The 72,089-nt window shown below is 38.7% G+C and overlaps 1 protein-coding gene across 3 annotated transcripts; it reads left to right on the top strand.

Annotated features, from left to right (window-relative positions):
• Nucleotides 1–25,893: 25,893 nt before the first annotated feature.
• zbbx (zinc finger, B-box domain containing) lies at nucleotides 25,894–61,348 on the top strand. Of its 3 annotated transcripts, none has more exons than XM_088345481.1 (9): nucleotides 25,894–26,074; nucleotides 28,760–28,870; nucleotides 30,302–30,415; nucleotides 38,048–38,123; nucleotides 38,331–38,385; nucleotides 40,100–40,224; nucleotides 54,339–54,549; nucleotides 59,946–60,096; nucleotides 61,181–61,348. In XM_088345481.1, exons 2-9 carry the CDS (start codon nucleotides 28,812–28,814, stop codon nucleotides 61,182–61,184), a joined length of 795 nt encoding a protein of 264 aa, XP_088201607.1. In that variant the 5' UTR covers nucleotides 25,894–26,074; nucleotides 28,760–28,811; the 3' UTR covers nucleotides 61,185–61,348. The 3 variants fall into 3 exon arrangements, with proteins under 3 accessions (XP_088201607.1, XP_088201605.1, XP_088201606.1); XM_088345479.1 differs by lacking the exon at nucleotides 25,894–26,074 and adding an exon at nucleotides 26,243–26,413 and having other exon boundaries at nucleotides 61,181–61,347; XM_088345480.1 differs by lacking the exons at nucleotides 25,894–26,074; nucleotides 61,181–61,348 and adding an exon at nucleotides 26,243–26,413 and having other exon boundaries at nucleotides 59,946–60,211.
• The last annotated feature ends 10,741 nt before the right edge of the window (nucleotides 61,349–72,089 follow it).

Here is a 72,089-nt window from a genome sequence, read left to right as displayed (position 1 = left end):
CATTCGTGTGTTCACTCTGCATTCTTAATATATTCAGTAAAATCCCCTTTGCATACCTGAACGCCTCCGTGTCGAAAAGACAAACTACAAATACAACATTCACAGATTTTTCAAGCCGGTTTTCAAATATTTATAAACGTGAAATATTGAGGCTTCCACCTGCCGGCAAGCGTATCTATCATTTTTCTCCCTTGCCCAGTCTCCCCTCACCTCCTTTTCAATGTTTTTCTTATTCCCCACCAACCTTCCAATCTTTGGCTCGTACCTTTAACGGTTATGTTTTCCTACAGCTTAAATGCCTCGTCTGTTTTAGATAAGTTTATTCTGTTTTTAACATAAAACATATGCGAAAGAGATTTTAGAGGATGCCTGTTAACTTTGACAATTATTGCGCTCTCTTCGTTGTTTTCACTTTTACTGTTACGAGCAACTGGGATAACAAGCTAAATGTGTCATGCACCCAAGGAACTGATTCAAAGAAGACTGTAAGTGTGGGAAACCAGAATCTGAAGGAAGTCTTTCTGAATCAGATAAGAAGTGGCGGAAGTGGGGCAAACATGGGGCTGGAGAAACTGGCTTTTGGTGTGGAGGAAGTCCAGAAGCAAAGGAGAGATGCAGCAGGTTAACAGGAGGCATAGGCAACAATATTGAAAGGGTTTCAAAAATATAAGTTCAGTATGAAATGAAATAAAATGATCTGCATTTATATAGCGCTTTTCAAGTCAATGACTTCCCAAAGCGCTTTACATTGTGCTCCACAATTCCCAATAGCGGCTTTGTATTGCAGCCATGTAAGACGCTAACCTGCTTATTGGGGGTATTAGGGGTTCAGTGTCTTACCCAAGGACTCTTCGACATGTAACACGGACAAGCCGGGATTCGAACTGGGAACCCTTGATCCAAAGACGAGCGCTCTACCTCCTGAGCTACTGCCGCCCCGAGTATAAACATGGATCGTGGAAAGTCAAACTGAATAAAACGACAGTAACCAAAGCACACCGCCAAGTCAACCTAGGCAGTGCTTTGGAAACATGTTCAATATTCAAGCACGCGTTGCTTGTCTCAAGCAGTGTCTGGGCTGATTGTGATCCTCCCAACCTGTGCAGGCCGTGGTAGAAGTCCGGCCGAGGGGTGAGGTGGAGGCACAGAGATCTTGGAAGTTTTATTACATAACATTTACATCATCTACGCTATCGGACAATCATGTTTCTGCTCTTTGATTTCCACACCCATCATGGCTGGTTTGATTTTTGTAACCTTGAAGATATAATGAAAACAGGAGGCACAGCAGGTGATGGAATTCTCTTATCTTAAGACTTCTAAGGGCTTCTCTCCGTTTGTCCTTGCAAGTTCAACATCCATAATGACTTCTGTCCTTGTTTTTAGTGTCTACTTGAGTTTAAAGTAATCGACACACCTTTCAAGTCATGTTTGTTTATCTGGATAGCCCTTAATCACAGGGAGTGTCAAAGGGCTGCACAGACCACAGATTATCGCGAACTACAGACTATTATTACACAATCCCCTGATCTAAAACTTATATGAGGGCAAGGAAAACCTCAAACCTCAACATGAGGAAAATGAAGGGACCGCACATGACCAGGATGACAAGGCTGCAACTGATGTCGCAATTACAAGTAATACACAGATATTGTCAACATGAAATATAGGTCATTCATAAGACATAGAATATAAGTGTGTTTTAAGCCTCGATTTAAACAGTTCCACTCCGCAGCACCAGGGCCCGAATGGAGAACGCTCTTGGACCTGCGATCACTTCTTGGCTCTTGGGATCACCAGTAGACCAGCATTTTCAGAGCAAAGGCTTCGGACCGGAACGTAAGGGAAAATTAAATTTAGCTGAAGTCTTTGTAGAAATCGCCACAAGATGTTGCCGTTCGGCCATGTTGTGTTTCAGGCGTCGGTTGACAGGCGAGATCAATAAAGAAATCATGGTAGTTTTAGCCACAATTCCATCACGATCGTGTCCTTCTCTGCCGTTTCCAAAATCAGTTTTGCAGTCCAGCCGATGTTGCTCCCCTCACTTAGCACCATGGCCGAGCAACAGCCTCGCTTTTGTTTGCGATCCCTACACCGTCTCCGCCGCTTCGTAAGAGGGTTGGCCACCCACGGAGATCCCATAACCCTTTGTATTTCTTTCAGCATCATAAATATCTTGCCATACTGGTGCGTTTTTATTTTTTTTCAATCTGGAGTCCACCCTCCTTCCATTTCTTGTCCGTGCCTCCATCACTCCCTTCTATGCCTCACCTCCCTTTTTTTCCTTACTGTGGGCCTCCATAACTTGCTGTCTATTCTTCCATGAAATTAAAAGCACTCTAAGCTGCTGTTTAATCAGAGTCAGTTTGAGAAAGTGCTGTGGTGACAGAAATTGTCCGTCTCGAGTGTGTCTGTGCGGCGTACAGTACGTATGCAAGTGTGTGCCGATGAGTCCAAGCTGGGGAGCGCACGGCACACTCTATCTAGTCGGCTTTTTTGGTTAAAATGTGAAGGACGCAGTGACCTGCAGTCAGCTCTGCCTCACCTGTCATCGTGGGAATATGAAATTGGTAAATATATTGAATGGTTATTTTATTCAATGCTAAAGTTCTTTTCCATTTAACTTTTCTTTTTCAAAATAGCAAATTTTCTTGTGATTTTATTAATATTATAAATATCTCATCTCATCTCATTAGCTGTACCGCTTATCCTTATTAGGGTCGCGGAGGGGGCTGGAGCCCATCCCAGCCATCTCCCGGCAGTGGGCAGGGGACACCCTGAACTGGTTGCCAGCCAATCACAGGGCACACGGGGACAGATAACTCACTCACTCAGTCACACCTAGGGACAATTTGGACCGGCCAATTCACCTGAAACGCATGTCTTTGGAATGTGGGAGGAAACCGGAGTGCCCGGAGGAAACCCCCGCAAGCACGGGGAGAACATACAAACTCCGCACAGTATGGCAAGTAGCTGGATTTGAACCCACGCAGGAGAACTGTGCCGCACATGCGCTAACCACTGCGTCACTGTGCTGCCCAGCTCGGTGGCCTTGGGGGTATGGCGCCCGCCCCGAGACTGGGAGGTTGTGGTTCAAGCCTCGGCCGAGTCATACCTAAGACTTAAACATTGGTACCCATTGCCTCTCTGCTTGGCGTTCAGCATTAGGGGTTGGAATTGGGGGGTTTGGTCACCTAATGACTCCCAACACCTCAGTTGGGTTGAGCGAGGGGGCTGGGAATCCCCTCCTCTGAATCAATCTCCCAAGAAGAGTCAGAAATGACTCTAGCCACCTCCCACTAGGGGGATATGGCTGTGGTATTATAAATATGATTAGTATATAATTTATTACTGTGCTGAGCGTATGCAGATGCAGTGTGAGGCATGCAATTCTCCTGACTCATAGCAGTGGGCGATAGTGAGACACCTGATTTTGACTTGGAAGACACCTCAACCCCAAACAATAAAACATTTTGATTATTATGAAGGGTCTTTTATTTTTTACTGAGTTGAAGTTTTGTCTTATTTAAACCTGAGATAGGAAACAACGGTTCTTGAGTTCCAAAGAAGTGCAGTTAGAAAGATGTGGAAAAAATTAACTGTTAAATGTGTTTCTTTCAGGAAGATAATTTTTTACATGAAAATACAGCAAATTTCATATTGAGAGGTTTAGAACACAAACAAAAACAACCTTGACAAAATTATTTCATTAACCACTTAGGGACAATTTACATGATTAACAAACAAAAAGATCTTTTTACGAAGGCAAATGTATCTAACACAATAATTTTTCAAATTAAAACATTCTTGCTCCCTGGGCATACAATTTTGCTGTCATGATTTGCCCATTCCTGTCCTATTTAAACACATCACTCTCACTCACTCCTTGTCAGTCCGTCAGTTAACCTCCGCACATGCAAGGCAAGCACTTTTTGACTCTGGGTCCCGTCTGTTCCGTCCTGTCCTGTTTCCTGCTCGTCCGTCCCTGGCTTCCAGATCGTCTCCGGTTACCTGACTTGATTCGGTCCCTGACCACGCTCCAATCTCCGGTCCCTGCTGCCCGACTTGTTTCCGTCGTCCGACCAGCTCCGATCTCGAGGGCTCCCTGCTTCTCCTGCCCAGCGAGCACCGGATCGCTGTCGTTTACTTCCCCACGCCTGACTTTCCCGATTCCTCAATAAAGCTTTGTGTGAAACATTACGTGTTTGGGTCTACTGTCTTTTCTGGTTCTGACATTTGCTCATTTCAAATTCATAGATTTGTAACACTATTTACTAATGTTTGTAATTTAGTAAAATCATATATCTTTGATAACATGTTTTCTCACATTGTATTTATACGTATTTAAGATAAGTAATATTGTCACCAGTGAGATCATATATAACAAGTGTCATTTACATATTTTCCCGAAATAATCTCAGAAAAAAAATCTACCATGTCAGAGAATATTCCTCACTTTTAGTATTTTCTTATTGAATAAGGAAAGTAATACTTATTTTTCTTATTTTACCTAATAAAAGAAAAATACTTATACTTATTTTAATTAATTTAGTTGAAATACTTAAAATCAGTAAATACATGTCTCTACTAAATCAAGAGCAAAATTGCTTGATATTGCCTTTATACAATATTTTAATTTTTTTTTTCAAAATAAAGCATAATGTGTTTGTTGTTTTTATTTTTTTAGTTAAAACAATATGATGAATAATTTTAAAAAGTAAAAAGACATGAAATAACTGAGAATAATTAATGTACTGAAATGACAATGGAAATTCAGTTCACACTCACTGTGAATTGTACTGTAAATGTAATGGATTAAATAGTCAGATTCTGTGGTTCTGACTATGAAATGTTGAGTTTCTAGTTTCGGTGCAATGACGTAAATAACGAAATGACAAAAAAAATAGACTGATATTATTCCAAACAAACTTTTCTAAGAGTAGTGTTGTTGAATAGTTTTATCAGTTCACACACTTGGGTAAGTATAGAACTGAAAATTACATGCTGGCCTTGCAATGTATTTTAGATTGTTGTCTTCCTCGGCTTGTGCTCAGTCTCCGTCCATACTGGAAACATACCAGCGATATCTTCCCATCTAACTTTTGACACAAAAGCACATAAGCTTATTCCCTGATAAAATTGTCCATTTATAAGAATAATAGCAAGGTATTATCTTGTATCTGACCAGTGTAATTCCTGTGAGGAATTTCAATGTATTGCTTGTTTGTATTCATAAACATCTTCCATTGTGCGATCAGTCTCTATAAAAATCCACATTTTCCTGCTTCACAGCAGTATGGCAACAACAGTCTCAACAAAAAGAGACACATATCGTACGGTGTCAAAGTCAAAGGGCAGAGAAAAAAAGTTAAACTACAAGCTGAGGACCCGACTGATCAAAGTTGAAAAACTGTAAAATGATGCATATAGTATAGTGAACCTAATACAAGTACTGAAAACCTAACAAATAGATTCCAATATGATCAAATAGATAAAACAATATATCATTATGGCTCTGTTCACTGCCTCTATGGAAAACTTAATTTAAAGTTTACTTAGTTTTCTTTTTTTTTCTTCCATCCTACCCTCACTCGTGAACAAGACCCCAAGATACTTGAACTCCTCCACTTGGGGCAAGATCTCCTCCCCAACCCGGAGGGAGAATGCCACCCTTTTCGACTGAGTACCATGGTACCATGGATGATCCTCATCCCGGCCGCCTCACACTCGGCTAGGAATCGCTCCAGCGAGAGCTGAAGATCACGGCCTGAGGAAGCCAACAGCACCACGTTAACTGCAAAAAGCAGTGACGCAATGCTGAGGCTCCCAAACCGGACTCCATCCCCACCAAGGCTACGCCTAGAAATTCTGTCCATGAACAGAACAGAATCGGTGACAAAGGGCAGCCCTGGCGGAGTCCAACACTCACCGGGAACGAATCCGACTTACTGCCGGCAATGCGGACCAGACTCTGGCACCGGCCATACAGGGACTGCACAGCCCGGATAAGACTGTGCGGCAACCCATACTCCCGAAGCACCCCCCACAGGGCCTCCCGAGGAACACGGTCGAATGCCTTCTCCAAGTCCACAAAACACATGTAGACCGGACAGGCAAACTCCCATGCACCCTCAGAGACCCTGCAGAGTGTGTAGAGCTGGTCCAACCCACGAGAGATCGACAGACAGGTCGTGGAGCGTCTGCCGTCATTCGTACCCTGTACCGGTCCGTCGTGGTGAAGAGGGAGCTGAGCCAAAAGGCGAAGCTCTCGATTTACCAGTCGATCTACGTTCCTACCCTCACCTATGGTCATGAACTTTGGGTCATGACCGAAAGAACACGATCCCGGATACAAGTGGCCGAAATGAGTTTCCTCCGCAGGGTGTCTGGGTCCTCCTTTAGAGATAAGGTGAGAAGCTCAGTCATCCGGGAGGGACTCTGTGTAGAGCCACTGCTCCTCCGCATTGAGAGGAGCCAGTTGAGGTGGCTCGGGCATCTGATAAGGATGCCTCCTGGAGGTGTTCCGGGCATGTCCCACCGGCAGGAGGCCCCGGGGGCGACACAGGACACGCTGGAGAGACTATGTCTCTCGGCTGGCTTGGGAACGCCTCGGGATCCCGTCAGATGAGCTGGAGGAGGTGGCTGGGGATAGGGACGTCTGGGCTTCCCTTTTAAGGCTGCTGCCCCCGCGACCCGACCTCGGATAAGCGGAAGATAATGGATGGATGGATAGTTTGTTTTCTGTGATTATTTTGAAGGATACTCTCAGAGACTCTCAGAGAGCCATATTAGTCTATTTCAACGTTCTCATTTACACATGGCAACATCAACCATTAACAGCCGTCTGCTTCTGCGCCTTTGTCCCCATTGTCTGTAAGATTATAAATACATCCTTTTGTTCATAAATATTATTCATGAAATTCATTTAAATCAGTAATAGTTTCATTGATTTTAGCGATCGTTTATGGTGTGGTGTCAGACTCACTGTGTTTTCGTTATATGTTTATGTTTTACTCTGTTTTTCACGTAAGATACATTTCCTTGATATAAAAATCCTTTTACATGAACATCAATCAAAAGAAACTGGTATTATACAAACACAATTAATAGCGGGCACTTTATATTTTGAGAAAAGTGAGCTAAAATCACTTAAAGAAAACAATAATAATAATGTTCGTTATTCACTAAACTAATTTAAATAAGAGAAGTAAAGTACAGTGATTTCTGGTGAATAATGAAACAAGGTCATCTCAGGAGGCAAATAAAACCTTCTTGGGGACCGGATATGGCTTGGAGGCCTTGACTTTGACATATGTGCCGTACGCTGCAATATTAAACATATGGAATGTTGTAAATCAGGGGCGTCAAATTAATTTTAGATCAGGGGCCACAGGGTAAAAAAAAAATTCTCACTATTGAATGAGTTGCAGGGCTGGGGGTCTTTTGAGAAGCTCACTATTCAATTATGATGATGTAAGATTTGATTATAAAACGATTATTGTGTTGTTGTTTTTTCATGTTCCAGGCCTTATGGTCATAGTCATTTTTTGTTTCCAGTGTACCGAACCCTTGCCTCCTTTCCCGACCACGAGTACCGACTGCGGGACATTTGCTTTCACTGAGCTATGTTTACCGGACCACCAACCTCTTGCCTGGCCCTTGGACCACGACTGCTACCCCAGGCAAACCGGATACTGTTGTGCGATACCTGGTTTACCCTGAGCCAAAACATGCTTGAAATATAAACCATTGTACTAATCTGTTATTCTTTATTGCACTCCTACATCACACTGAGTAATCTGGACAAATATTCAAAACTACATAGATACATAGATAGATAGATAGATAGATAGATAGATAGATAGATAGATAGATAGATAGATAGATAGATAGATAGATAGATAGATAGATAGATAGATAGATAGATAGATAGATACTTTATTCATCCCCGCAGGAAAATTCACATTTCCAGCAGCATCCCTGAGCTGAGAAACAATACAACAATAAAGCAAAATACAATATACAAATACCCAATGTGACGTGCTAATACCCACTGTAGCGTGTTCTATAGAGTATCTAGATAGTGCTACACAGAATACATATTGCAATAAAATTCTGTAATATGCAATGCAGGGGTGTGGTTTAATGTGGGCCTTTACTCTGCCGGGTGGAGTTAAAGAGCCTCATGGCACGAGGAAGAAAAGATCTCTTCAGTCTGTCCGTGGTACAAGACAGTGAGAGCAGTCTGTCGCTCAAGCTGCTCTTCTGTCTGGATATAATGCTGTGTAGTGGATGTGATGAATTGTCCATGATTGACCGCATCTTTTTCAGTGTCCGTCTCTCAGCTACTGTTGTCAGGCTGTCCAGCTCTGTGCCCACAACAGAGCTCGCTTTCCTCACCAGTTTATTGAGACGAGAGGCATCCTTTTTCATGACGCTGCCTCCCCAACACGCTGCCGCATAGAAGAGGGTGCTTGCCACAACAGTCTCATGGAATATTTTCAGGAGCTTTTTGCAGATGTTGAATGACGCCAGCCTTCTGAGGAAGTAAAGATGGCTTTGACCTTTCCTACATAGAGCTTCTGTGTTGGCAGTCCAGTCCAGCTGCACACCCAGGTATTTGTAGGTCTGGACAAATTCTACACATTCTCCTTTGATGGTTACAGGAACCGGGTGAGTTCTAGTTCTCCTGAAGTCCACCACCATCTCCCTGGTCTTGGTGGCGTTCAGGTGCAGGTGGTTTGCGTCGCTCCCTTGGACAAAGTCCTGAATCAATTTCCTGTACATGTCATTTTGTGGCCTATTTTTCTCTTTAGCTTCTCGCAGCATTGTCCTGGTGCCACATATTATGATGTGGCAGGCAACATTTGGCCTACGAACCATGAATTTGACACGTGTGGTAGATCGTTGCCATCGCTGTCAAGCGGCAGAATTAAGAGCTCATTGGAAAAAAAACCTCATAGAAAATGGGGAAAAAATTGGAAAGTAATGAAAAAATTGTCATAGCTCCCATGGCCACTTGTAAGTCGTTTTTCAAAATGCCAACGCCAGAGCACTCCCCCGTGTCATTTTAGATTGTTGGATGCGTAAATATGGCCCTGACGACCAGGCATTTGACAAATGATGTGTCATTTGTGATATACGGTGCAAGTCACGCTTTAAGAATGCTCTGGCCATGGAAATAGCAGACACATATACACACAAGGTCAGTATCCCTCAGCCTCATCTGTCTGGTAAGGATTTATATCGTAAGCAATACAAAAGCAAGTGTTGACCAATTGTGCACATCCTGTCTGCCAAAAGCTTTATATCCGTGTTTCTCAAATGCTGGTTCTGGACCCAAAAGTGGGCTGCTGGCCTTTGCCTTGGAAAAATAATGCTGGGAAAAAAAGGAGGGTCAAAAACAGTCCGTAACGGTAGCTGTTGATAATACCATGCTCGTTGTATTTTGTCTGTTCAGTCAATCTGCATGTTAAAAGGGACCACATTTCATTTTATTGTCATTTTGCTGGTTTTATTTCCTTGTTCGGCCCATAATACTTCCCTAGAAAGTTAGTGATTAGGAGAAGGAGAAGTGAAAAACAGTGACATTCAACGATTGAGTCAACGAATTAAACAATTGCAAAATATGAAAATGATGTGCAAGTCTAATTAAGCACTGCTTTAAGGTACCAGAAATGGTTTAAGACGTTATATTTTTAGCTATTTCACGGCTCACAGCCCCCGTAACCACCTAGGGCATAATAAATAATTATCAATGTTTCATTAATTGTGAGAGACAGAACTGGAGTAGTAGCGAAACTGAGCAAGCGTGTGGATGAGAGAGTACTTGGTTGGTCTGGACACATGGAGAGGATGGATGAGGAGCGAATGTTGAAAAGGATCTACAAAGCACAAGTAAATGGAAAGAGACCAAAAGCAAGGTCGTGGTTGACATGAATGGATGGTGTTATGAGTGCACTGGAGGAGAGAAGTCTAAATGTAGTGGAAGCTAGAGCTCTTGTTGGTGATAGGAATGGGAATATGAGAGTAGAGGTGTTGTGAAAGGATAGTGGGATGTTTGGACGTGTTCTAAGGAATGGACAGGGCACCTGTATGATGCGGCAGGGGTAAACCAATGAAAGCTGTCAGGCCCTGCTGATGAACAGAAGAATGTGTAGTATATGTGTGAGAATGGAAGTGTGTGTATGAGAATATATTAGTATGTGTGAAAGCTTGTAATAGTGTAGATGAGGGAGTATAGTAGTGTTTGTGCATGGGTATGACTTTGTATATAACTGAATGAGAGTTTATTTGTGCCTGTGTGAGAATATGATGTTATATGTGAGAGCAAGTATGATTTGCTTCTCTAATGGCCTTTCATAAGGAAATAGTGTCGTTGACGCAAATTTGCGCAGCTATTTGTGAAGCATACGTGAGTGTGATTTGGGAATTTCACCTCTTTGTTTTTAATGTCACTTTGATTACTAAACAAAGATGCATTCCAGATCACAGTTACATAACAGTGAAACATTACAGGCCCAGCTCTCAATGAGTGCTCGAGGAATATTGGAATTTTTTGGTTTGCCTTTTGCTTACTTAATTATGTATGGATTTGTTTTGATCCTGCATTGCGCTTCACCACTGCTACTGTTTATCTTAATGATTATTTTCCACACATAATGCTTCATGGATATCTTATAGCCTAATTGCTGCATTTGATGAAGATTCTTTTTTCTTGTGTTCTTTTTACATTCATCTTCTTCTTCGTCTTCTTCTTTTTTCTTCTTCGACTTCTTCCTTTCTTCCTATGTATCCACAAGCAATCAAACGACGGCCCCTTGAAAGGGATCCCACATAAGGGAGGTCCTATCGTGACCTGCTCCTACTGCTCTGATGCGGTCCCCATGGGGCCCTTGCCTGGTTTTTGTTTATAGAGGCTTTCAAGGCGGCTAAGCTTGGTCACTTCTGTTGCGGCCAAAGGTGGAACGAATGGTTTTTCCATATGGCTATTCTATATGACCCTTTTCCTTCAACCATACCCAACTGATGTGTCAAAATCCCAAAGGTGAGAACCACCAGGAAAAGTATGTGTGTGTCTGTGTGTGGAGTCAGAATTTGGAATAATTTGCAAAATGAGATCAAACAATGTCCAACTATCCATGTGTTCAAATTTAAATACAAAAAAGCATCACTGGCGAAATACAGGGATAAGGAAAATGGGATATGAGGGAGATTGGAAATACTGCATTTCAAACTATGGTTAACTTGTTGTTATTGTTGCTATTATTTTATCAGAACTGTTATTATAAGTATTGTGTTTATTTTTATTGTTATTATCACTGGTGCCGCAGTGACATTATGCGCATTATGACGTTGTGGGATGGGTATTGCGAAGATTAGTGTATAAAATATGTGATTATTGTAACTATTATAATTATGGATATCTGACCTATTTAATAAGTATATCCATGAGATTTTGTTATATTAGAGGAAAGGAGGATTTGTGGAATGTATTTAGTGGGGAAGGTAAAGGGGTAGGAAAAATAAGCATCTGCTTCTGACTACCCCTTTTCGAACATGTTATGTGACATTATTCTGTTGTTGACTCATTGTTTTTGTCCTGTTTTTATTTTTATGTTCGAAATAAAAGTTTTCATTCATTCATTCATTCATGTGTGGCAACAACTGTGGTTGAGTCTTTAGGTTACCAAACCCACTATTCCCACCCCTAAATCATAACGGAAAGCAGGGAGACCATGGGTACCAATGTTGTCTTAGGTCTGACTCAGCCAATGCTCTAACCAACAACCTCCCAGACTCAGGACAGGCCTATCTATCCCATTTCTCTCTCGTTATGTTAAATTCTTCCCCTGTTTCCTCTTTCTTTTTTACTCTCCTTACATTCTCTTATAAATGCTCCTTATTCTGATCTATTCTTTTCACTTCTTCCTCTTTCTCTTGCTCTGCTTGCCCCTTCCTCATTTTCTTCTTTCTGTTCTTGATCTTCAACTTTCTCTTCCTCTTGTTGTTTTTCTTCCTTGTCTTTTTCTACTTACCACTTGTCTTTCTTGTTCTTCCTCTTTTGCTTCTGCTTCCTATTCTTCTTAATTGTCTTCATCTTTTTTCCTTGTCTTCTTCCAATTTCCTCCTTATTTTTTCCTTCCTTTTCATTTTCTTCCTTGCCTCTATCTATTGCTGTTCTTCCTTGTCATTGCTTCCTTCCACTTCCTCTCCTTTATCCTAGTCTTGTTTCTCTGATTTTTTTTCCTTCCTTTTTCTTTGTCGTCCTCTTCTGTCTCTCCCCTCCCCATCTTTGTCTTTCTCTTCCTCATGTAAATTCCGGATTTTTCCTAACTACCATTGGCTCTGCCACCTTTAAATGCGTTTTTGTTGTTTATGTACTAGCTGGTTCATTTTTTTTCTTCCTCCTCTCCTCATAATAAGAACCGTGTCCAGAATGTCATTATTTGCTTTACTTAAGTCTAGTTGTCATTTGCCCTTTAAGCACATAGCACAAACTAATCATCAAGCAGCTTGGACTGAGGTGCCATCTGCACAGCATGTGTTGATGCAGGTCATAGAGGAATCCGGATTGCTCAACTACACCAAATGAATGGCAGTTCAGGGGTCTTTGAGGTCGCTTCTTTCCCTGGTTATCTTGCTCTCATCCATCCTCCTCCTGTGCCCCTCTTCACCCGTACTCATACCCTTCATTTCTCACTTGGCCTTTTTTTTCCAGCTCATTGATCCCCCTTCACCCAGAACCAGACCAGACCTCTTATTACATGTCCGTCTCTTTTTCCCTTTGACGGCCAAAGAGCCGACTTCCCCTCAAATCTTGACACGTTCACATCATCCGTCATATTTAATTGCCCATTCTTTATTCGGGAACCACCTGTTGCATCACTTTTTTTCTCTGGCATTTTATTTTTCTGCTCTATAGTCAGTTTTGTGTCAATTTTTGAAGAAAACATGCATTCTGTTGTTTAATGTGCTATCCCAAAAAAAAGACAATATTTTGAACATGAAACGTAAAGTTAAACATATGGTGCCGCGTACGATGCAGCGGCTCGAAGCTCCTGTTTTCGTATTTTTTGTGATTTGATCACTAAGAACTCCAATACTTAAAATGGCCGAAATTGCAAATGCAAATTCAGTTTATTCACAAAACGAAGAAAAACACCCCAAACATTTTTATGTGTTTATTACAATTTAAAAATTGTTTTTGATACTTATATTTTTGTATTCATTTTTTATCTTTGTCAAAACATTAATTTGATTAACACAATTTAATTAAAAATAACAAATATATTTAAAAAATATTTTTGTGCTATCTTCCATCCCGGATCATGTTGCTAATTTCACAATATTTTTTATTTTGTAGCAACATAAAAAATGAAAAAATGAGCGACATTATCTAATGTTGACGATGTATTGTAACTAGTAAGAATACCTTGAAAATATACGTATAATATATGAAAACATTACAAAAGGAATGCTCAAAATAAGCAACAAAGTCATTTTAACTCACATTTTTTGTAAAAGGGGTTTGTACTTATTGTATTTGTTGCTTGTTTTTATCAAAACATCATAGAATTAAATTATTCTTAATATTTTAGTAAAAAAAACAGTTCTTGGAAATGACAAATACCGCTGCTATTTTTAGTGCTATTTTCCATACCATAGTATTTTGCTAATTACCACTCTATTCTTAAATTAGTAGCAAAATAAGAAAGTAATAAAATGAGCAACGTTGTTTGATGTTGACAATGTACAGTATCATAACAAACAAGAACGAGTGGAAAATATATAAATAATGTATACAAAAAAATAAGAAAAATAATCCTCAAAATAAGCAAAAAGTCTGCCTTACTTGCAAAATAATATAACAATAAAGTAAAATGAGACGAATACTAAAATTGACATATTTATCTGCCAATTGAATTTTCCTCTTTTGGGGGTGAAGTTGCCTTCATGTATATGTGATTAAATTTTGTCTTTTTAGCCGACGTTGAAACCTGAATTTTTGTTTATTTTTTTCATGTGGAATATGCTGACTGAGATATTCTTTGAAAACATTTTGAAAGCAATAGGCAGGTTGCCAGATTTCCATTCTTTATGTTGTGTTCTGTGAAATTTGCTAATGATTCCCATTAAATGAAACTGCTGCAAACAGTTGTTTGATAGACACTTTACGAGCTGTTCTGGCATCCTCCCATTATTCGTGCATTCTACTTAACATATCCCAAAGCAAGCGTTTTTTGCATATGTTCAGCATGTTGTTTGGCTTTTATTCATTTTTATTCTCATTTTCCTTTTACCACCATATTGAATTATTTCAATTACTGGAAAAAAATGAGTGACAAAGGTTACTTCCCTATGACAAAAAATAATTTTGTAAAGTTAATACCAAATGAAAACCTTTCTCCTGGAATCAGCCACACTAGATTTGTGACTTCAAGTTTAAAGCGTTATTACCTGTGGCAAATCACAGACATTATTGATCTTTTTTGAAGCTTCTAATCTTCGACTGTTCTTATGTTTTTTTTCCTCGGAGAAAAACTTCCAGCAGGAGTTAAATAAGAAACGTCGATTAGCATTATTTTTTTTGAGCCAAGACTGACGATGCGTGTTTTTCTTTTGAAATAATTACTTAGCTAAAGAAAGGGTTTTTTTTCATAATAAGAAATATTTCAAATTAAGATATGATAGCATTTTAAAACCCCTTTATTAATCATTACCGCTTAGCCTGGGATAGGGTCATAATAGCAGAAGTTTTAGCGGGGAGTCCTGCAATTTTCCTCTTCCCAGCCACTTCATTAGGCTTCTACAAATCTGTCTCAAGCTCTCAGAGGTCTGCTGGCCTAAAGGGGGGAGGAAGGAAGGAAGCAAAGAAGGAATGAATGGGTGAAATGGTGGGAGCGGTGGAAAGAAGTAAGAAAGGAACGTGTGAAATGAGAGAAAAAAGGAAGGTGCGTTGAGGAAGGACAGAAGGGTTTAGGATAAGAGAGAAAGAAGGGAAACAAAAGAAAAAGGGCGCGGTGGAAGATAATGGGGTACAGGGAGGAAGCAATAAAGGCATGAAGAAAGGAATAGGGATAAAATGAGGAGGGAGGCAGTGAAGGAAGAAATTTGAAGTGAGAAGGCAGCATAAGAAGAGGGAATAATAAAGAAGAAAGGTAGGAAGGAAGAAAAAAAGGTGAAAAGAGGGACTGTAAAGGAAGGACAAAATGAAGGATGGAAGTATGGGTGAAATGAGGAAGAAAGGAAAGAAGGGAGGAAGGGATTAGAGGGAGAATGAGCAAGAAAGGATTGAAGATGTTGAGGGAAGAGGGTGTGGAGGAAGGAAGGAAGGTTGAAAAAAGGATGGAAGGACAGATGAAAGAAGGAACAATGGAAGGGAGGAAAGATGATACGGAGGCAGAGAAGGGATGGTGAGGAGGAAGTAAATAAAGAAGGAAGGAAAGTTGTAGGAAGGATGGACGGAAGGATTTATGAAAATAAGAAAGGAAGGATGAATGAGGAGCCAGAGAAAGTATGGTGTGGAGGAATTAAAAAAAGAAGGAAGTAAGGTTGAAGGAAGGATGGACGGAAATATTTATTAAAGGAACGAAGGAAGGAAATAAGGAAAGAAGACCATACGTTCTTCGTGTGTACAGTATAAACTTGCTAATGAGCCTCTTGTTCACAAATTAGTACAGTCTGCTCGTCTTATCATTCAACCTCATGTTAGAAGCAATTTAGTCCACACCATAGAAGGTGCATCTAACTAACTCAGCCACATTTCTCTTTACATCATACCAATCCTTTTTTACCATTGGGGCTGTTCTCATAGGAGCTATAAGTTTCGTGTGAAACCCCTCTCACGATAAAAAATAAAATATCTCAACCGACTCCACATTGAATATGGTAACCAACCTCAAACCACGGCACAGTTAGCACTAACTTTCTCTGTACTGCTAGCACGGTGCTCTTTTGGTGATGGCCACGAAGCTCAACCTTGGTTTCATCAGACTGGAACATATTTCCCCCACATGTGTTTGGGAAAAATCTGTTAGGCTAAGATTTTGTTATTTCATCTTAAACATCACTAAAGTATACATACATCTTTTTTACCATTTGACTATTATTTGGGTCCGGAACCCTCGCGGCCTTAGTGAGAATAAGCCATGGAGAAAATGGATGAATGAATATTATTTCAATTGGTATTTTAAATCTACCATTATGAATCCTAAATGCATAGTAGAGAGAACTTGCATGAAATAATTTAACAGGATTTAAATTCATATATAAACATGAAAATTTGTAGACTAGACTTGATGTTTTTTTTTACATCATTTAATCAAGTAGTTGCTCACAATAAAATAGCCTGAATCCTAAAACATATTTAGGTAAAGGATAAAGTTTTAAAAAATATATTATATTTTTAATTGAATTTAATTGTCCTTATCGTCACTGCTATCCACGCTGTGAAACATGAATGCAACGAGATTAGACACGGCACTCCAGGGTAAACATGTAATAAAGACTTTAAGGGAGAAAATAAGATGAAAGACTATCAGGGTCAAAGGCAGAAAAGATGTTTTACAACATAGATCTTAGAGACTGGCCCAAGTTATTAAAGTTAAAGTCAAAGTCGGCTTTATTGTCAATTCTGCAGCAAAAACCGAGGATTGAAGGTATGTTTCTCTCAGCCCTCGGTGTCTGGAAAATAAAAAAACAACAACACAAAAACACTATGCTAGGACACACTACACTAAGACACAAGGCAGATAAATAGGCAGGGCAAACATAAGTCATACAGTGCATAGTGGTACCTTGTAAAGCAAAGGTTCTGAGTTATGCTAAAAGTCTGAACTGTTCAAAAAGTTTTGAGTTATAAAGCAAATGTTAATTATTATGCAATGGGCAAGGTGAGCTTATTTTGGTCCTGACGTGTAAAATTGTGATAATAGTGCAATGTTTGTGAATGAAAATGAATAGTGCATCGTAGCAATAATCTATCTATCTATCTATCTATCTACCTACCTACCTACCTACCTACCTACCTACCTACCTACCTACCTACCTACCTACCTACCTACCTACCTACCTACCTACCTACCTACCTACCTACCTACCTACCTACCTACCTACCTACCTACCTACCTACCTACCTACCTTGGTCATATCCCTCAAGAGGGGTGACCAACAGCAAGACAAACACATAAAATAACAAAGAAAATAAAAGGGAAAAATAGCAAATAACACACCTAAAAAAGTTTTCGACCATGGCCAGCCCAAACACAACAGCAGGGCCCGACAGCTTTCACTGGTTTATCCCTGCCGCATCATACGGGTGCCCAGCCCATCCTTTAGAACGCGTCCGCAATCCCACTATCCTTTCACAACACCTCTCCACTCCTTCCTATCACCAACAAGAGCTCTAAGTTCCATTAAATTTAGACCTCTTTCCTGCAGTGCACTCATAACACTATCCATCAACGTCAATCGAGGCCTTCCTCTTGGTCTCCTTCCATTTACTTCAGCTCTGTAGATCCTCTTCAACATCCGCTCCTCATCCATCTTCTCCATGTGTCCAAACCAACCGAGTAATCTCTTATCCACACGCTTGCTCAGTTCCACTACTACTCCAGTTATGTCTCTCACAATTTCATTTTTCAATCTATCCAATCTTGTCACTCCTAACAAACTCCTCAAACACTTCATCTAAAAAACATTTAATTTCCTTCTCATGGCAATAATGCCATGAAAAAAAGTTCAATGAGACTTAGCAGCAACAAAAAGAGAAACAAAAATCAAAATGAGTCACAAGATCTGTTTTCGCAGTCTTGTGCGCTTATTTAGGATAGCGACGGCCCTGGGGAAGAATCTGTCTCTGAGTTTATTTGAAAATTAAGTAACCATTTTTTTCCACTGTTACAGAATTAGCATTTTAATAGGCAACATTCAAACAAACGTCTTAGGTCGTAGCCTTCTCTTCTGCGTTATTATCTCTGCGTATTCTGCCGCATGTTTTTCTTTCCGCCATACAGTCCGAGAACATGCAGTTCAGATCAGGTTACGGATTACAAGTGTCCACTTCAACATGTTTGCCTGCTCTTAATCCAGTGATTGATTGCAACACAGCGGATACACGTGTTCCCTTTTGCCTGGAGCTGTTCTTTTTCTCCTGTCAATTACGCATACATTTTATTCATGTAGGCTCCTAGAAAAATGGTAAATGCAAAAAAATAAATGTAGGGAGGATGCCCCTAGCAGACTCCACCCACAAACCTGCCCCTTGGGGATGTGACTGGACTCTCCAGCGGTTTAAAATAAAATAGAAAACCCCTGACTGTTCACTTGTAATCAAAAGATTTAAAGATCTGCCACTGAGTGTCATGTTCATGCCATGAATTATTTCACTGTGTGTTTAAAATGAGATTACTCTATTGCCACACAATCAAGCAAATAAAAACACATATTTTAAGGGCATTAACGGGAATTTGAAAGGCAGTCACACCCCTCCTTTACTTTAAAAGAGAGGTGCTTGCTCTCCATCCCAGCTTCTGTCCGCATGCGCCCCTGCCCATGAAGGCCTCAAAAGAGGGGGAAGCCACGCACGGGCTTGGATCAAGATGGCCGTCTGGGTCTCCGGGCGAGAAGTCCGTTCACACCAGAATTTTGATTCTGCGCGAGACTGTAGTTCTGGCTGCCCCTGTCATCTGGATGAGAACAACCGTGACAAAGTCCATCGCCAAATAAGAAAAGAGACATAGCTTTCTTCAACTCCCGTGAGTCTATGTACTGTTTCTCACACACCTTTCCCCCCTGGGGGCTCATTCGTTCTCAGACGTACGAAAGAAAAGATAACGCAACAACTTGTTTCTTTTGCAGCTTCAAATAAGCTATAATTTCAGACACGCTATAAAGAAATATTCATGATCATTTAAAGTTGATTACATTTAAAACAGGTATATTGAACAGTACAGTGGAACCTCGGTTCTCGACCATAATCCGTTCCAGAACCCTGTTCGAAAACCGATTTGGTCGATCACCGAAAATTGTTTTTGCCATTAAAAGTAATGTAAAATCATTTTAATCCGTTCCAAATCCTTGAAGGCTTACCATGAACGTAAACATGAAGCTAACCCAGGCTAATCGTACGTTTGCGTTAGCGTAATCTTCCGTACGAAAGATTACGCTAACATGAACGTGTAAAAATAAAAAAATCAGGTAGTTTACACGTCATTTAGCACCGGGGTCTCCACAACAAGTGGTGAGCGGTTAAAGGATAAAGAAAAGTTTTATGAATAGGATTTCTTACCTTTGTGGTGGTCTGCAGAAGCCATGCTCTATTCCCTCGAAAGAAGGGAAACTTGCACATCTTCTTCAAATTTTGCTATTATTTCTTTCTTAAATCCAATAGTTGTACGCACTACTCTTCTTTTTTCACCTGTAGCAACTTTGCTGCTTGCACCGACCTTCTTCCGAGGCATAATTAGGGGTTAAAACACTCCGTTCACCGATATTCAAAACGAAAGCAAAAAGAAGTGCGCGGTCACGTGACAACAGTTCTTCACGAGGGGTGGGGGCAATCTACACCCGTACGCCGCTCAGCATCGCCCCTAGCGTACCGGCGTTCGAACCCCGATTTTTTGAACGAAAAGCGAAGCAAGAATTTCTCGAAATTTTTGGTCGAGAACCGATTTGTTCAAACTGAGAGGCGTTCGAAAACCGAGGTTCCACTGTACTTCTATTATTGCTATTGTCATGACTACTCATGATATTCACCTGTGCCCGCTCGTTTGGGGCCAGCTGCTGCTCGTTACCTGATTGGTTCCCCATCCTATTCAAGCTCATTCCTTTCACTCACCTGTTGTCCGTCAGCGAACCACGGTTTTCACAACGCAAGCATTTTGACTATGACTTCCGTCTGTCCCGTTTTCCACTCGTCCGTTCCTGATTTCCCCGTTTGTCTCCTGCTACGACCCGTTTTTTTTACCCCAACCATGTTTTGAGCTCCCGTCCCGGCTAACGACCTGTTTTTCCGTCTAACTACGTTACGAACTCCCGCTCCAGAAGATCTATTCCCGCATTCGGAACTTGCTTCCCACGTCCAGTGAACACCGGGTTGCTAACGCTGCCTTTCCCCTGTATTTCAATAAACTTGTGAGTAAACGTTACGTGATTGGGTCTACCATTTGTTCTGGTTCTTACAGCAATTTTTTTCCTCCTCGCCACTTGCTAACACCGCGAATGCTTGTGTCAACAATGTGCTTTATTCTTTCGTTTTCGTTGTCATGTCAATAAAGCGTAAATTGTAAGAATCAAACCACTTGCAATATTTATTGTATGTGAATATTATTTGTGTGTCAATATGATTATCCTTCTGGACTGATCAATCGACACCTGGAGTCTATCTGGATACAACTCCCCAACAGAATCAGATCATTAGTTCTACAGCAGTGTTTCTCAACCATTTTTGAGCCAAAGCACATTTTTCTTTAAATAATACTGACGCAAACATTTAGTTGAAAAAGTTGAAAAATTAATTATTGGTAAAAGTTGTATGTATTTTTTTGTATTTTTAATTATCATGTTGCCTAAATTGACTTAATACCTAAAATGAGCACAGATATTGTGCCAGTGGAGCAGTTTTTAACTTTTTTGCTTAAACATCTTTATAAAAAAAAAAAAGTTATTTAATATAATGTACTACCTTATAAGCAGATAAGTAATATGCATAAAGAAAAAAAACACTGCTGTCACTTACTAGTATAGATGAGTGGCATTCTATTTACTATGCTTTTACATTTTTTTAGTAATACATTTCAGTAAGTTAAGAAAAAAATCAATGATCATAATGATGTGCAATACCTTACTTTGACTTCATTATTTTCCAATGCAAGATCCATCCATCCATTATCTGCACCACGTATCCTCAGTAGGGTCGCGGGTTACTGGAGCCCATCCCAGTTATGTTCGGGCAGTGGGCAGGGGACACCCTGAACTGGTCGCCAACCAGTCGCAGGGCACACAGAGACAGACAACTCACTAGCTCATTCACACCTAGGGACAATCTGGACTGGCCAATTCATCTGACATGCATGATTTTGGTAGGAAACTGGAATGCCCAGAAGAAACCAACACAGGCACAGGGAGAACATGCAAACTCCACACAGGGAGGCAGCATTACCTGGACCTAAACCCTGAACCTCTGCACCGTGGGGCTGTGGGCTAACCACTTCAGCCGCCATGCCGCCCAGTGCAAGATTCTTAAAAATGTCATTTTAAATATTGTTTTCCTAAAACAATGAAAATAATATTTCAAATGAGCAAACATTATCTTCTAGTGGATTTTTTTTTTTACTACTTTCCAACTTTTGTATGTTTTTTTAAACTAAAAGACTAGAAGACAGTTAAAACCAGTACGACGAATTGCAAGATGTTTTATTTATTATTCTTTTGCGGTACAGTCTTTTAGACCTTCACCAGACAAAGTAAAATAGATAAATATATTACCTTGTACAACTTCAGGAGCAGATACTACTTTGCATATATGAAAGAAATAATAATCTGCTGCCAGCTACATTCCTGATCACTGGAAAGAAGAAAAAAAAAACTCCACGATGGCATGCATTTTTTCAAAGTTTGGCAATTTCCTTTGGCACATTAGGCAAGGTGGCATGGAACCAATGTTCCCTCTAATTTTCCACAGGTCTGAGCGTTCACACAAAGTCGGTGAGCAGCGCTTGAAACCACAGTAAGCAACAGCAATCCCAAGTGTGGCAACTAAGTCATTATCAAACATGTCCAAAACTTGACATCAAGTTACGATTTGCTGAGTTTCCGGCAATGCAAAAAAATGTTTCACTTTTGAATAATTTGACTAATGTATTATTGCAAAGGTTGTACTGCCTATAAACGTCATTTGTTTTTACAACAATTCTTTCACAAGATTTCCATTTCTTTTTTTCCCTGGTATCTTTTGTCGCATAATGCTAACATTTTTGGGGGCTTATGTAGTCGGTTTCACAATACAGAACTGTATTTAATCCCATTTTTTAGTTGAAGTACAATGTTGGCAACAAGATTGACTTGGTATAATTGGAAATTATTTGAATGCAACACAAACCTTTTCTTCTTTTTCCCTGTTTTTTTTCTATTTTTTTTTAATTCTTTAAAAAAATCTCATTGTGTTTATTTTTCCTAGCTGTTACTCTTTTCTTTTTGTTCTCTATTTACTTTTTTCCTATGTTTCTCTCTTTTCTTTTTTTCTGGCTTTTTTCTGAATTTTTCCTTCTTTTTTCTCTTCCTTTTGTTTCTTTTTTTCTTAGGCTTTCACTACTTTTTCATTTTGGTATTTTTTTTTCTTTTTTGTTCTATTCCCCCCTTCCTTTAAGTGATTTTGTGTACAATTTTACTTAATATTTGGTCGTGTAGGGGTTAAAGAAGAAAAACAACCTGAAGAGCCATAGGGGAACCGAAAGAGGCGGTTCTTTTTAGTGAGCCGTGCCGTAGAAGCCGGTTCTCGAAAAACTACTGATTTTACTCAACTTTGTTCTCCTCAACCCGTGTATTTTTACCTTCATGCACTGTAACTTTGACTTAATTTGCTTCTTAATTAGCAATTTCGAGCCCTGATTTTTGTGAGCTTGGCTAGATTTTCTTGTGCGCGGAAAAGCTCTGGGTAGTGCGCAATTGCGCACACACGCAGTTTAGAAGGAACATTGCGCTGGATAGATTTTCTTGTGCGCTGAGAATGTGCGGGAAGTGCGCGATTGCGCACGCGCGCAGCTTAGAGGGAGCATTGCATGGAACATGCAACATATGCCCCACTGTCCTTCAACACTGGTTGAAGAACACTGCTATATATCTTTTTATGAATATATTTTTGGTCCCACGACAACCTCTTTTACTACGTGATCCTAGCTACTTGTACATTCCAGACAAATACTCATTTGAGTGGCTGTTTGTAATAAAGTGTGAGGTCACATATAGCATTAAGCAGGCAGATGAGGTTCATCTCAGCAGATGACATTCATAACTAAACCGTTGTCATTGCCTCCTAATGACGTAAATAGCCTTGACATTTCACAGCCGCTCCCCTGTCGTTTTCCGCTTTCCTTGCCCGTCACTTTTTTATTTTCTTGTTTGCCTCCTGGCATGAAATGAACCCTTTCCCTTTTTTTGCATGCTTACTTTCAGTGCTCCCGTTCCTCCTTTCCTCTTCTGCCACTCATCTGTATGCCCGGGCATGCACGGCGTCCTTTACGGGCCGGCCTGAGAGCGAGAAGCGGCGAAAACGAGCAGTGGAGGGCCTCTACTTAGCGATCGAAACTGAATCCGAAGGAGAAGTCACGAACCCAAATGACCATCCACCTGCAGCTACGCTCAATAAGTCACACATACACACTTTCATTGTGGCGAGGGCAAGAGTTCTTCCTCCGACATGATGTCGAGCAATACAAAAGCTAGGAATGGGTAGACTGACGAAACATAAAAAGGAGCAGCTTTTGCCAATGAACTCGCACAAGCTTTGACATTATTATTATTTTTTTCGTATTTCTATAACACGTAACATAACAAAACTCACACTTGTACCATATTGCTGTTCATTATACTTTAAGTTCACTCCAGCCCCTTTTTATCCTCCCAAAACGTGCATTTAGAACCATACACAGGGTAGGATATCGAGATCATACTAATATTCTATTCCTGCCGTCCAAATTATTAAAATTAGATGATTTAGTAAAATTGTTCACTGCACAACTGCTATTTAAGGTCAACAAAAACATAGTGCCTGAAAACATTCATAAATTATTCATTCGGAAAGAAGGAAATTATAACTTTAAGGGGCTGTAGTAAATTCATAATCCCAAAGGTGAGAAGCACCAGGAAAAGTATGTGTGTGTCTGTGTGTGGAGTCAAACTTTGGAACATTTACAAAGGAGATCAAACAATGTCCAAATATTCACTTGTTCAAATTTCAATACAAAAAACATTCCTGGCGAAATACAGAGATGAAGAAAATCGGGTATGTGTGATACGAGTGATTGGGAATAGTTCGTCTAGAACTATGGTTAACTTTGTTTTTGTGGCTACTGTATTGTTATATCATAACTGTTATTATTAATATTATTACAATTGTTGTTATATAATTAGTGCATTTAATAGGGAAGATGAAGGGGTAGGGAATATAAGCATTTGCTTCTGACGACCCCTTTTTGAACATATTATGTAATATCATTTTGTTGTTGAGTTACTGTTTTTGTTCTGTTTTTATTTTAATGTTCGAATAAAGTTTTCATTCATAAGTTCATGGTTCACAGATCCTTTAACCGCCAGGGTTGTAGAGGCAACACTCCCAACACTAAATAAAGCCTGGTTGCGCCTATCCCTCTGCACGCTGTTTTTTTGGGTAGGGGTTTGTTCCCTCATATGAAACAGAGAGTTCTGGTTTCCATGTTCACCAATGGCAGAAAAAGCCTCCCGATTTGACTCAGATACAGAACCTTCATCATCTGGTCGCTGTTGTTTTTTTCTGTCATAAAGCGTCATCCCGCTGTTCAGAGATGAGTCAGTATCACCTCCAGAACAAATAGTAGACCAGATCGCGTAACGTTTCTCACAAATTTATTGAGATGGAGAGGAAGGGCTACGGCCAAAATCCCGTGCTCGCTGGACGCGGGAAGCAAGTCGCTCTCGCTATCAGATTTTGATCCGAATATGGAAGTGGATCTTCCGTAGCGGGCGATGGTTCTGTCAGGGACGGAAAAACAGGTCGATAGCTGGAACAGGAGAGCAAAAACGTGGTCGGGGTCAGAAACGGGTCTTAAGCCGGGACGGGAGAGCAGACGTGGTCGGAATCAAAAACGGGTCGTAACCGGAGACAAACGTGGAGATCAGGAATGGACAGGTGGAAAAACGGGTTCAAAAATGGGACAGGCGGGAGTCAGGGTCAAAAAAGCTTGTCTTGTAACAACAGAGGTTGGCAGACGGACTGACAACCGGAGAGCGACAGGACTGGGTTTAAAAAAGGACAGGGAGCCAATCAGATGGGTGGCGCCAAAAGAGCGGGACAGGTGATTCAAATCGGTAATTATGACAGTCGGACCTCGGCATTGATGGGCAATGTGACAATACTGGTGCAGCTAAAAAAATAAATAAATGTCATATATTGTATATCTAAAAGTGCACCTTATAATCCGGTGTGCAACATAAAATGTAAATACAGTAAATAAAATCGTAAATGCATCATTACAATAAAACACTTCTACAATACGTTAACCATTTATGAATAAACCAAATTTCCCAATACTTATGTGATAAGTTTGTTAGGTTTTTAATATTGGACAACTGCAAAGGAGATTCCATAGGATGCAAATATATTTTAACACTGATGCTCTTTATTTTGACTATCATGCACTGTTTACATTAGTTTTTTTCAATCTTTTTTGAGCCAAGGCAAATTTCTTCCATTGAAAAGTCCCTCAGTACACCACCAGTCGATGCCGTAGCAAGGTAAAAGTAAATCCAAATGAAAGATGATCAAGAAGATTTTTGATAGTTGATGATTTTTGCCAATTATTTAAATCATTATTATATTTTAATGCTACTCCAATCAAACAACTAAATAAAACCGACCTTTTTAAAAACAAAAGATTTAAGAATTTATACACAAGTCAAGATTTTTATTAAGCAATTGTTTTGAATGTCTGAGTGATATTTAATCAAATTAAATATGGACCAGAAAAAAAACAGTCTTCCCTCATCAATAAATCCAGCTAGTTTAACTTTAAAAGCATCAAAACACTGTTAACTAAATAAATGATTAATAAGGATACAGTTTTAGTTTATTTAGTAACAACAGTAAACTCGTCAAGTATCGCGAGAATAAAAGCCTGACTCCCGTGTTTAGGTTGTCTTGGAAACATGAGCTAACTATGGAGGCATGCCTCCAGCAAAGCACAACAAATGAGGTTTGACTACATTCCAAATAAAACCTTTAAATACAAATTAGTTAAAAGTTTGGGACCAAGAAGTCTGTCCACTTCGATAACGAAGCAGTAAGCGTCATCCCTGCTGTCTTTCAGTCGCACGGCGGGTGAGTTCATTCCGTGGAGATAGCCTACCTATTTTAGTCGCCGCCATGATTCAATTAAAGAAAAGATCGTCTATATTCCACATTGACGTCATATCAACGTGGTAATGATGTGATATATGCAACACCTTTGGTGACTAGGAGGTTTTTTTTTAATCTAGTCCGGGAATTTTAATAAAGATACCTGTTTCATTATACATCGCTCACTTCAGTCTTAATCACACTAAATCAGCATTCCATATTGAACTACATTAAATTAAGAGTCTGGACTTGCGAGCTGAATGTCAATGTGACAATCCCTGCAAGCAAGGATAACATTTTCCAAACATTATCACAGATCAGGTATTATTTGAGCTGGATTTTTCTACTTTTAATCATAACCGGGAATTATTTTGTTTTGTGTAACTTAATTTAAGTTGGGTTTCACCCTTGCACCTCTCACTAGATTTTGTTTGTGGATTTTCATTTGGGCACAGCAACAAAACAAGCAACATCAGTCACTTTTTAACAAAAGTGTTTTATATTTGCACAAAAACAGCTGTTCATATTCAATGATATAATCCATAAATATGTGCCTAAAGGGAGTAAGCTGAAGCAGAAGCTTTTAACGTTTTACCCCTATTTACACTTTCAGGAAAGACATAATTGAAATCAAATCAGAAAAACAGTACTGTACTCCACAAAATTGAATCAAAAAGACATTTTAGACCTTCAATTATACCGCTACTGTCTACTATAACATATAATACCAAGATAAACTTGTTATGTATCAATCCTCCTTAGTATATAGCTATATCAATGGTACCTATAATTTATATATTTTAAGGTCATTATCCAAATCATTCCATAACTTTTCGGGTGGCACAGATGTTTTTCAATGTTGTGCGAGAATTTTGAAACTTGAAGTTATGGATTTCCAGTGTCTGAAATAACGTCTGACCGGACGCCCGGGGCGTGCATCTTTTACGTTAGGCGTACAACTTACAAAACGTCTCCGCCCGGCTGGCCGACAACTTTTTCAAGAAGAAAGGAAAAAAATTAAAAAAAACTGATTTTTTTTTCAAATCAAATGTTTGCTTTATTCCGATTTCGAAATCTTCGTTCGTTTTGGAAATTTCTGAGTTTCGTTTTGTTTGGCAATTTGCATACTCGGCAGCCAATCAGAAGCCTGCATCGAATAACTTCGTGCCTCCGGACTTTCCCGAGCGTTATAAGGTCGTGCATTTGCATATCATTTTAGAAAGCAGACGCAAAGAGAACACAAGAACAATGGATAATTGGTTAGGAATCAAGCCAAAACCTCAGCCCCAAAAGAAAGATTCAAAAGAAGCTAACAAAATTGATGACGCTACAAAAAGTAAACGTACATTAAAAGCATCGTGGAGAAAGGAGTTCACGAGGCTTTTTTTTTTTTTTTTTTTTTTTGTGCTTAGTCTTATTGTGTTTCAAAGTGTGAAAAATGGGGCAGGCAACTTTTCAGAGTTGTCTGCCCTGGTGTCCGGTAACTTTTTGTCATTAGTCTCAGACGCTGGGATTTCCATTTAAGAATACATTTCTGCCTTGCTAAAAAACAAAACAAAAAACTGTTCAACCTGTATGGAGTCGATGCTTACTTTCTTTATATACTTATAACAGTGATTTTAGTTTACCTTTATCCTCAGATTTTTACATGTTTTTATGTTCTTTGTTCCCAGCACTATGCACAATCCTTAAATATTTCTTCTGTATTTGAATATGCGTTTATATATGGCTTCATGTATTTCCCCCTAAATTGTTCTTTAAATTACTTAAATCAGGAAAAATAAATTGACTTTACATTATATTTTGCTGATCTCCATGGCATCTAAACAGTGGGACACAAGACACCTATTCTGCACAGCTCCTTAATCCTTACCGGCTCTTAAACAGACTACTCAAGTGCTGGTGCTCAAGTCCTTATTATTTTAAATGTTTCTGTTTGCTAACACAGCTTGTATGTATAATGCTCAGCAAAAAGCTCGGCAATATCTTGGCAAGGCCCTAAATATTATATATTAGAACATGGTACAGGACAGAAAACTCTAAACTCCTCAATGACCATGATTGGAGATGCGTTTTCCAAGAGAGGCAGGTCATTAATTAATTAATTGAAATCATTACTTATAGATAGATACATGGAAATGACAATATTAACTATTCATAATTTAACATTTTTATACTCTTATTTTTCTGTCAATTATTGATTAGTATTTCATAATCCATCGAGGCAGACATCCATGTTCTCCTCGAGCTTGAGTCAGTTTACTCTTGCCTACTCTGGCTAAGAATACATAAATCGGACCATAAATTAAGACAATTGCTAAGGAAAATAGGGCATTGGATGGTCTGCCGGTTTAAATGTTCTTGTAAAATCTTGCGGTACATCAAAATATTTGTCTTTCCATCAACGTTTGCCTCTTTTGAGTGAGGCTTAACAACCCTCGTTCTAAAGCCATTTTCATTTGTTGCTGGCATTTACGCTGCTTTTGTTACAATATAACCAATATGCCTCACTTAACTAATTTCTCAATTGCCTTTTAAACTGTTACTGCCAGTTGTTTTAACTATCCTGCGTGGTTCTGGTCATGGTTTCTCAGCAGCCACACGTTGGGTGTCAGTGACAGTGTGTTAATGTATTTACTGTTGTTACTGCTCCATCTTTTTTTTCAGGATTGCCTTTGTTAAAAGCCACCCAAACGACACAAACTCCAGCGGGGGAAACATGAATTCAAATCCTTATGTGGCCCATCCCAAAACAAAGACGTTACAATTCAACGGCAGGTAAGTTTGAGATTACCGTAAATTCCGGACTATAGAGCGCACCTAATTATAAGCCGCACCCACCACAATTCGGGAGGAAAACCGCTTTTGTACATACACAAGCCGCACCTGTATATTAGCCGCATGCGCCCACATTGGAAAACTCAATTCATACACCAAGTTAACCCATACCCGATAAAGTCCAATATACACAACCGGCAAATTGAACGAAAAATGATACCAGTACTTAAGATTTAATGCAGACCTGCAGAGTCCGGGTGCCCGTTGAAAGTAATCCAAGGAAAAAAGTGTATATTTCCAAAGGTAAGGGTGGGAAAAATATGTATCCACTATTGTCGGCTGTGTCCACAAACACGTCTTACCTTTACTCCACTTCCCGTCAGCCCGCGTTTGCCCCACCCCTTCTTTCTCATTTGCTTGTACAAAACATATCAGAATAAGTTTCTAAAATAAATACATTACAAAAATATACAGTTGCAAATACATATTATACATGGTTACACATATTCACAAAGAAAGACAGTACACCGAGAGAGTTTTCAAAGCTTTAATAATAATATTGTAACTTTCATCCCAAACCGTGCCTGTGAAGGGTAGCAAAACGCTACTATTAACACGCTCTCAACACAGTAAACAGCTCTGTTAAAAACATGTACCGTAATTGTAATAAGCACGGTAAACCGTTCTTATCTTCCTCCTTATAACTGACGTCATCAAAGTCGTCTTCCTTCAGTATGGGAAAGAGACTTTGTCACATAGACGTCGTCCCACGCTCCCTTATTCAAAAACCTCCTAGCATCACGCTCGTAAAGTAAAGTTTACGTGCGGTAGCTCTGTTTCCTTCTATATCGGACTGCTCGATTGCGTTTAGCTTGAAGGATGCGTCATGTGCCTTTTTTTTGCAATTTGTATCATAAGAATATGTCTATGCTAATTTAATTTGTGCACAAGCTAAGAAGTTGCAGTCTAAATCATACCTTTTGTACTCGAGCGCCGCTGGCGGCTGTTAGAAAAATTACATAAATTGGCCGCATCACTAAAAAAGCCGCTGGGTTGAAATTTTGGGAAAAAAGTACCGGCTTATAGTCCGGAATTTACGGTATATGAGTTTGAAAAATTCAGATGTTGATTAAAACATGCTCCCATTATTTAGTCACTTTGCAGCTCAGCATGTTTGATAAGTTACTCTGACATATAGTTTTTCATTAGCGAGCTGGTGATTGGCAGAATTGATGCTTGAGCTTGGTGCTACACTCGTCTTGTGACTAATTGATGAATATATCGATCGGCAGTGGCAACGGGGATCCCGCGCAGCGGATGGATTGAACACATTGATGAGATCCCGCTTGCTAATCTGACAAAGAGTCATTTTTATGATTGACGATCATTGACTGGCTTCATAATGGTGTTTTGGTCTGTGTGTTTTTCGAGGAACCTGCAAGACCTTCAGTTGGAGTCGCTGACTCTGGCCCAGCAAGGCAATGAGCTGGAAGAAAAACTGCAAAAGCTTAAAGAGAGTATGAGAAGAGAAAAAGGCGAGAGAGGGTAAGTTCTTAAGTTTTTCAAACTGTGCTGGATAACTGACGTAAAATTAGTCAAATCATAACAGATTTACTATATATTCAGGACTTTATACATATATAATTATTATAGTTTGCACATTATACTGTGAAGTGACTGAAGTTATTTGAACTAAATACACTCATTCAATTATGACTATATACGCAGTGACACATTTCTTTATTACAACATGATTTATGTTTGATAATACTATCTCAACATAAATATATAATTTCACATGTTGTTTTCACTTGCAACCACAGGGGGACGCCCTAAAGCCTGTGTTGATAATTTTTGCATTGGTAGTAACAAATGAGAGGCTTTTAACAAAAAAAGCACCAACAGGAAAATCATAATTAGGTCAATCTGCTATTAGTAAAATATTAAAGCCAAAAACAGTATACTAACTAACTAACTAACTTACTTGAGTGTTCATTTTTTTAACTTGTAAATGTGAAATCCATATATGTTTTGTCAGTGGATGCTTTTGATAAACTTCTTAGTACTTTATTTATTTTATAATTCTCAGAATAACTTTTTATATGTTAATATATTGTGAACTTTCTCAGTTTTCTGATAAGTAAGCATACTGTTCAGCCTGCTTATTTTTTTTTCAATTGATCATCATTTACCTTTAAGTCACATTGTCTGTTCTTAATGTTGGATTTTATCAAATAAATTTACCCCTAAAATGCGACCTTACCTCCAGTGCAAACGACATGTTTTTTTTTCCTTCAGTAGTTGAACACTTGTTTTTTGATTGGGAAAAATTGACTTCCTTACCTATACACTGTGTATTTATCTTTACAACACTGACCTTGTCACGGTTGCCCATGGCGCCCAAATGGCCCCGCCCGTTTGGCGCCAGCTGCGGCTCGTTGACTGATTGGCTTCCCTCCTGTTTAAGCTCAGTGCTCTCACTCACCCTTTGTCATTCTGTCAACGAACTTCTGCACCCGCAAGATGTGGGTTTTGACCCTGTCCGGTTTCCTGCTTGTTTCCTGTCCGGTATCGTTCCTGTCTATTTTGTCCCGTTTAATATCAATCTCCAGTTTGGTTCCCGGCTTTTTTGTTCTGTTTGATATTGTTCTCCAGTGTCTGGTAGCGTTCCCGTCTAGTTTTTCCTGTTTAATTTCGATCTCCAGTGTCTGGTATCGTTTCCGTTTATCTCGTCCTGCTTGTTATCGGACTCCAGTCTCCAGTGCCTGATATCACTCAGACCCCATCCGTCCGATATCTGTTCGTACAATTGGTATCAATCTCGTCGGCCACTGGCTTCCTGTCATTCCACGCCAGAATGCTGCCTTTTGTTTTCCGCCCAATGATCGCCGAATCACTGACGTTTGGGTTAACGTGCATGACTGCCCCATTTCCCGTTAAAAAAAGCTTCTGTGAGAAACGTCACGCATTTGGGTCCTTCTGTTCCGGCTCATGACAGACCTCATCGTTGTAAGGTGTAATTATTTTTAATTTTGGTCGGTATTAAGATGACCAAAGACAACTTAATATATAATCTACTCATTTCCGGGATATAGCTGTACATCCTAAATAAATCACTTCGGCAAACTTTTGAGATTACATTAGTTTTTTTTCCTGTAATGGGAAAATAACTCTGAATTTTTATGAAAAAAATCTGACATGTTGGTGGGCTGTAATTAGAGGGGCTAAAGAGAGGGGATCAGGGACTTAAGAGGCTTATACTAAGTGCGGAGAAATTGGTCATTTCAAACATTGCAACACAAATTGTCATGAGTGGTTGGAGAGAAAATAAAGTCGAGCTGTGGAAGAGAAGCTTGAAGAAGACCGCGATAACCACACAATGTAAGACACCGGTTATGATCCCCTTTTTATATAAAAGGCTTTTAGAGTACTTGCTTTTATAACCATTCTTCGTTATCTGTGTAAAAGAAGCCACATAAATGAATGGAAAAGGCTGATACAATAGTAATTCGGACTGAGTTTTTGTGCAGTTCAATGTAAAATCAATCCCACTTATTTTTGCCATTGAGTGCAGCCAGTCTTCTTTTAAATCCTAATCAGGCAGCAAGAGTCTACATAACGGTGGAAATATAAAATTAGATTGTTATAAATGAGCTATGAAGCAATAGTTGTAAAACGAAGTTATGCAGCTATGGAGATAATAAGCATACAAACTCTGTGCTCCTTGCCATGGTGAAATACAGTAACATTTACAGACAGCTGAATTGTGAAGCATGGCGCGGGATGGGAGTGTTTAAGGAGCATCTGCCTTTGTTATTTTGATACAACTCTCTAGAAATCACATTTTATTTTGTCTTGTGTTGTGTACGCTCCATGGTTACTTGAAGCATTTATTTTCTTTGGACCAGAAAACATTTCGCGCACATGGTTTTGGAGACCTAATGTCATTTGGTTACACTTTTCATTTGATACATTTTAAATCCATCCATCCATCCATCCATCCATCCACCGCTTATCCTTAGTAGGGTCGCGGGGGTGCTGGAGCCCATCCCAGCCATCTTCGGGCAGTGGGCAGGGGACACCCTGAACTGGTTGCCAGCCAATCGCGGGGCACACAGGGACAGATAACTCACTCGCTCATTTATACCTAGGACAATTTGGACAGGCCAATTCACCTGACATGCATGTTTTTGGAATGTGGGAGGAAACTCCACACAGGGGGTTCAATTTCATATTGGTATTCTTCTCAAATAATCTCCAGTGTTACCAAATACTATGAATTTTCCGTTGTTTACTACGCTTGGTTATATTAATTTACAAAATACCCAACTAAAAAAATTGAGAAAGAAATAAATCAAGCAATGCTGATTTTTGTATGGACAATGTTGATTGTTCCTTGGTTAGTTATGGTGCATTAGTGCCATCTGTTGGATATTTGTAACTAGAGCAAATTTGGTGCGTGATTTCTTTTTGTCTAATAACCACTTCCGACTTAAAAATGGCACTCTTAAATGCCACTTCGAAAAATTTGTAGAAATCTAAAGATTGTCGTTATACTTTCCAAGATAAGATTTTTGATGTTATCCTCATTTTAACATTTTTGTTTTCAATTGTTGTTACTTTATTTTAACAGCTTTTAAATGAGAAACACATGACAAAATTACAATTCTAAAAGTATATTATGTAAAATAAAAATAGCTCAGTCCTTTTTTCACATAACTTAAGTAATTTTTAAAATCAGTCAGCTCTTACCATTTTAATCATTACATTCTTTTAAACATTTTTTATATTAGAAAAGGAAAACAAATCTTTGAAAGTATTGATTTAGTTTAAAAAAACATACTTAAAAATACTTTATCAAATTAATTTACATTGTTTACAACGAGAGAAGATAATAAAATCAAAGTACAAAAAAGTTAACATTTTTAAAGGCCTCAGTCGTTTTTGAAAAAAAAAAAAATATATATATGTTATTTCAACAATTTTTGAATATGAGTCAGTTCCTACTCTTTAAAATATTATATTTCTTATCAGGTTAATTGACCTGTTCAAATTCTCCCGAGGTGTGAATGAGCGAGTGTGTTGTCTGTCTCTGTGTGCCTTGCGACTGACTGGCAACGAGTTGAGGGTGTCCCCTGCCCACAGCCCGAAGATAGCTGGGATTGGCTCCAGCACCCCTGCCACCCCACTGAGGATAAGCGATACAGTTAATGGATGGATGGACTAATATAGGAAAAAAAACATTTGGAATGTTTTGATATGTCAAGTGGTGGATAATTTTGATCATTTTGGGTTGAATTTCTGTAATCTTGTAAAGAAAACGGTAAAAAATACCTGATAAATGAGATAATTTTGCATCTTTGGGAGTGATTGTTTTATCAAAATACATTAGTAAGAAATAAAATACAAATGCTAGTTAAAATGAAATAACCCTTTTGCCTTTGTGGTAAGGTTGTATTTTTTGTTGATGTCGTATATTAATTCATTTAATTCAGACTTTAAAATGTCCTCATCAGTACATTAGTAATGTGTCTTTGCAAGCCTTGCCTGCAACTCTTCAAGCTGTGATTTCCAGTAAAGCTATGTGTACTGTTGTGTATCTGCGTTGCATTACTTTGTTTTCCCTTTGCTTGTCCCCAATATCACACCGTTCCCGTTGGCTCATGCATGTAATAGATGCACATTCAGTTATTCTTGCCCAAAGAATAGATGCACTAATTTAGTTAGCTGAGAAAATGTGGTGTAATCTTTTGTGGCTACTACGTGGGCAATAATAAAGTCAGTCATGTGGATTGGGGTAGATCTAGTACATCTCTCTGAGATTGGGCCTGAGGCTGAGCTTACAATGTGGCTTTGACTCTCGACCTTAAAATATTCTTGAAACTAGTACCTTTTTTATACAGTGTCTTAAAATTCTTTTCCCTTCTTTGTTTTTGTGGAGATTGGCCAATAATGATTTCAGAGTGATATTATCGTATCAATGCAATACATACATTTTTCTATTGACAGATATTTTAAGTAATATTGATCTTATTTTTGTATATTTTAACTTGTTTTTATTGGGGGAAAAACATAATGCTCTAAGGAGCTGTGTGGAATTTGGAACTTTACTGTGCCCCATCTCTTGGCTTTGTGTGATCATTGGAGCCCAGTCAGCTCATTCATGATGCGTGTGCAAATGTATGTGCCTTTCTAGTTTTGTTTTCTTGAGTGATTTTCTCTCCAGAGTCCTGAGTCTATACTCAATTTTCTTACTTTTTACTGTTCAAAGTTTGGTAGTACAAGCTATTGTGAGGGGGAACGAAATGTAATTCTTAACTTGCTTCTTTGACAATTTTAGACCAGGACTACTTACAATAATGTGGAAGAGGGGTTACCAAACTATGGCTTGGTGGCAATATCAGGCACGCCAATAGATTTAGTGTAGCCCGTGATAGGATTCAGAGAGAAGTATAAGAAAAAAATGAGCTGCTTCTAGTGAAACAATGACCTGCAGTTTTTGATATGTCCACTGGATGTCGCCAAAGCATGCAATTAAACACTTCTGAAGTAGCCGTACTCCATTAAGTTTTTCAATGCAATTGATCAAATTTTGTGCTTAAAAAGGGAGGTATTACTCAGCTCTTAAAATTAAAGTTTTTGTTAGTGAATAAATAGAATTATTAACATATTTTGTGTGTTTCAAACCCAATTGGAAGAAAAGATCCTTTTATAAACAATTACACTATGAAACACAACTTGTGCAGGTAAATGTAAACAAGAAAAAATGATTTCTTATGTATTGCTTAGGTATCGGACTCTCGATTGGCAAATCCAAAAAGTTAAATACATCAGCAATTTCTGTTCTCTGGCTTGTAACTGTGGATGCCCTTTGTCTCACATGATACATATTGTAGAATTTTGTCACTCACCTTCGAACTAATATTTTCTGGGTACAATTATGTGTTTACAAGGCAGATAATCAGAACTGTTTAAGCAGGTTCAATGCATGTTAAATCTTGCCTAGATTCAAATCAACCTGTCCAGATAATATAACGAGATATTTACTCATGCAAATATTTCCAACTCTTTATTTCTCAGGGGGTTGCGGGTTGCATGTCCTAAAGGGACAAGTTGTCACCTAGTACTAGCAGAGGTGTGCCTGGGCTGTCTCCCTTGGCGACAGTCAGTTTCCAGGGTGACGGCGCCGGGGTGATTACCTGACGCCCACTCTCAGCATCAGCACAAAACACCAACAGAGTTCAGGCAGTTGGCAACTTTGTCATCATATCTTAACGCACATTCTTTAACACGCGCATAATGTTAGACTTTTTATGACAGTTTGCTAGCTCAACCAAAAATAAACAGCCTTCACAATAGCATAAATAATTCAATGAGCTGAGCGTGAATAACTCCAGTCTAAATGAAGAATCCTTTTCCCCCCTCTTTATGAAACGTCTTTTGAGGTTAGTACTACTGTTGCATTCAGTTTTGTCAAAGAAATCTTCTTCTCTATTGTTTTATTATCAATAACATTTTTAATGCAATAATTATCTTGGTTTAAAGGTGATATAATTTTGATAATAATTCAGAATTCACAAGTTTAAAGTTTAGTAGATACTCAAAATAAGGAGAAAAGAGATCAATTGATTTTATACTTGCAAAGAGAACAGGGAGAAAAAAACCTTCAGATAAGAAAGTCCAACCTGTTCTAAAGGCCCTCCCTTGAGCACTTTCTTTTTATGAATTCTCCTAGGTTACAAAAGCGGATTCGCCCTAAAGGTCGCGTGAATAAAAAAACAGAAATAGGATTGTCCGATAGTGACTATTATGTAATAGTCTAAACCACTGTTTTTCAACCTTTTTCAACCAGTGCACACTTACTACATTGAAAAAAAATTTGCAGCACACCACTATCCAAAAGTATTACAAAATGAAACTGAACAGTATGTTTAATTACAATATAATTGATAATACCCCCAGTTTTTACAGCACAGACATTTAACAATGACATAATATTTGCAGAAAATGATTCATACATGTTTTTTAAAAATGCCTGACGATCTCTCACGGCACACAAGTGTGCCGCGGCACAGTGGTTGAAAATCACTGGTCTAAACGACTAACAACAGTGCACAATAATATTTAAAATAACGAACTGGCATCCTGTGAAATGTCCTTTTAACTTGTCCCACATTAAAGACAGAATGAACTTATCAGAAATCCAGATAATTTAAAGGATTATTTAGAAAACTGTATAAAATTGTAATATAATTGTCAATAAAAAAAATCCATGTTTACCACATAAGCAAAAACGCCAGACTTATATTCACAAGAGATACAATTTTTTTGGCAAGGAAAGCTCTGATTGTCAAATCTTTTTGGAATGGCTGACTGAAATATAGCCAATTCACCTGAAAGTGGTAAACGTGTGTAGCTAAACAGGAGTGTTTAAACATGTTTGCCTATTTATAATGTTGATTGGAAAATATGGTTTATCATGCAAAATTGTAATCTAATTTTTATCACATTACAAAACAGTCAATATTGCCCTTGCGTGCAAATTCACTGTCAAAAACTACATGCCATTTGGACAGTCAGTGTGTCTCTTTTTATTCATTGTTCATAGTGCTACTATGTTAATAGTTGTAAATGGGGCTGAACATTGTTAGGTGTCCCTTCAATAAATGATCAAGATACCAAGAATTTATGTTCGAACATAATTTTCTCTAACTGTAGCTAATAAAAAAGGTGATTCCTACTTTCACCTCATAGCCAGGTGCTTTTTATTTGTGCTTGCAAAAAGTTCCATGACTCTTCTTAGTTGTGAAATCAAAAGAAGTATGACTCTGATTTATTGGCTAGTGCAATATGCTTCTTCATTCTGTCAAACTTCAACAAAATAGGTAGTGACAAAAGAAAGATGACGTGAAAAAGTTTATCGGTGAGTCAATTATACAACACGTCTGCCAATATTAGACACCAAAAGCAGAGCAATTCCAGTTTGGGGAATGCAGAATTTCAGCTGTGCAGGACACTGTACACGGCAAAGCTTATGCTACTTGATACTGTTGAATAGTTTAATACATTTGCTTTCAGGGATATTTAAAATGAAAAAAGGCAATCTCTTATTCCAAAGCTTGTGTGACTATCAAGCTAAAATGATCGAATACTTACCTATTGTCTCTTTCTATTCAGGCAATCAGGAATGTTTAATAGGAAATCAGAACAATTAGTATCATTTAACAACAGTGGAGCCAGGAAAACCCAAAAGGTACCTACGTTCTCTACTTGTTGAACATATTCTCACTGAATCTAGTGGCTGTTTTGAGGTTAACAAGATTCCATATTGAATGATCCAATCACTAATATTTTGGAAGTATACGTGGCATTTTTATTACTCATGAAATGTTTGTCAGCAAGGTGTTGTCTCGTAAACAGGCTGTATCCAAGCATGAGATACTTTGTTTCCTGGTTACAGCTATCGTCAGCAGGCAAGGTGAAAATCAGGGTGCTGAAAGATGAACCTGTAACCGGTAAGTCATTAGTCACAGTCTAGGCTTCATTACTGCTACTCTATTTCAGTTTGGTCAAATTTCAAAAATTCTGGGCTCTTAAATTTACATGTGGTGAAACACTCAATTTCCAATGCACCAAAACAACTGAATGTTTTAAAGATTTATAATAATGGAATTACAGTGGCCCCTCTACATTACGAGAATAATTTGTTTCCTGATCAAAGCAGATAAAGCTTTTTTTTCTTATCTAACAAAAAAATCCGTATAAGAAAATCCTGTTCCTGTATACGCAAACTTATCATCAAGTTGACCCGAAATATCAATAAGGCACGTCTTCCTGATCATTAAAACACATTTTGATAATGAGTAAACATTAAAATACAGTAAAAAAATAAATTATATGATATTAATGAAATAAAATGTTGAGTGCTCATAATAGTTTATTGTAAGCACCTAACATGGAGGTAGTGGAGGTTGCTAACAAAGGTATATGCGAGCAGATGGAGGAGTGAAAGAGCACAATAAAATAACAAAAAAAGTCTGCAGGATCAGGTATGTGTGCTGGAAAACACACGTGCTAACTGGGACGAGCTGATGCTGGCGGCTTCGATTGGTAGTGTCTTATGATTTTTGCTCTATAGGCATCTCATATCTCAATTTGCTTCTAACTAGAGTAGTTCGTATGTTGAGGGGTCACAGTTGTGGGAGAGTGAGGTGCTGGGATGCCTATGGCTGCCAGAATTGTAATACGCATTGCTGGGCTGCTCACATTGCGCTGTCAGGCATTTAATTTAGAATATGAGCATCTGTTGGCTGTGTTTGTGAGTACAGGTAAGTTTAGCAGTTCAGAAGTTGAATTTTATTTGTGTTTTTAAATCAGAAAGGCATCAAAGGCAACATATTGTTCTGATTACTAGAGTGGCTTGTAACAAAATGCCTAGAAATGACAATTGGTCATAATATTCCATGTGAATGAGTGATAGGGATTCCCGCTCTTTTTAGAGAACCGGCTCTTTTGGATAAGCTAATTAAAAGGAGCTCTCAAACGGCCCTTTACATGTTTTTGTTGCTTTGATATATATTACCTATATTTATGTAACCGTATGCATGAAATTGGCATATTTCCCTAACACAGGAAACATCCCTAGGTTGAGATTGGGTGGAATCATGTTGGTCTGTAGAGGGATGAGCACCACTAGGCTGTACTTGCCCAAGATACATTACAGGAAATGGTGCCCTTACAACCCTAGTGGTTAAGGGATCCAACGAATGAAACATACATGAAATGGCTTAATTATTGATTATAAAATGATATTATACAACTTAACTATGAAAGCTTTTATCTTTTCACCCTACAGTGAACTTTTGACTCATTTAAACTTTTATACGAAGCAACTTTAAAATCAAGAAACACGGAAACCCTAAAAAAACAAAAGACACAACATAGTGAAATGAGGATTATTAACTTCTATCGAGACGCTATTTTACTCGTAATAGCACACGTGAATAGCCAACGACGGAAGCTGGCTCCCTATTTGTACAGAGCCTGCTTAAAAAGCCGCTACATTCGCAAATGACACATCACTAATGTGGATAGATTAGCAAAACAATAAACCCTACTCTTGACTGAAATAGCAGACTTGTTTTATTAAGTGTTATTGTTTACTCCCATAAGTGAGAAATTATTTTTGAAATAGATCCCAAGTACTCTTTTTTGTCTTTGCCTCCCTAGCTCCACCTCACCTGCCTCTATGTGAAACATGTTGCTGTCCTCAGACCACAACAATATCAACCAAGCCCAGCAGGCTAAGAGCCTCCGTTTGTGGACAGGGAGACCATAGGATTGATCAAAAACAGGTAACCTTAAAAACGTTAAATACTGAATGGGAGTAGTTTTAAGGTAGATGAAGCGACCACATTTTAATCTTAAAACCTTATCATGCAGCCATTTCAGTAAAACGGGAAAATGTGCAAGATGATCGATCAATGAAATAGCTTCAAGTAATGACTGGGACAAGACGTGAAATTAACTCAAATGAACAGAGAATTATGTCACATACATATGGTTCCTTTCGGGTACATCTTAATAACTGTGGTATTTCCCAAGGGAAATGTATTGCCTGCACTTTTTCTAAATCTATATATGTACATATAAAGAATGTGTGTTTTTTTGAGTTTTTTTTTTGTTCTTTTCAAATATAACGGAAGGACTATTCCAATATTGTGTTGATATAATGTGCTTCACCCTGAGCCTGGTATTAACACTGCTTTTTTTCTTGGTTTGGGCCTACTTGGCACTTGCAAAATTGGTATATATTCCTCTTTTATGTCCCATGGTGTTTTTTTTCTTAATGTTTTGTTATATTAAGGTTTCACTACAAAAATGGATTTTTGCTGACCCGGATCAATGTTTAATTTTTACATGGTGTGCACATACAGTATATTGATCAAAAGCAAATACATGATGTCCATCCATTCCTCCATTATCTGCACTGCTTATCCTCAGTCGGGTCGCGGGGGTGCTGGAGCCCATCCCAGCTATCTTCAGGCAGTGGGCAAGGGACACCCTGCACTGGTTGCCTGTATCTGTGTGCCCAATCGCAGGGCACACAGATACAGACAACCATTCACTTGCTCATTCACAACTAGGGACAATTTGAACCAGCCAATTAACCTGACATGCATGTTTATGGAATGTGGGTGGAAACCGGAGTGCCCGGAAGAAACCCACGCAAGCACGGAGAGAACATGCAAACTTCACACAGGAAGGTTTGATCCCATGACCTCAGAACTGTGCCGCACATGCGCTAACCACTGTGCTGTCGTGCTGCCCTTGAAATATGTTTACAACTTCATTGCTCAATGCTTGATACATTTATAGTTTAGTAGACACTCAAAATATTGAGCTGAAGCCATAAATGGATTTTGAACTTGCAAAGAGAACAGGAGAGGACCCAGCCCTCAGAAAATAAATCCTATCTTTTTTGGAAAGCCCTGCCCTGAGCCCTTTTTAATTAAATATCCATCCATTTCTGCACCGCTTATCCTCAGTAGGGTCGCGGGGGTGCTGCAGCCCATCCCCAGCTATCTTCGGCAAGTAGGGGTGGGACATACTGAACTCATTGCCAGCCAGTCACAGCTTACAAAAGCAGATCAGCGCTAAAATATGTGGAAGTACAGCAGCATAATTGGCCAATAGTGACAATGATTTAAAAATTGCACAATAGTCAAAACAACAGTGAAGTATAATAGTCAAAGTAACAAATTGGCCTCATTTGGAATCCCCTTTTCAGAAGAAAAAAAAAAAACAAAAAGAAGAAAAAACACATCTGTACTTTTAATTTTTAGGACCAATCTCATTACTTCATGCTCTCTTTACCCTCCTTTACTTCTTTGAAAACCAAAGTCTTTATGAATTGTAATCAGTCTACACCTTGTTTTAAGAGGACTCATACTATGCCAACATCTAAGATTGCGCCATAGCTCAAATGGAACAGTATCGTACTTTACATTTACAGGTTTCATGCTTTGTATTGTTCCCTTTTGACGCTGTTATCTATTCCATCATATAACGCATACCTCAGTCTAATATTTATTATGACTCCGTTGCGATTATAATGTAATTTAATTAAACTGGAAGTTAGAAGTCAATCATCCAACAATATTAAGTTGCTTGTTTTCAACACTGAAACTGGAACTAAATAGCAAAAAAAATCTAATTATGACTATTACTTTGCCTTTCTGCGCCCGAGGTAACTGGCTCGTTGTCAACTTGCCATCACCACGGCCCTACACCACTGCTCCTCATTTCTAGTGGACCACACTTGAGAATCATAGCACACACGTACACAAACCTTGCTTAACACTGCACTATTCCAGACCCATTCAGGCAAAAAAAAAGGAACTAATTTTCTCCAGCGTAGCAGAGAAGAGTGTCGTGATACGCTGCTTGTTGCCTGATAGTATGCCGAGTCCCCGGGAGAGTGGCTGTAGTTCATCCCAAGGTGTAAGAGGGGAAATACAGGGCAGCTTTATGGCGCTATTAGATGGTAATGCACACTTGTGTTGTTGAGGTTTTTCTAACTAGTCTTGCAAAAACATGCAAATATGGAGTATAATATAAATCTGCCAGTGACGTGCAGTCTTGGGTGGGAGGTGAGGCTGTCCCATGGAAATATGAAATAAGAATTGTCTCATCTCATCTCATCTCATCTCATTAGCCGTACCGCTTATCCTCAGTAGGGTCGCGGGGGGCTGGAGCCCGTCCCAGCAATCATCGGGCAGTGGGCAGGGGACACCCTGAACTGGTTGCCAGCCAATCGCAGGGCACACAGGGACAGACAACTCATTCGCTCATTCACACCTAGGGACAATTTGGACCGGCCAATTCACCTGAAATGCATGTCTTTGGAATGTGGGAGGAAACCGGAGTGCCCGGAGGAAACCCACGCAAGCACGGGGAGAACATACAAACTCCGCACAGAAAGTCTGGAGCTGGATTTGAACCCACGACAGGTTCCCATGACATGAACTGTGCCGCACAAGCGCTAACCACTGCGCCGCCGTGCTGCCCAAATAAGAATTGTATTAAAAGGTAATATTTACTCTGTGGGGCAGCACGGCGGTGCAGTGGTTAGTGTGTGTGTGCGGCACAGTTCCAAGGTCATGAGAAAACCTTCCTGTGTGGAGCTTGCATGTTCTCCCCGTACTTGCGTGGGTTTCCTCCGGGCACTCCGGTTTCCTCCCACATTCCAAAAACATGCATGTCAGGTTAATTGGTCGGTCCAAATTGTCCCTAGGTGTGAATGAGCGAGTAAGTTGTCTGTCTCTGTGTGCCCTGCGACTGGCTGGCAACCAGTTTAGGGTGTCCCCTGCCCACTGCCCGAAGATAGCTGGGATGGGCTCCAGCACCCCCGCGAACCTATTGAGGATAAGTGGTGCAGATAATGGATGGATGGATGGATTTACTCTGTGTTAAAGTTATTTCTCTTTTACCTTCACAATTTGAGGGTTTATTTCTCAACATTGCAGAATTTCGACATTCAATTTTGACTAATATTAATAAAATTACTATGGAACATATGGTGCTAGCGTCTGCAGATTTAGAGTGAGGCAGAGGGCAAAAACGAGACCAAGGATTCTGATTTGTCCCACATCTCAGCCCCAAACAATAGAATCAGTGATAGTATTTGCAAGGCTACTGCAAGTCAAGCTGTCCGTTATTTTCTTTTTTTGTTGCATGGCCCTTTTTTTAATGAAGGATTACTTAACTATTGATGCTTTTACTAAAAAAAGGAGCAGCACATAGACTTCCAATTATACATTAAAGTAAGGCTATAAAATGTTTTTTTCCATGCCAAAGTTTATAAATTGCTTTCTCACACTGCCAATTAAACGATGAATAAGGCAGGTTCATTTATTCATAAATCTAACCGTGCTTCACCAGACACAAACCTGAGATCTGTTAACACGGTTTTAATCAAAATTAGGTCCATATCCATTTAATATTGTGTATTTTTATGATTACACCCAACTTCTGTTAAATTCACGGGAATATGAATTTTTTAGACATTCTAAAACATTACGTACTTGTAAATTACTGTGATAAGGTTTACCAGGGTCCAAAAGTAGTCGCGCTGTACACACACCAGGGTAGTTTTCTTACTGTGGTGATTGCCAAGAAAGGTGCATTTGCGACATTGTCGGAGGCAACACAGCCATTTTGTGGCTCACCAAAGTGATTCCTCTCATTCCCTCTTCAATCGGAGCACTAGAGGCACACACTGCCTTTGACATTGTGGTTTTCCATGATAAAGGTCAAAGCACTCCAAAGATGTCTCTCTGACTGCAAGGAGAATGCCACAACTGCAAATTTAAATAGAAATATTGAAAATAAATCCCGCAAATGGTTACGGAATAAATTCAAAGGGACTTTTCGAATCTTTTACCTGACTTGACTGAAAAAAAAGATTGTTTTCAGTGGCTTCCACAATTTTAAGGTAGCAATAACTTTTTCATAAAGGGCCAGATTGTATTTTTATCCATCCATTATCTGCACCGCTTATCCTCAGAAGGGTCGCGGGGAGCTGAAGCCCATCCCGGCTATCTTCGGGCAGTGGGCAGGGGACACCTTGAACTGGTTGCCAACCAGTCGCAGGGCACATAGGGACAGACAATTCGCTCGCTCATTCACACCTAGGGACAATTTGGACCGGCCAATTAACCTGACATGCATGTTTTTGGAATGTGGGAGGAAACCCACGGGGAGAACATGCAAACTCCACACAGGAGGTTCGATCTCATGACTTTCGAACTGTGCAGCACACGTGCTAACTACTGCACTGCCGTGTTGCCCTGTATTTTTATCTTTCTTCTAAAACAGGGGTTGTGAACGCTCTGCCCACAGGTAGCCCCCTCAGAACATCTGAGTAGCCTGCAGACCGGTTCTAAAAATAGCTCACCAGAAATGGGTCATCGTTATTGTCAAAGGAATTGGAATCCTATCTGGCATTATAAATCATTAACACAATCAGTATGTGTAGATACATGATCAATTCCTGCTAAATGATTTTCAAAATTTACCCATTACTGACATAACAAAATAACTGTTCCTCTACAATGCAGATGATTTAGTTGTTGAGTGAATATTTTTTTAACATTCCTTCCAATAATTTACACCTGGTAGTAACATAATAGCAACATTTTAACAACATAAAAAGAATAAATTATAAGTTGTTACCGTAGACATACATATCAAATTGGTACCCCTGGGAAGAGGTACTGCAGTGTGCGGTGCAGGACCACCAGGTTCCACAATAGTCTTGTCCCCCTGGCCATTAGACTGTTAAATGGTCAATCAAACACATAGTAAATCTAAACTGCTGCTAATCTGTACATCTGTTGGTTTTGTTTGACTTTTTGCACTACTGGCAGTTCTTTATAGCTAGCCACTCCTTGCACATCTGTTTCTCTGCACTATTGTACTTACAGCGTTATTGTTACAGTGTTATTGTTACTGTTTACCTGACTTGTTTACCTGACTGCCCTTTTTGGACATCTGGTTAGCTGCTCCTCTTGCACTATTTGCGCTACTGTAAAATACTATACATAGCCATAATTATTTAGTATAGTATTAGTACTCAATACTCCAAATCAATACAACATTTTATTTATATCTGTACATTCAAGGAAACTGTGCGGGTCAGATGTATCGACATTTCGTTCTGTATACACGTGTACTAGAATGACAATAAAGTAGATCCGAATCTGAATCTGAAAAATTCAGCACTGGCAATGCTAATCAGTAACAAAACGTATCTTCAGCTTCACATAGATTTGTGACCCCACTTCTTAAAGCATAATTTAGAAAGTGCATCCCATACAACCATGTGCTCTGTTTTTTGTGGTATTAAACTGGAATCTGTGGGAGTGATGAATATTAAAATGTTCACGCTATTCTGAATTAGAGTCAATTTAGGTTTATGGAGAAGGAAAGTATCAAGCTTCCACACTCTGTAATCAATTATTATATTGTTTTACCTATAAATGCAACAGTGAAAATGCAGACACAAATCTGTGTGGTCTTTTATTTGTATGTATTTTTTGTGGGGGCAAGCTCTTATTCAAATTAATTTTACATGGCCAGCACCTAATACTAATAATGAAATTGACTGGCATTCCTAAGAAAACATTTTTTTTTAAATGTGGAATGCTCTTCCCCCTGAGATCCGATCTGCAACCTCAGTGGAAATGTTTAAATCTAAGCTTAAAACACACTTCTACTCTATAGCATATGAATAACCTATATTTTTGTTGACAATATATCTGTATTATTTGTAATTGCAACATCCATTGCAGCCTGGTCATTCTGAAAGGGGGATTACCACATGTGTGGTCCCTTCACAAGGTTTCTTCATTTTCCTCATGTTGAGGTTTTTGAGTTTTTCCTTGCCCTCATGTTGGTTTCAGATCAGGGAATGGTGTAATAACAGTCTGTGCAATACCCTGTGCAGCCCTTTGAGACTCTTTGTGATTCAGGGCTATACAAATAAAAATGACTTGACTTGACAAAGTCAGCATTTAAGTGGCGATAGTACAGAATACCAGGAAGTATTAAGGGATGTGCACAAACTATAAACCACTATAATTTTGCAATTATTTGAGTCCAATTATCAAAGCTCTAAATTGTTCAGGAGGCCTACACTCTGGTTTTGCGTTTTACAGACTACAATTTTAACCATTCACTTAAAATAGACAGTTTACATACGAGTCACAGGTGAGGAATGTTTGAGGAAGGCATCTGTTTGTTTGCAGCCTCCTCTGATTTTGTTCCCCTTTTATGTTTGCATCTTTCTATTTGAACTCTGCATGTCATATTTAAAAGTTAATTGAAAACATGAATGGCTATTTTTATGCGCTTATTTGCTCGCACATAAGCTTGTGAACACAGATTAAACATCAGTGTGAAGATTAAACGGGGTTTGTTGGAGTTTACCTAAGGGGGGCACTAATGTTCCATATCATTGTGTACTCTCATGTGTTCTTCTCCGCTCTGATTAGACGGAACAAGAATAATCACTTCTTGCTCAGACTGACTCTCAAAAGATGTATTGTATTTATATAAACAGGCCTCTAAACAACAATTATGCTTTTTGTTTCAACGTATAACAAAGTTGTTCAATTCAAAGTAACCCAGTACTGTATACCCATTAAACCCCACATTTACTGCTTTAAAAAATATTTCTTAGTAGTTTTTTCTGTACAGCTCTTCATAGCAAAAGAGTATCATACATTTAGTATGTATTATTTAAGAGATCTGATTAACCTGCTATTTTTTTTTGAGCTGCTGCTGCCTTCAATTCTTTTTGGTTTTGGATTGAGGATTGGTGTTTGTTTAGATCAGGGGTCTTTAATGCGGTGCCTGCAGACATTAGGGTTCCCCCTAAGGACAGCTGAGGTGCCAGCGCACCTGAAAATAGCTCACCAGTGCTGGGTCATTGTGATTTTCAAGTAAAATCCTTTTTTTTAGTGGTTGACTCGTTTTAACATATTGACAACATAGTATTAACATGATAAGTTATTATATATTAATTTAGAAATGTACATCAAACTGTGTGCCTTTTATGATAATTAATAACAAAACGTAGGTATCTGCTTGAAAAAGATTAGAAACCCCTAAACTTTAGATTTTCTGTCTGCACAGAATCAAATCATTAATTAATATAATAATTATATAATGAGTTCATCCATTTATTATTTTAACACTAATGTTCCCTGAACTATTGGCTTTGGCGAAAACAAATACTAGGCAATTAATCGAAATGATTCAAGTTATTTATCATTTGAAATATCGACAATTTGAAGATTTGATAAATTGTTAATTTGATTCAGACTCAGATTCAGATATGCTTCATTGTCATTCTTGTACACGTGTATACAGAACGAAATGTCGATACATCTGACCCGCACATTTTTTTTGAATGTACAGATATAAATAAATGTTGTACTGAGTTAGAGTATTGAAGTACTGATAATATGCTAAATAATTTATAGCTATGTATAGTATTATACAGTAGTGCAAAGAGTGCAAGAGGAGCAGATAACCAGATGTGCAAAATGGGCAGTCAGGTAAACAAGTCATTATACAATAACAATAACACTGGAGTATGATAGTGCAGAGGAGAACAGGTGTGCAAGAGGAGCAGCTAACTAGATGTGCAAAATGGGCACATTATACAATAACAATAACATAACAATAACACTAACAATAACACTGAGAGTAGGGTTTTCAGAATTTAATTTTAACGACTAAAAGCTGGTCCTTTTTTTTTTAAACAATGGTTTTGTTATGTTTCACGGGTGAGTGGACTCAAGAGGGGAATCAGGAACTGAAATCTGCCATGTTTTCGAAGGTGAATCTAAATGCGGGAAAGCCAGAATAGAGGCATGTGTGCTCAACAAAAGATGGTATTTCTTACCATTACGTCCCTGTTTTCCAGTTTCATCCTGGTTGTCATATCCACCCTGTTTTTCACTACAAACATGACAAGTTAGTATTTAGTGAATTGTGGTATTCACGCGAAATTGGCATAACGTATAAATCACAATTTTATTATATTTTTTAAAATTAATGATAGGTGGCATGGTGTGTGAGTGGTTAGCGCATCCACGGCACAGTTCTGAGGTCATGGGTTCAAATCCAGCTATCTGCCTTCCTGTGCGGAATTTGCATGTTCTTCCCGTGCTTGCGTGGGTTTCTTCTGGGTACTCAGTTTCCTCCCACATTCCAAAAACCTGCATGTCAGGTTAATTGGCCGCTCCAAATTGTCCCTAGGTGTGAATGGGCGAGTGGGTTGTCTGTCTCTGTGTGCCCTGCGACTGACTAGCAACTGGTTCAGGGTGTCCCCTGCCCACTGCCCGAAGACGGCTAGATAAGCTCCAGGACCCCCGCGACCCTACTGAGGATAAGCGGTGTAGATAATGGATGGATAATTATTAATTCTAAATTTTGCACAGTATTTTATTATTTTTAATTAATTGGATTTATTAGTTCACGGTCTTTTGTTCGAAATCAATTAGCATCACAATTGTAATTGTGAAACTGACTAATAAAGTAATAAAGATTTTGTTTCAGCCCATATCGCACAGCCATAGGTTGCAATCCTGCCCTCTCAAACACCGACTCTTATGATAAGTCTTGTTATTAAGGTTCAGCAGACCTTGCTTGTGAACCGATATATTGAATTAGATGTTTTGTAGAAGGGAAACTCATAAACCCTGCAATGCTGTGGTCCTCAAGTGCTTGCAGGTCATACCTCATCATAGGCTGGGTTTCAAATGTGGAGTTGTTTTGTTATGTTGGGGTGGATGCCCAAAATTCAATCATGTCAGCTGTGTGTTTTGGCAGCATTTTTAGGCTAGGGGATTAAACAAATGCAGCTGATGCATTCATCCCGCTTCACAGCTAATCCTGTGTCATTTGTGTTGGAAAGACTGCAAGAGGGACACGGATATGAAACTGGGTGGCCTTAATTTCATTAAAATTTCATACTGGGTCACTCCATCTTATTGATTTGTTTATTTGATAAGGATCACACATTCACATTTATTGCTTGGGTTAAATTGTGTGGGTTCTTAATGACATGTGACATTTGAATTGAGCTTTAGTTGACACTTGGTAATAGGTCTTGTTGTTAAACTGCGAGATTAACTATTTATAAAACTTCATTTTAATATTTGACCTTTACTGTTCCACAACCCTAGGCTATGGCATTACTTTCAATTTAAAATAAATGCTACAGGTTCTTTAAAACAAGGAATAACAGGTTCTGGGCCATCATCACCCTAAACAAGCACATAAGACAGCAACAAATATATATACAGTAGATATTGCCTCTGTATAGGATAAGGCGTATTCATATTATATTTATCGATTCTATTTTTTGAAATATGTAGCTGCTAATGTCGTAGTACGACTTTTATTGGACTTATTTTAATGGACTTACAACTTAGGCCAGTCTCTAAGCTCTACCTTGTAAATATTTTCACCTTTTTATCTTTACATTCATTTTAATCTTATTTTTTCTCTTTAAAGTCATTATTACTTGAATATCCTACTGTCGAATCTCGTTGTAATTATTGTTCCCAAATGTTATCAATGATTAAAAAGACCATTCCAATTTTTGTTGCGGAAAGATCAAAAATTCAACTCATCAGGTAAAATGTCAACATGCTGTGCCCCATAAAACTGGTTGCAGTCGTTGGATTACAAACAAACCCCCTCCCAAAAAAACTATTCATATTATATAAACAAGCAAGAATAAATATGTTGCCTTCTTAAAAAAGCAAACAAATGCTGAGGGATGCAATGCATTTTTAGCATCGGAAATTTTTAAGCCAAAAATGGCCAAACTTGCATTTTTGGTTTCGACTGAGAGAAAAAATGAAACCGAAAAAAAGGCTTGTAAAAGAACATCCGACGCTGTTTTCATCTGTCATTTTTCATTTCTGCTTTGAGTTGTTAAAGTCACATGTTTTCAGATCTTGTGACCGTTCAAGGTGGCCGTTCCAAAGACGAGCACGTATTTACTACTGCGGCAAAAGAAAATGCACTTGAGGGCTGCATCGGGTAAAAACTTAACCCATATTTCTAGACAACAGCACTGGGGCAACCATACTGAGAATACTGCCAGATTGTTACAGACATGGAAGTGGTCTTTTCGTGTTAATATTGGTATTTTCTGCGGTATCGGACCAAAATGTCATCCTTCCTCAAGGATTAACGGATACACCAGTGACCTGCCATTGACAACAATATACAGAGATAGAAGTGTAGCATTTTTGATTGATGTCTTCTGTTGCTGTTCAATTCGGATTTATATATTGAAGACTTGATTTGTTGGGGAAAAAGTTTAAATATTGTGAGTTAATGAAGTACTGTTAAACCTCATTTTTTATTCAGGCTATTTACAATATGAATGATGTTGCCCAAAAAAATCAACTTATCTCTCTCGAAGGGAGTCATGCATGTTTCATGTCGTCACTGCTGTGTTTTGTATTTAGAGGTTATGCGTTGTGGAAAAGAGCAGCTCTCTGTTTTCTTAGGTTCCACCATGAAAAGAAAGAATAAGCAGCACCATATTTCAAGCTTCAGTGTTTAAAATGTAGTAAAAAAGTAGCGGCTTTTAGTGCGTTATTTACAATAACGTATTCGCCGCCAGCAACGCCTATAAAACCCAAGGATGCATTCCAACTAGCCTCGCAATGAAATATGAGAATGTTCAGAATTCGGACCGCCACAAAGAGCTAAGTCAATGTTTGGACGGTATGGTAATAGGATCTCAGTAACCACATTGTTTGGAAAATACATTATTTTAGCTGTCTTTTTATATTTAAGATTGTTATGAGATTGTATACCTGGAAAATTGTTGGAATAAGACAACCCATTTATTTTTACTAGTGGTATCTAACGTTTATTCTCCACAACCTCATTTCTTACTACTGCAGCCTTACTGAAGTCCAAATTCAGTATTTTACCACAAACTGATGATGTGCTCCAAATGGCCCCTGGGTTGTAGTTTAGCATTGAACACCACTCCTGTCGAAAATTTTGCACCCTTTTTATCTCAGTGCACTCCAGTTCTTCACCTTTTCTTTCAAACCCTAATTAAAGGAAGCTGATTGATGTAGTTGAAACAGTCCTGAAGACCAGAAAAACTGTTTTTGGCTCCACTGTCAGTAGTTGGCCTTGCATATTTAAAATTTAGCATCCGTGGTTTGGGGGGACAACTTCAAGGACAGGATAACAGTCCTCATATGAGTTCACCTCAGCGGCACAAGTGGTCAGTAGTTATTAAAGCAATAGGAAAATTAATTTAGCTTGCGGTACAGAGCAGGCAGCTCAATCAGCATTCATGCAGCGTGTGTGCCTCTTGCTGCACTCACAACCATGATAATATTTATTTGATTTTTTTTTATTACATGTAGAACACAATGTAAAGTTTTTGTTTACATTTTCACGTTTTATTACATGTGTTCTCCTCATTTCGAATATAATATGTCTGGTCTGGTCTGGATCCTTTAACCACAAGGGTTGTAGGGGCACCATTTCCTGTGGTCTGTCTTGGGCAAGTACAGCCTAGGGGCGCCCATCTCTCTGCAGGCCAACAATTCATTGTCATTGATAACAATGTATTGAGGAGTGTTTGCAACGAGATTAGATAGCACCCCAGGAGAAACACGTAATAAAAGCTTAAAAGAGAAATATAAGATATGTTTGGGGTTATCAATCAATCTATTTTCCCGTGATAACCACCATGGAGCTTCCTTATCTTTCCTGCTAAAAAAACCCGGTAAAACATTACAAATACTGTACTTCTTACCTCACTTTTTGCTGTCCAGACTCCTGGAAGCTCATATCAAATGATACTCCTTGGTTCTTTGCAGCCATTTTCCTTCTTAATCTTCCCAATGCTCAAAAGACACATTTTATACAACAGCATCCTGTGCTGAGTGCGTCTACCTTCACTTTATATTGTTGACCAATTAAAAAAAAAGAGTTTTGTGTGGCCATGTCCTTGCATTTGATAGTCGACCACAATGTTGTTGTTCTTTATAGCAATGTTAACGATCACTTAGTCATCTCTTATTCCTCACTCTAAATACTGTTGGGTTAAAATAACTCAAGTCTGGGTAAAACATGGGTTGATTTGACCCAAAGTCCTCAGTTGTTTTGCAGAAACAGCCCCCATAAAAACTATGTTTACTGCTCACCTTGCACAATGTTGACTATTTTTTGCACCAAATGCATATTGCACAACCCTTACGATACCAAACTGTATTACGATACCAACTGATGTAACATCCTACATGCCGACATTTCTTTGTGTAAATATTGTGTAAATTATAACTATAACCTTATCCTCCTTGTTTTTATAACCTTATCTTCTCTGTTCCTTTATCTTCTTGGTTTATTTTATCCTCACTGTGAATAGGTGAACCTGGAGTGCTATGCCCAATTTTGTTGTCACAATATGTTAAGCCATTTTGTAACAATGACAATGAAGGTATATTCTATTCTATTCTAAAAAAGTATTTTTTCATACAAGACAATTCCGCAAAAATGTATATAATTCTGGTTCATTTTATTTTATAAAGGCTTGGTTGTTTTATGTAGCACCCCAAATTTGGGTCAAACCAACCCAAATATTGAGCCCAAATATTGGGTCAATTTTTTTAACCAAACATTGGTTATACTTAACCCAAGTGTTTTTCAAATTCAATTTCAAATTCAGCATTTAGAATGAGTCTCTCCATCTAGGATCCTCAAATTACTTTGTATAGTGCCTTCATGAATTCATTTATAGCCTACATCTGTTTTCTAACCCGTGGGTTTTGAATCAGTAATTAAACATCTCATCTGCAAATTCAAGTTTCAGTCTTTCACTTTTCGGCCGTTCTTCCCATTAACTCGACAGTTTAAAGTCAAACCCTCCTTGTAAGAAAAAAGAAAAGGCAACTGATGCATGTATTCTGCTTGCCAAACAGAAATAATTTAGTTCTGTTTTATTTCTATTTGACTCTTGCAAATGAAATGTCCTAACGTAGCTCGCTGTTGTTGGCTAGTATGCACGGTTTACATTAGTGTCACCATTGGCCGGCCATGTTCCTGTTCTTTGATTTGTACTCCCTTTAGGGCGGCTCTACTTCTTGTAACCTAGGAGATTTAATAAAAAGACAGGGCTTAGGAGAGGACCTTCAGAAAAGATTGGAATTGTTGCATATTGAGGATTTTTTTGTACAGTCCTCTCCACTTCTTGTTGCAAGTTCAAAATTCTTTGATGTCTTCTCTCCTTATACAATATATAATGTTTACTAAACAATATACTTATCAGCAGCACTATGTATGCTTTTCACCAGACTTAAAACCGGCATACAGTTTTCACAGATTTGTGACTTGTAGGACAGGCTTTATCTATAAGCAGTCTTCAAGAATAACACAATTCAATACATAATAGACCGTAAAACAATGCATATAATTGGAAAACGAGCACAGAGTTGGAACTCATATGACACCTTGCAGTTTTGAAGATCTGCCCAATTAATTTTTGATCACATTTTCCCCACCAAGCTTGTGATATATTGATCGTTCATATGATATCTTGTGACGATGAACTCTCGACTTGTTTTTTTTTCACTTGCACAAATTGGCAATTACATACGCTCTGCCTTAAAGAATATAATTAACTTCCTTCAAACATTTTTCCCGTCTATGTATAATCACCCGGATATGCGAAAGCAGTACACAGTATAAAGATTACAATTCTGGATTGTGATACAGGGTTATGTGAGTAATTCAATCTCTATTCGTGTTTTACAATACAGTTATAGTCATAGATTAGAGAAGATTAGCATGAATCACATTTCTGCATGCCTTCTCATTTCGCCTTTTTTGTTTTTTTATGTCTTCGCAGATGTTTGTAGGCAATTATGGAAACAAGACGAGAGGCGAAATTACAAGAAAGGAACACTTTCTAGATAGCAAAAGGGATTTTGCCAATTCTCTTCTTTGTGGGGAATTTGACGAAGAAGAGTCAGCTCGATCTTTCCAGGAGGCTCTCAAACAGTGGAGAAACCAAAAGGAGGATGGTGCCGCAGAGCCTGTTACAATATCGACTCAGACCAGTAAGTATTAAAAATAAACCAAATGTGACCTGATCTTCTGAAATGAGTCACAAAGAAGAAATAATCAAATTAGAGTTTTTGGTATCGATGGAAAGTATAAGGAATGGGCTCTAAAATGTTACCATAATTGAAGCATTATGAGGAACTATTTTAAAGATATGGCAATTTTTATTCAAAGTTTGCTTTGCTTTTAATGGTGTGACGTCAATCAATAGTTATTACTGTTAAAGGGATATTCTAATTTTAAAATTTAATGTTAACAAAGCCATTTTAACACATCTAAAAAAGATTAAAACTAGACTGAAAGATATTTCTATTTTCGTTTTTGTTTCTCTAAAATCTGAAATATTAAACTTGAGCCGCTGTTTTTGTTACTCTTCCTATTGTTGCGGATCACTAAACATGGGGAAAGTGTTTTCAAGCATAGCGAAACATGTAAAAATTATTTTAAAAAAATGATTTTCCTCGTTATAGGTCTTTCCCCTAAATTTTCTTTTTTGATTTGTATTTTGTTTTAAACATACTCAAAGACAAGGGAGTCTATGCTGAGCAATTGGACATATTTCCCTCCCGCTATGGGTATCTATGTAATCCAAAAACCTTGAAATAGGTTTTGCAAAAAAATTGAGAAGAAAATAGGTGCGATTTTGTCTTTAGTTTGTGTCTGCGCCCTATAGTTCGGTGCGCCCTGTGTAAATGTGAAATACAGAAATAGAAGCAGCTACGGAGGCTGCACTTTTTAACACAGTGTGCCCTCTTTTCGTGGTACTCAAAAATTGCGAAACTACATAAATGAGCAAAATGATTTATTTTTTTTATTTTATTGCATTGTTCTCATATTAAGAAGTATTTTTGGTCCACGATAACAAAAGTACTCTAGCAATGTCTGAAACTCATGACAAAAAGTTACCGGACACTAGGGCAGACAACTCTGAATAGTTGCCTCCCCAGCCATAAAGTTGCCTACCTCATTTTTCACAACTTGAAACACAATGAGACGACTAATTGCAAAAAAAAAAAAAAAAAAAAAACATTGTCGCAAAGTATTAGGGATTGATAATCAGAATATATAACAGAACAACACTTTAAAACTAAGTTTATTATAAAGCTATTTATAACATTCATTGCATGTATGTGACATAGCTGTTTTCCCTCTGCCATCAGTATGCACCTCTATTTACTCATCTTCATGCATGCAATGTTTGCGTTGCGGCATCTGCTACAAGCCACGTGAACTCTTTCCACGATGCTTTTAATGTACGTTTACGTTTTGTAGCGTCATAAAATTTGTTAGCTTCTTTTGAATCTTCTGGGGCTGAGGTTTTGGCTTGATTCCTAACCACTTATCCATTTTTCTTGTGTTCTCTGTTGCGTCTACTTTGGAAAAGGATATGCAGAGGCACGACCTTATAACGCTCGGGAAAGTCTGAAAGCACGAATTATTCGATGCTGGCTTCTGATTGGCTGCCAAGTATGCAAATTGCCAAACTTTCCAAAAATTTCCAAATCGAACGAAGATTTCGAAATCTGAATAAAGCAAACGTTTGATATTGGAAAAAAAATAAACAAAAACAAAATTTTTTTTTCTTGAAAAAGTTGTTGGCCACCCGGGGGGAGATGTTTTGAAAGTTGTACGCCCAACGTAAAAGATGCATGTCCCGGGCGTCTGGGCAGACATTGTTTCAGACACTGACTTAAGTTTGGGGAAAATTATTGCTTGATTATTTTTCTTACTTTGATCATACCTTTTCTGATTGAAAAACTAAAAGATAAAAAATATTCCCAAAATTAGCAAAATTCTCTGCTAATGACGTGAGAATGTATTTTTTGGTCTGTGTGCGTCAGTTTTTCAGCTTCTCGGCCAAGTTGATGCGCCAGCCCCACTCTCCTCCTAACCGTTCCGTTTTCAAAAAGTCACGAATATTTGTGCTGCCCCTTCGCATACCCGTACGCTGAAGTGTTAAGGCCTTCCAGAAAGCGCTTAACCCTGCAGTACGAGAAATAACCCATGGCCCATGCATATCGCGATAATGAGAGAAGTGCTCTGGGTGGCTCTAGTCCACTCCACAGCAGAGTCCCCTCAGCCGTGCGTATGCGTATTTGTAAAAGCTGCCTTCCATTTTCGACTGCATGTGCAGCAGAGCATATGTCTGCATATTTATTTCGTTCTGTGTACATTGTTACACAGAATGACAATACAAGGAAATTATTATTATTATTATTATGGTTGCGCTGTTGTGTTATTCTAGTTTCTCTACCCCGTACTCAACCCCTTTTTTTTCACCTTACGACTTAGACTCTCTCTCTCTGCTCGACTCTGCAAATTACTGCCAAGCCCCTTCAGCCATAATTATTTCTGTCAAGCCACTGGCACACAGGTCCACTTAAAGCCGCCACTGAGGACATCTAAAGCGTTGAGAGCAATCATAACCTTTTCCTTTACTTTTTTGTTGTTGTAATGTTCTTGTCGTATTGCATACTGCAAAAGAAAAAAAAAATCTGTAATGTATTTATTGTATACAAGCCGCATGCGCCCACATTAAAAAATGTTTTTCTATTTATTATTTGAGGTAATTTAATATAGTTTTTTTGGGGGGGGCATGACAAAATGTACAGTATTTTCCGCACTATAAGGCGCACCATGTTATAAGGCGCACCTTCAATGAATGATATATTTTAAAACTTTTTCCATACACAAGGCGCACCGCATTATAAGGCGCTATAAGTGCATGCTGGTTTAAGATCAGGTAATTGTGCCATTTTGTAATTGTAATCCTGTGCAGTCTTTTGAGACATGTTTGTGATTAAGAGGATGTAGTTACATTATGCAACCATTAGTTGGTGCCGCGCTAAAGGGAATGTCAACAAAACAGTCAGATAGGTCAGTCAAACTTTATTAATAGATAACAATCAAGCTTTCCACAACTCCATTCACTCCCAAAATGAATAAACAGCTGTTTTATTATTTTCTCTGAGGTAAAGCATTTTCGTGACACATCTTTAACATCTTTGAACAACAGCAAGGCATAACATTTTACTTTTCCTCCATTTAGTCAACACGCAAAAACCGTCTGATACTACCAGCTCGGTAGCCTAGATGGTAGGGCGCCCGCTTTGAGACTGGGAGGTCGCTGGTTCGAGCCTCGGCCGAGTCATACCTAAGACTTACAACATTGGTACTCATTGCCTCCCTGCTTGGCGCTCAGCATTAAGGGGTGAAATGGGGGGTTTGCTCACCTAATGACTAAAATGGCTGCGCCCTGTTTGGCTGCGGCTGCATCGGCTCGCTACAGTTTAACTGTACGGGTCAGGTGTATCGACATTTCGTTCTGTGTGCATTGTTACAAAGAATGACAATACAAGTAAATTATTATTATTATTATTACTGTTATGGTAAATTAAACGTTAGTGCAATCGCAATACAGTGACACTCGTAATGTGCAAAAACAATAACAAGTGCAAAACACAAATAAATAACAATAAAGCAATTACATAATAACTGTAAAATGTAAAACTTAAACAGCTCATGCTCATACTTCCTCCACTTCCGCACCATCGATTCATTAATGTTGAACTCTCTTGCTGCTGCTCTATTTCCGTGTTCTACTGCGTGACTGATCGCCTTGAGTTTAAACTCTGCGTTGCAAGCTTGTCTCTTAATAGGAGCCATTTCAGGGTCTTTATACAAACGCACAAATAAAAGAGAATCGTTGTTTAATATTTCCCAGTATGCACAGCGCACTTCTTCTTCTACGCAAAAATTGGAGTCGGTGGCTGCTTCTCTTAGTTGCGAGACCTTGCAATTCAATATTGATCCATATATAAGGCGCACCGGATTATAAGGCGCATAGTCAGCTTGAAAAAAAAAAAAACAGATTTTTTTGTGCGCCTTATAGTGCGGAAAATACGGTATACTTAAAACAAGATAAATGTCATGATTACTGTTATGCTTCACATTTAATTTCATTTCATTCATTTCATTTCATTTCATTTCATTTCACTTGTGCCCGCTACTTTGGCGCCAACTGCCTCGGACTCTGATTGGCTTTCTGTCCCTATTTAAACCCACTCCTATCTGTCCCCTGTTGTCAGTCTGTCTGTGAACCTCAGTTAACACTAGGCAAGCCTTCTTTGACCCTGACTCCCACCCGTTTTTTGCTCCTGTCTGTCCCCCGGCTCTGACACGTTTTTGATTCTGACCACGTCTACTCTCCCGTCCCGGCTTCAACCCGTTTTTGTCCCCGACCACGTCTACTCTACTTTCCTGGCTTACGACTCGCTTACAACACTGTCTCCTTTTTTTTTTCCTTTTCCGACACTGCCATCGCTCGCCACGGAAGATCCACTTCCGCGTTCAGAGCGACCTGCTTCTCGCGCCTAGCGAACTTAGGTTTTCTGGGCTCAGTCCTTCCTCTTTTGTTTAATAAAACTTGTGAGAACGTAACGAAATTTGGTCCTGTGTCCGTTCTGGTCCTGACAATAAATTGTTTTAGCCAGCAGATTATAAATTATTTTAGGTATTTTTTCTAATCTTGGTAAAAAATATATATTAAAATAAGAAAAGTTATCTAACATCTGCTAGATTAAAGACATTTTTTTTCCTTTAACGATGAGTTATCTTATTTGATATGAGGAACTAAATCTTATTTGTAAAACAAAGAAAAAAACATACTCTTAATGAGTAAGGTTTTCTGAAAATGGGGTATGAATTATTTTTTCTACAAAAGTCCATACATTATAGACTTATAATGAGCAATTATTTTTGTAATTTGGTAAGAATTATGTGGTGCAAACACTGTAGAAAAAAAAAAAATTTCTCATTGACGGAAAGAAATGCTAAATTTATGTACCAGACTATTGGGTGCTGAAAATGTGCAAAAAAATGTGCAGTAGTTCAGAAATACGGTAAATACAATTGGAAGGGTATAAAAACAATGAAATGCATTTGGGAACAATTATGAATCAGTCTAGTTAATTTAGTTGTGAAACCAAATTTCTTAATATTTATGTTCTATGAAATACCTATTTTTTTTTTTATGCAATCCTCGCTCTTACTAGAGTTTTGATATCATGCACCTTGTCTTTCTCATATATGAAAATAATATCTCATAAAGGAATATTTTCACTTCTAGTTAAAAAAAATGGTTCATATATTTTGTTATTTTAAGGTATCATGTTTCTCTCTTTGAAAAAGATAAAATATTCTTAAAATAGGCAAAATGATTATGATCTTGCTCATGTTATTTTGAGATTTACTGCGTCATGATACTGTGTTTTTTCCTTTCTCCCCAAGTTGTTTTTGCACATCTTCTTTTGTTATTGACTATGAAACTTTTGGTTTAGTTTTACTCCATGTATCCCAACTTTTTACATTGTACTTTCTCCTACTGTATCAGTGTCAGGTGTAGCGGCCCAAGCTGACTTGCCTCTAGAGATACGTTATAAAGGAGGAGAAAGACGTGCAGACGGCAAGGTACCCATCAAAGTGGAGTTTCCTGAAAGCAGTCTTACCTATATGGACAGGTTGTTTCTCAAGAGAAACCGCAGGTAAATATTCATTCATACTGCAAGTGCATTTTGCTCTACTGGCAAACAGTTTTGCTCATTTTAGGTATTATTTCTTCTATTTTCTAAATAAAATTGGAGACAAATATTTATTTTTCTCATTTTACTCTATTTTTTGCTTTTCTATTGAAATTACACAACAGACTTTAAATTACTTTACATAATTTGTAGCCTGTAAAGTGAGATAATAATTCTTAAATCAGACATATGCACTTTTTTCTTATCATACATAATTATGTTTATATAAAAAATCAACAGAGTGAGTTAGTATAGTGGATACTTTTGTTCATTTTTTTCTTCCCATTTTACAAAGTAAAGTTACATCATAATACATTGGCATTATATTTCCTAATTTAGCCTCATACTTTTATTTTTCTTGTTAAAGTTAAAACATTTATATCAAAAGAATACAGTAATATGGCAGATACTTTTGCACATTTTTGGGTATTTTGAAATAAATCCATTATTAAAACAATAAAAGAAGCAAAATTATCTGACATTAAAACAATGTTTATTTCTGGACATGCCAGCAGAGCATCATCACTTCTGATTTATTAATGTAGATACTTTTACTGTAAAAACGATTCATGAATGGTATGGTGTAAGATTATTCTAGAGATGAGGGTGTAATATGATATGAGGACTTTATAAGGCTAAACAATTTGATTAGAAGGGTTTTGTTAGATTCAATGTAGTGAAGATCAGTTAAACAAGGTGATGAGGTGTGAGTGTGATCTCAGTTTTTGTTATTTTACAATAAAAATAATGTTTCAGTGGCGTATGTATGACCCTCAAAGATGTAGCTTTAAATAAAAAATACATATACTGAATATGATTGGAATGATTCATTTTGGTTCAATTCGTTGGAGTAAGAGATTATTAATCAATCTGATTTACCACTCCTTCATAATTGTTGTAAAACAAGTCTGTTTTGAAACAAGACTTAAATAGTAATAATAAGTTCATTTTTTATGAATGTCATTTAATAAACACTCTGTTTTCCAATAACAACATTTTTTAAATGTATGCTTTTGATTACCGGTTGACAATGTGCTCCTGTCAACAGGTAAACGGCACGTATGGAAATGCAATGCAAATTAAATTTCACTATTTGAAGGGCAATCAAGTGGACCACCATCCATCGCTATGAAAGACTTTGTAGGTAATGGAATTTCAAAAGTTTTTTTTAAAATGCAGCTAAATGGGAAGTTTAAACATTTGTGGAAAAGAGGACTTCAAAAGCTGTGTGTGACAAATGAGTGCTATTTATATTGTGTAACAAAGTGTGGATTTCTACATTCTTACTTAAAATAAATCATGTTAAAGTGTTTTTATGCACACATTTTATATTCCTGCGCACAAGTTCGATTGATATGAGTCAGCACATTTCCTCAACTTTTGTCAAATATATTTTGGGATTGTACTGTTTTTTTTATTTATTTCCGGAGTGCCCTTTAACCATTAGATCCAGGTATGCACAATCATTTTTTTTCTTTGACACGGTAACCCTCTCTTGCCACCGCCTCGGGGTTTCGTGCCCTTTGTCAATTCGCAAAGCCTTCATTCTCTCAGCACACATCAGGCTGTTGATTTCCAGAGTGCTTGGATTCAGCAAGTCCCATAATTATAGCCCCTTATTTAAGCGGCACCTCTCGGACTGAGAAGCCCACCAGAGACCAGGCCAGAGGTAGAGTGTACTTTTAGGGCCCACTGACCACCTGAGCAGGGCCACTTTCAGTCCCCTGCTGCAGCAGCCTTTCAGCCCGGAACTGAGCAGGGAGCCAATCTAAGTGCAATAAGCCTGCAGCCATGATGGCGACAGAGCTTAATGAAGAGACAGAGGGACTGGCCGGCTGGCAGAAAGAAAGAGTGAGAGGCTGAATTTTAACAAGTTTCCGAGCATGAAAGGAGGATGGAGTGTGAGCTGTTTTATGGAACTCACTAAGGGAGAGGTGTATTAGAGTCGTAAACATCAACAGACGTGTGACTAGGGGGGTTGTCAGGCTGATTACCTGAAATTCTCTTGGTGAGGTGAGGTAGTGCCTTCTTCCATCACAATGCCAAAGTCAAGGTAACTGTGATTAAGGTATTAAACCTCTTAAAAAAGGACTGAACGGTTAAGGGTTGACAACTTGACCTGACTCCACCCAGCTACCGTAAATTCCGGACTATAAAGCGCACCTGATTATAAGCCGCACCCACCACATTTTAAGAGGAAAACCGATTTTGTACTTACACAAGCCGCACCTGTATATAAGCCGCATGCGCCCACATTAAAAAATGTAACACAAAATTAACCCAAACCCGACTTTCAGTTCCGCGATTGAAACTGAATGTCCTTCATTAAAGTACACAGTCCAAAATTCACAGCCGGCAAAATGAACTGAAAATGATACCGGTACTTAAGGTTTGATGCAGACCTGCAGAGTCCGGGTCCCGTTGAAAGTAATCCAAGGAAAAACGTGTATATTTCCAAAGTTAAGGGTGGGAAAAATATATATCCACTATTGTCCGCCGCGTCCACTTTACTCCACTTCCCGTAAGCACCCGTTGTTTTCGCCCCTTCTTTTTGATTCGCCTGTGCAAAACACATCAGAATAAGTCTCTAAAATAAATACATTACAAAAATATACAGTTGCAAATACATATTATACATGGTTACACATATTTACAAAGAAAGACTGTACACCGAAAGAGTTTTTCAAAGCTTTAATACTAATAATATAACTTTCATCCCAAACGGTGCCTGTGACAGGTACCAACACGCTAGCAACACGCTCGCAACTTGTAAAAATCACGTTAAACCATCCACATCTTCCTCCTTAGAACTGAAGCCATCAAAGTTGTCTTCCTCAGTGTCGGAAAGAAACTTTGTCATATAGACGTCGTCCCAAGCTCCCGCAGCCGGACTCGTGCTGTCACTGACGCTTGAACTCTCATCCACTCCTGATTCTGTGCCCTCCTCTCCGTCACGCAGCAGACCGGCTTTTCGAAACCCATTGGTGATGGTGGATTTTTTGATGTGCCTTTTGTTTCGCATTTTGTATGATGAGGGTATGTTTACGCTAATTTAATCCGTACACAAACCCAAGAAGTTGCAGTTCTCTTCGGCGCATATATTCCACCGGTCTAAATTGTACCTTTTGTACTCGAGCGCCGCTGGCGGCCGTTAGAAAAATATATTGGCCGCATCACTGAATAAGCTGCAGGGTTGAACGTCTGGGGAAAAATATAGTCCGGAATTTACGGTAATTGTTGCAATTTCAAATTCACACTTGTTCCACTTAATAGTCTGTGCTATGAGGTTATGGATCATCAACTTCTCTGTTAGAATATATTTTTTCAAACTCTGAAGTTTTGTAAAAACTGTTTTAATCGAGTGCTTGTCACAGGTTTTTCTACACGGCTTGCAAACTTGATGATGAAGCGAATCAGTCTCTTGTAAAGTTCTATATTTTAACTGGGTCATGTATTACAGATGATCTTAAAAGGATGTATTTGATCACTTTTCCTTCTCCACGCTCCCAAAAACTTTTTTATTTTAATACAGGGCCTACTTTAGTTTAGCATTAAGTTGAATGAAAACGTTTGGGCACCTCTGATAATTTTCAAGATGGTTCCTTTATACTGCCCCTCGGTGTGTCCAAACAAGTCAATTTTAGTTTCATAAGCCTGCATGGAGTATGCTAAAAATATTTGAAAAAGACAGCTTAATTTCGGATCGGGATTCTTTCGATTTATGGAATTAAAATTGAGTTATTTGAACATAACAATGGGGGGGGGGGGTATGCATGGTAGAAGAAGAACACAGCATCCAAAGACCAACACTTGCTACCCACAGTTGAATTTGGTGGTGGTTTCATCATGCTCTGTGTCCAGTGCAGATACGGGCGTTTTTGCTAAAGTTGAAGGTCACATGGATTTCAGTTCGTAACAACAGATACTTGCAAAAAATGTTTGTTAAACAGTGACAAAGTTACGTTGGGGGTGGATATTTCAACAAGACGACTACCCTAAATAAACAGTTTAAATTTAACTAAGAAATTGATGCAGAAAAACAAGTTTCAGAAATCACCATCTCAGTCCTTACACCTAATCATTATTGAAAATCTCTGGTGTGATTTAAAGCAGGCTGTCCATGCTCGGAAACCTTCAAACTTGACTGAATTGGAGACATTTTTTGTAACATAATGGTCAAAAATACTTTTAACCAAATTCCAGACCTCCATTGGAAGCTATGGTAAGCATTTAAAGGCTGTAATTTCTTCAAAAAGGGGATATACTAAATATTTTTTTTCTGTTCGGAAAATCCTTGAATGATCAGGTTTGCCCCAACTTTTTTCTTCGTCTGTATCTCCCAATATGGCAGATGATCTACCTGGGTGTCCCAGTAAATAAGGTTTTATTTATACATTTCACATGCATACATTGAAATATTGCGGCTGAAAGTAAAAGAAACCAAATGCAAGTACAGGTGGTGAATTTGATGGGAGTTAAAACAGTCAGATCCTAAGCTCCATTGTTGTGTGGTAAATGCCATTTCATTTGGGAGGTTAGAACATAGTGATCATTTCATCAAATATGTTCCTATCTACAGGGTCATTGATATTTTGTAATAACTGCAATTTATCTTTGAAATACAAGACCTTCAGATAATGAACATGAAAATAAAGTATATTGCACTCATATTTTCATTTCGATATACGCATCATAATCTGCCGCCAGCTTCTCAAGTTAACAAGGAATTGCGTTAACTCATTCCACAAGAAACTATATCGGAATGAAAGTCATAAATTATCACATATTTGGCCTTTGAGTTCAAGTTGAGTATAATTGCTCTTCCAACCAATCCCAGTTCGCAGAATTTTAAGTCAGAAATTGTTAGCAACCATGACAATACATCTCCAAGCTCCATTTTGCATTAAATTCAAATACCCAATATTGTCCCAACCACTTATATCTGGCTATATCTAATTTGACATAGTTCAACCTTTTAGAATTTATATATTTTCCAACATTTGAATAAAAATCAAGTGAATGTGAGCTGCATTTCTAAACAGATCATTTTTAAATGTGTTCACACACATCTATTCCTGAACAAGACAATGAAATACCTCAAGGACACAAATTATCAAATTCAAATTGCAGTCTACAAAAGCTCATTTCCTTTTTACATAACCGGAGGCCAGATTTGATATATACGAATAACTAAACATTGAGGGCAAGATGGCAAATGTCCTAACAGGTAATTAGCTTCTCCGCTTTTGGCATATTTATGACACACGCGTGTCACACATGAATACACGAGCAAAGTTAAATTGCAAGTTACATTCTGTATTTTCCGGGTGGTGAGCATTATCCCCGTTTTGGGCACACTAATGGATAATAAAGGGCTGTTTGTGTGGTTGGGGGAATGTCACTGGCGCCTCTTGTATGAAAGGTCGCACTCAAACTCGGCAAGGAAATGGACAGGAGGAAAAAAGGCAGAAGGACTTTGGAGATGTTTTTCTTTTATGGAGTTTATGACCTCTCACTCATTAGCCAGGAGAGGATCTGAGGTGTTTAGCCCCCAGTGGGAACTGTTTGGAGGCATTTTTGACCGGGGTAATATAACTCCATTTGACATCTATAAACCCATCAATGGGATCTCTATGATCTGTTCGGCTAGATGTGTTCCCATCTTCTTTTTAACGAGTTTTACCTCCAATTCAGTTAAATAGTTGAAACATACCTAAATCTTTTATCTACTGCTTAGACCAGCTGATAGGGATTGGAAGCTTCGTCATTGCCTTCTTGGACTTTTTGCACAATTTCACTTATTACTTATAGAATAGAATAGAATAGAATATACCTTTATTGTCATTCTTACAAAATGGGTTCACATATTGTGACAACGAAATTGGGCATGACACTCCAGTTTTACACATTCACAGTGAGGTATGAGCCAAGAAGATAAAGGAAAAGAGAAGATAAGCTTATAAAACAAGGGGGATAAGGCTATAGTTATAATTTACATGGTATTTACACAAGAAATGTCGGCATGTGGGATGTTACATACAGTTGTTATCGTGATACCGTTGGTATCGTAAGGGTTGTGCAATATTGCATTTGGTGCAAAAATCATCATAGTGCAAAAAAAAGAAATGGTCAGACATTGTGCAAGGTGAGCAGTAAACATAGTGCAGTCGACATGTGCAAGAACATAGACATGAGTACAATTATATTCGTATGAGGTAGTGTTTGCAAGAGTTTTCAGTTTTTTTGTGCGGTGTCTGTTTTGAGCAGTGAATAAACATAGTGCAGTCAGCATGTGTAAGAACATAGACGTGAGTACCATTTTACATTCGTGTGAGGTAGTTTTTTGCAAGAGTTTTCAGTTTTTTGTGCGGTGTCTGTTTAGGGTGGTAATGGCTGTGGGGAAGAAACTGTCTCTGAGTCTGTTTGTTTTTGCTTTGTGTGACCTGTAGCGCTTGCCGGAAGGCAGCAGGTCGAAGAGGTGGTGGCCAGGGTGAGAAAAGTCCTTGATGATGTTTTCTGCTCTGCTGAGGTAGCGAGAGCAGGCAATGTCCTCCAGACTGGGCAGAGAGCAGCCGACGATTCTCTGGGCTGTTTTGATGATCCTCTGGAGCTTTTTCCTGTCTGCCGCTGTGCACCCAGCATACAGCACCGTGATACAGTATGTTAGGATGCTCTCCACTGTGGCTTTGTAAAAGGACACCTGCAGCTACTGTTTTAGATTATTTTTCCTGAGCACTCTCAGGAAGTGCAGTCGCTGCTGGGCCTTCCCTACCACCGCTCTGGTGTTTGCAGACCAGGAGAGGTCGTCGGAGATGTGCACACCCAGAAATTTGAAAGAGTGGACTCTCTCTACACAGTCTCCTTTTATGGTGAGTGGTTCTGGATTCCTGCCATTCCTTTTGAAATCCAGAATCAGTTCTTTCTTTTTGTGGTGTTCAGTATGAAGTGGTTTTCCGAACACCACGTTGAAAGTGACTCCACCTCATCCCTGTATGCCGCCTCGTCCCCTTCAGAGATGAGGCCGATCAAGGTGGTATCGTCAGCGAACTTAATTATAGTGTTTGTGGGGTGGGTCGGTGAGCAGTCGGAGCTGTAGAGGGTGAAAAGCAGGGGGCTCAGTGCACAACCTTGGGGGGAGCCAGTGTTCAGTGTTAGGGTGGGAGAGACGTGGTAATGGTCTACACGATACCGCTAGAAACTTTATATCGGGCGAGCAGTGTGTATCAATGATTCTGCTGTTATTGCACCACGCATTATGTACGTAAATGCATAGTCCCCCACCTCTTTTTTTGCCAGAGTTTTCGTTGCGGTCGTATCGGTGTAGCGTGCGTCCTGCTAGCTGGACTGCAGCGTCGGGGATCCGCGGGTCAAGCCAAGACTCCGTGATCACAAAAATATTGCTACTCCGTACGAAGCTGTTGGTAGCTATCCGCAGCTCAAGTTCACTGATTTTGTGTACGATGGATCTGGCGTTGGTCAGGAAGATGCTCGGAAGCGCTTGTCGGTGTGGTCGCCTCTTTAGCTTCTCCGCTAAGCCTCCCCGAGAGCCTCGTTTTTGTTTACGTTCCCTCCGCCGTCTCCGTCGCTTGTTGGGCGGGCAGATCACCCAGCGAGATTCCGGTGGTCTTCGTATGTCCTTTGGGATGTTGTTGTTGGTGTTGTAGTCGTGAAATGAGTCGAAATCTAATCTTAGACCCAGGTTAATAAATTCCTGGCGACTTAAGGTGATAGTTGCCGAGCAGGTATTTATCAAAGAAAAGATGAGAGATAAAAGAACACTTAAAGCAAAAAGATTTACTGGAGAGCACCGTGAAGCCGCTGCGTACAGACGCGCCGCCATCTTGAATATGAAATGTTATAGTTGATGTTGACTATGTTTTATCTATTGGTGCCTACACAACATTGTTTGTTGGCCCACCAAAATGCCCAAACACCCAAACAAGTTAAGCACCTCGGCACCGAAGTTGGTCATGCTTTTGTCCCTCCAGATTAAACGGGACATAAGAAAGCGGCCATGTCACTCGGGTCAGGGTGACACAACATACTCTTCTGTTCAACAGCAGGGCCCTACAGCTTTCACTGGTTTACCCCTGCCGCATCCTACAGGTGCCCTGCCCATTCCTTAGAACACGTCCAAACATCCCACTATGCTTTCACAACACCTCTCCACTCATTCCTATCACCAACAACGGCTCCAGCTTCCACTAGATTTAGACCTTTTTCCTGCAGTGCACTCATAGCACCATCCATCCACGTCAATCGCGGCCTTCCTCTTGGTCTCTTTCCATTTACTTCTGCTCTGTAGATCCTCTATAACATTCACTCCTCAATCATCCTCTCCATGTGTCCAAACCTACTGTACTCTCTTACCCACACGCTTGCTCAGTTCCACTACTACTCCAGTTCTGTCTCTCACAATTTCATTTCTCAATCTATCCAATCTTGTCACTCCTAACATACTCCTCAAACACCTCATCTCAAAAACACATAATTTTGATTATGGACAGTTGATTACGGACAAGAAAAATGCTTAATTTAAATTGTTCTTATACATTCCTCAAACTAACTGTAATATTTAGAACTGAATAGAACGCAGGTCACCAACCTTTCTCAAGCTAAAATCTACTTTTATGTTACTGATTATCACAAAGGGATCCTAGACATATCCATGCATTTCTAAAATATCCTTGTATTCATATGGTATTATTATGTTCTTGCCAAATGTAATTATTAGATTTAGGGGTTAAATAGGATCGTTAAATCATTAACACCTCTGCCTTGTAAGACAGTGGCTCTCAAAAAGTGAGGTGAGCTGCCCGGGGGTGGGCGCAAGATTTTGACTTCGGGAAACCTTCCCAGAATAAAGTGCAACTGCACCTCCGCTACACTAAGGTCCAGTGGTGTTCTTATTGTGTTTGGTTTACATTTAGCCTGCGTGCAGTGCATTCAGCACAGAATATCATTGAGTATGATATCTAGACACAAAATGCAGCAGACTCTCCAGTGACCTCATTAAAAAATATATTTTACACGGATGCGGACACAGGCAAAGAGAGACGGGGCAATGAGAAGAAGTCCCCCAAAAGCTAAGACCAGGAAGTTTGACGAAGCGTACGTAGCACTTCACGGAAGGAGACGGGCAAAGACTGGTGTGCTTGCTATGTTAAAATGTTGGCAGCAGACAGCACAAAGCCAAATTAATTTATTCGTCACTTAAGGACGTAACAACCCAATCATGCTGATAAAACGCTCTGATTTTTTTCAGCGAAAACGAGCAGTAAGGCAAGATTTGGCATGTCGCCACCAACATTGAGCAATCGTTCTTTTGTCCCACCAATATTATGTGATCATTTGAAAGGGGGCCTGACAGAAAATAATTTAGAAGCACTGGTAAAAGGGCACTGAGTGAATAAAGTGCATACATTATTATTTTATTTCTTTTTTTTTAAAGAAGAAATAATTTGGGGGGAAACAATTACGAATTCAAAGGCACTGATCCATGTCAACTATTTCTCATGCCGGTTAAAAATCAAATTTTCTAGAAAATGACAATGAACTAACAGCTTTTTCAGATTTGTTCCCCGGGCTACAGAGGTGTTATTGGGGGCTACCTTGTGCAAAACAAATATATCTTATGAAATTGTACCTCATTGCAATATAGATTGAATTTGAATCATTATTCAAACATATAATCAGCTACAATTACATATTTTTTATTATCACATTGTCTTTACTAATTCTTCTTAAAATACTTATTTTTGAGTACAGCTGTTGGCAAAAAACACTGTGTATGCCATATTTTTTTCCTCTTTATTTATATGCAGACGTTGTGCAGTAAACATCTTCCTGAGAGAGAAAGCCCATAATGAACAAGAGGTCGAGACCTTGCAGACCTCATAGCCTTCATGTCCAATAAAATGCACAGAAATGCAACCAGATGACTCCCAAAAACATAATGCTTGTATTTCCATGTGATTAGTATTCTAAATGTCTTCTAGCCTTTACACAACTAAAGTATTCAAGGTCAGATAGAAGTAAAACACATTTAACCCTTAAACACAAATCAGCCAAAGTTCTTCGAGCAGGATCAAAGGAAAAAAAACACATCAAATATTTGGCAACAAGGCTAGGACCGGACCGATAGAATGTTAACAGTGTTCTTGTGGATCCTTGAAAAGTCTTAAAAGTCATTGAATTCACTATTCTAAAAATACGCCTTAAATGGCATTAAATTGTCTGAAATCCAAATTTCAAAAGTCTTAAAAATGTGAACACAATAAAAATATTTATACTGTTTGAACTAAAAAAGCTACCGTAAATTACGGACTATAAGCCACTACTTTTTTCCCAAATGTTTAGCCCTGCGGCTTATTCAGTGAAGCGGCCAATATATGGAACTTTTCTAACGGCCACCAGCGGTGTTGGAGTATAAAAGGTAAGATTAAGACCAGTAAAATATGTGTGCCAAGAACGACTGCAACCTCTAAGTTTAAGCATACATGTCTGTATAGTTTAGGTACGTTCCAATAATGAGGAAGACGCCATCGGCGATAGTTATGAGGAGGAAGTTGAGGACGATCCGCCGTGAATTTCACAGTTACAGAATGCTTTTTTTAACAAGCAATTTTGATATATTGCGAGCGTGATTCTACCTTTCAAAGGCACGGTTTGGGATGAAAGTTATATTATTATTAAAGCTTTGAAAACCCTCTCGGTGTACCGTCTTTCTTCGTAAATATGTGTAACCATGTATAATATGTATTTGCAACTGTATATTTTTGGAATGTATATTTTAGAGATTTATTCTGTAATGTGTATTACGGACGAATCAAAAAGAAGGGGCGGAGCAAACGCGGGCTGATGGGAATTGAGGTAAAGCTCAGTTACCGGTAGATCTGTCTGTTGTCGCAGCGGACAATAGTGGATATATATTTTTCCCACCCTTAACTTTGGAAATATAGATTTTGTTTCCTTAGATTACTTTCAACGGGACCCCGACTTTACATGTCTGCATTATACGTTAATTACGGGTATCATTTTCTATTTATGATGTCAACTGTTGTTCTAAAATTGTGTACTACTTAAGAGTCCCGGCTCCTAGGCTTTGTAGCGTATTATGAACTGACGGATAACGGATAATGAATAAAGAATAAAGAAGTCACAATCGTTGAACTCACAGTCTGGTCTGGGTTAAACTCGTGATTGTGCCACAAGTTTTAATGCGGGCGCACGCGGCTTATACATGGGTGCGGCTTGTGTAAGAACAAAAGTGGCAAATCACCTACAACGTGGTGGGTGCGGCCTATAATCAGGTGTGCTCTATAGTCCGAAATTTACGGTAATCAGTATTTTTTTTTCAATAAATACCTATTTAAGTCAAGTCATGTTTATTTGTATAGCCCTTAATCACTAGGAGTCTCAAAGGGCTGCGCAGACCTCAGACAATTGCAAACTACAGACTATTTTTACACAATCCCCCGATCTAAAACCTACCTGAGGGCAAGGAAAAACTCCAAAACCTCAACATGAGAAAATGAAAAAACCTTGAGAATGGACCGCAGATGAGGTTATCCCCCTTCCAGGATGACCAAGCTGCAATGGATTTTGCAATAACAAATAATACACAGATATTGTCAACATAAAATATAGGTTACTCATATGCTATAGAATAGAAGTGCGTTTTAAGCCTAGATTTAAACAGTTCCACTGAGGTTGCAGACCGAATCTCAGGGCTGAGCATTCCACAACACCGGGGCCTGATTGCAGAACGCTCTAGAACCTGCGGTTCTCTTGGCTCTTGGGATCACTAGTTACTTTTGTGGCAACATTGCGCGACCACAATAACGGTACTATCAAAACAGTGTTGTTGTTTGAGTTGGGTCTTTCAGAGTAGACTCATTTCATAGGTCTACCCACAATACACATAGCAAATGAGGACCGAGACGTTTAATTTGGAC

The sequence above is a fragment of the Urocampus carinirostris genome, chromosome 10 (genome assembly GCF_059441175.1).
Source record: "Urocampus carinirostris isolate Australia breed hairy pipefish chromosome 10, RoL_Ucar_1.0, whole genome shotgun sequence".
NCBI lineage: Eukaryota > Metazoa > Chordata > Actinopteri > Syngnathiformes > Syngnathidae > Urocampus > Urocampus carinirostris.
This window is presented reverse-complemented; position numbering and strand designations above follow the sequence as displayed.

What these genes read in the sequence shown, in the direction of transcription:
- zbbx (XM_088345481.1), top strand. Translation starts at nt 28,812, where the DNA reads ATGAATTCAAATCCTTATGTGGCCCATCCCAAAACAAAGACGTTACAA. An exon ending in AGAGAAAAAGGCGAGAGAGG is followed by an intron (nt 30,416 to 38,047) that starts GTAAGTTCTTAA and finishes CTTTCTATTCAG; the next exon opens with GCAATCAGGAATGTTTAATA. An exon ending in GAGCCAGGAAAACCCAAAAG is followed by an intron (nt 38,124 to 38,330) that starts GTACCTACGTTC and finishes TCCTGGTTACAG; the next exon opens with CTATCGTCAGCAGGCAAGGT.